The 72,089-nt window shown below is 43.1% G+C and overlaps 1 protein-coding gene and 1 pseudogene across 1 annotated transcript; both read right to left on the minus strand.

Annotated features, from left to right (window-relative positions):
• Nucleotides 1-46,416: 46,416 nt before the first annotated feature.
• Nucleotides 46,417-57,911, minus strand: LOC125538311 (uncharacterized). Its single transcript, XM_048701575.2, has 8 exons — nt 57,541-57,911; nt 53,388-56,938; nt 48,682-48,805; nt 48,009-48,094; nt 47,663-47,901; nt 47,442-47,528; nt 47,272-47,371; nt 46,417-46,903 (listed from the first exon to the last, which is right to left on the minus strand). The coding sequence occupies exons 2-8, from the start codon at nt 56,904-56,906 to the stop codon at nt 46,547-46,549; spliced, it is 4,512 nt and encodes a 1,503-aa protein (XP_048557532.1). The 5' UTR covers nt 56,907-56,938; nt 57,541-57,911; the 3' UTR covers nt 46,417-46,546.
• A 2,716-nt stretch (nt 57,912-60,627) lies between these two features.
• Nucleotides 60,628-61,658, minus strand: LOC147985667 (uncharacterized; annotated as a pseudogene).
• Nucleotides 61,659-72,089: the final 10,431 nt, after the last annotated feature.

Below are 72,089 nucleotides of genomic sequence, written 5' to 3' on the forward strand. Positions count from 1 at the left end.
AAAGAATCAACTCAAACGGAGTTACGAAACTCAAGTTATGATCAAACGAAGTTTGAAACTAAATCTGATCTAATTCAAATTTTAAATTTTCAAAAACATGTTTGAGTTGGATTACTGGATAGAGGAGATTGTAACGAAGACGTGAGCGTTGGTTTCGTTGGATTTGGACTAACGTGTAAGAAGTAGTGATCGATTGAAGATTAGGGACTAAACTATAAATAAAACTTCTACAAGGAAGTCCCTGTCTAAAACTAACAGAAAAGGAAAAGACTAAAAAGCGAACGTTCGTTTATAAGATCTAAACAGTGGACGTCGCTGTTTAATAAAACAAAAAAAACAAATCTAGTCTAGGGTTTTAAAAAAACCGAGGTTAAAAGAAAAACCGGATCGACCGGTGGTTTTATACCGGTTCGGAAGGTTTCGACGACGGCGGCGGTCTCCGGCGAGACAGGACGGCGGCGGCGGCTCGGGTCCGGCCGGGGCGGCGGCTCCGGTCGTCTAGGAGGGCGGCGAAGGGGTTGGGGAGGGGCGGCGCGGCGAGGCGAGGAGGATGGTGGCGTCGGCGGTGGTCAACGGTGACGGGACGGAGCGGAGCGGTGGCGGTGGATCTCGCCGGCGGCGGCGGGACACGGCGCAAGGGCGACAGTGCGGTGCGGCAGAGAGGAAAAAGGCGGCAGCGGCGGAGCTTATATACAGGGGGGGCGGGGTTGCGTGGAGGAGGGGGCAAAGGCGGCGAGGAGAGGCAGGGCGGAGCACGGCGGCGGCGCGGCGTCGTACGGGTGGCGGACTCCCGCCTGGAGTCGGGGCGATGGCGGTTGGCGGCTTGGGCTGGGCCGTGGCCTGGCCTGGGAGCTAGGCCCACCCAGTCGGTGGATTTTTTTAAAAGATTTTCCAGACAACAGAAAAATAAATAAATAAAAATTTTATATAGGCATATAATATACCAAAATTTGCAGAAAAAGATTTTCTACAACATGGATATTTTTATACTGCAAATAAAATCCACACAAATTCATATAATTCAAAGAGTGCTACTGGTCTAGTAAAATCCAATAAAAATCATTTTAAAATACCAAAATGATTTCAAATTAATTTTTCTCCAATTTTCTATTGTAGGGAATCATGTTACCCTATTTTCCATGTATTTTGTTTTTGGAGAAAAATAATTTGTATAAAACTCAAATAACCCAAACTGAAAAATAATTATTTCAAATGGATTTTAAATTTGAGTTTCTTTGAAACTCCCAACTCATATTTCGTATGTTTTGAAGAAGTCATTTTATCTTCTCTCGTGAAAATCATTGAGTTGCATAAAGTTTCTAAATTGGAAAATATTTTGCAAATGAAATTCAAATATTTTCAAACACCCCTTTCATTTATTGAAATGGAAGAAGTCATGTCATCTTCTCTCTAGGGTTTTGTATTTGAAAAGACTTTGAATTCACGGAGATCAAAATGCAAAAGGTGAAAGTTTGGGAAAGTCCTTTTATTCCCTCGCATTTAACTTTCAAAAAGTTTCGAATTTCACTCAATCAATCACACAACAATCAAACAATCAATCAATCTATCTTTTTATTATAACATTCCAAAATTTAGAATTTTGAGATGTTACAAACCTACCACCCTTAAAATGAATCTCGTCCTCGAGATTCGGAGAGGCTAGCAAGAAAAAGGTTAGGTTTGGGGTCTTCTCAAGTCCATCGATCGTCTCCGGAGGTCTGGGGTGCTACCACCCTTAAAAGCATTGTTACGGTTCCATCAAAACTCATATACTCCATCTTTATTCTTGATGGGGCCGGTCTTCTCAGATCGGAAGGATAATTCCTTCTCTGGGCTCTTCTGGTAGTGGCATAACCTTTTCCTCAATTCTTCCGTCCTTTCATCTTGGTAAGGTTATTACGACACTGGGTCTTCTTAGCTGACGGGTCTGGCGTCAGTACTAAACAACTAATCGATATCTCATGGTGGTCAACAATTTATGGTTTCTCCTGCAGGAAATGAGTCTGGGTTGATCCTCACTGTATAACCTACGGTTGGCAAAAGCTGCCTTGTACAAGGGGAAAATTTCTTATACCATTTTAAGGCTTAAACAAGGTTTTGATCGTCGTCTCTCTACTATAGGTAAGTCACTCAGATTTACCATCCCATATAGCAAGGCGAATAATAAGAGTAAGTCGGTATGGTGATAAATCCATCCCGCACCCAAATCATTACCATGTATACAGTTTAGCGAATCTCGCATACTAACACTCGGTCATCCTCACAAGCATTGCAGAATTTCTCTTGTCCATGAACCAAGTTCGGATATATCCATTGATTCTGCAAGCCAAACAACATCTATCGTTCCTTCACAACTCTCAGGTTCTGCGTTACTCCTATAAGATCGTCTGTGGGTAAGGTCGCAATCTCTTCTAGGGTTTTTCCTTCAGCAAGAGTGAGCTTGCTTCTTGGCAGGTCCTGGGGCCTGTGGGTTATGGCCCATCTCATCACTTGTAAACCTTGAACTTATCATCGGGCAACTGATCATTATTCCAACTTCCAACTTCCTAGTATTCTTAAATCCATCCAATTGTACAGCCTTCCTTCCTTCTATTGGCACCAAACTAGGACATGATTACTCAGACTCATTATGGAGTTTCCATTGATCCATATTTCCAACATCATACCTCCTTTATACCCAACAGTAATTTATCTCTTCATCCTCATGGGTTACCCCACATACCGAGCTAAAAACTTATACTTATGAAGTCCATACTCCACTTCGTGGAACATCATTATCCTTTTCACGGTCAAGCGTCCTTACAGGGGAATATTGGCCATTTCTGCATGTCACTTCTTCAACTGGGAAACGTGAAACACATCATGAACTCCTGACAGTCCTTCGGGTGACTCCAACTTGTTGGCCACTTCTCCCATACGCTCCAAAACTCGGTATGGTCCTACAAATCTCGGGGATAACTTTCCCTTAACTCCAATTCGTTTAACTCCTCGCAGAGGGGGCACACGAAGACATGCTCTGTCTCCAATTTCATAGACTACCTCCTTGCGTTTTCGAGTCTGCATAACTCTTCTGCCTAGACTGGGCTACCTTCAGTCTATCTCGAATCAACTTAACATTCTCTTCTGACTCCTTGATCACATTTGGTCCAAACAACTGACGGTCTCCAATTTCATCCCACATACTCTTGGGGCATCACACATATCGAGACAAAACTCGTATTCATTTGGTCCGAAATTCACTCAGTGGAGTATCCTTATCTTTTCCAGGGGTCAAGGGTTCTTACAGGGTACTACCACCCTTAAAATGCACAAATCTTCCATAGACCATATTTCTCATATCCTCAGAAATGGTCAAAATCCTTCTTCATAGAGTAAAAACTCATAAAATCCATATCAGTTCCAATGATGCTAACTTTATTCATTCTCAAATGATTACAATCTCTTGCTTTTCCATTATATGTCTCAACTCAACACCTCAATATAAAAGAAAATGTTCTCACTTCTACTACTCCATTTCTTTGTTGCAAACTCACTATCTAGCACAAGTCTCCTTCTCCTTGGGACATCCTCTGGCAAAGTGCCCTGCTCTATTACAACAAAAACATATTACTTCTGACAAGTCTCGAGGTTTTCTTTTTTGGGCAACTGTTGAGGTAGTGCCCTGACTCCTTGCACCTGTAACAGGTGATATGACTCAGGTCCCTCCTGGGCTCCAATCAGTTTCTCTTCCTCGACTTTTCCATTCCAATCAAGGCTTATATTTCCTGTGGGTCATATTCTACTTCCTCTGTCGGGAATTCTACTAGATCCCCATTCAAACAATTTTGGGAGATGTGTCCTTCTTCTCCACATGAATATCAAGACTTAGTGCAGGGTTTACTCGGGTCCTCTTTAGGTGTGTCCTCCACCTCTTCCTTCATCACAGTTTCTTCTGAGCAGGATAGTGGGTAGTCCCTTCACACAAGAAACAAGTAATCTGCCTAGTTGGGCATTCTTCAACTGGGTGACTTCCTTCACAATTAGGGCATTCATCCTTGTGTTCTTTATGGGTGTGTCCTATTTCTCCACAAATCTTGCATGCACAAGGTTTCTTCATATCCTTTCCATAAGGCTTCAACTTCTGGGAGACTGGGACACAAACCGAGACTTTGGCAGAGTCAACTTAAATTCTTTCCAAGTGGTTACTCCTTGCCATCCATTGATGGTTTGGTACATCCTCCACCAAGTAGCGGCACCTCTTTCAAAGCACTGAAGAGCATGATGGGTCATATCCTTTCTGACTATAGGGTTATTCTTCATGTGATCCTCCATGTTCTGAATCCATAGGTCCGTCTCCAATTGACTCATCGGTCCAGAAAATATAAGCTCATCTTCATTCATCCTCTATTGGGTCCATGGATTTGGGGTGAGATAAGAGAGATAGAGAGGGATACACACAATACAAACAAAAGTTTTGAAAAGACCGATTTTATTTGTGGCTGTCGGGAAAAACATCAAGCAAATGACAGCTCACGAATGTCGCATCTAACGTAAGTGTATAACAGGGGTTTGGTCTTCTAAAGGTCAATAAATCTTTAATGTAGCCAAACTCTTCAAGTCTTGTTCATGCCTCCAATGGCTTCTTCCAATCATGCTTGTCTTTCTCCAGTTCTTTTGCCAGATCATCTCTATTGACGTGAAGTCTCTCGTGACATCCCTTGGCATGAGCCATGGTCATACTGTCCTTCAGTTCCTGACAAATCTCCGGTAGCTCGAGGTTGTAGCTCCTTCAGCTTGGCTACTTTCAGCTTTTGGTTCCTGAGTTCTTCACGAAATGCTTCCTTGTCTAATACAGCCTCATGGAGCTCCACCTTAAACTTCTTGATGTACTACTCTAATCCTGGTGATACACCGACTAAGGTTAAAACTTCATCTTTTGCTGATAGATGCTCCATCAGCCTTCTACCATCCAATTTTTTTCCATGCATATGCATGCTTAACTCAGTACGGTGACAACAGCATGAGCGGGCGATAAAATCTTGGATAGCCGTGTTTCTGCTCTTGTTAATTCCATGAGCTATCATCCCATAGTTGATATCTCTTGCCTTAGGGTTTCTTGACAAAACTTTGAGTCCTATGCTCCATGTTCCAGTCTTTCTCCAACACACCTTGATCTCGGATATTGACAGTTTCCATAGTCTGCCAAGTTCCATAAGGGTAGTCTTCCTAGTCATACTAATCGGGAAATTCTTCAGAGTCTTCAAATTCTCCTTGTCTTCGGTCTTCAACCATTGTAGTTTCCATTATTCAGATGCACAATAAAATCCTCTTCATTCCAAAGCAGTCTTAGTTGTCCAATATCTTGTACTTCTTGGAGTGGTCTCATCCGTCGAATCTTCGAGTGGTCAAAAGGGAAAAGGGGTATGGTCTCACTAAAAGGGAATATTTGAATAAGCTCAGAAGATAAGAGAGGTAAAAGGTCTTTTTGAAAGGGAAAGTTATAGAGAAAAATCTTTTCTATGGGCTTGCCAGTTTCTAGGGTCACATCCTACAGTCAACATGTGCTCTGATACCATCTTGTAGCGACCCGACCCGAATGGATCAAGTCTCTGTGCTTAAGTGTCATCCCTGGTTCGGTATGCTGACACACACAGTACTCGAGGATTTATAACAGAGGTAAATCACATGTAAAAGTAACATAAATACTATTACCTCAATCCAAATAGCGGAAGTAACAACAAGGTTGTGGATTCCCATCAACACCAACGGCAAAGTTGAGTGTAGAAATCGTAACCCTAACGTATCACTTACTCATTGTAAGATAATCCTGCAACATGAGACGTTGCAGCCACAAAGGGTCAGTACATTGAATGTACTGGCAAATTCACACCATAGAGAATGATGAATAAAGGCTATCACTACATGCATATTTGGCTGGTGGAAAAGCTCTATGGTTATAGTTTTGCGAAAAGCCAATTTTTTTCCTACTGCAAAGGAATAATTTTATTTAACTATCATGGTGGTTGTTAATCATTGAGAATGGTTGACAGCATTCTCAATCCCAATTAAGTAACATCATTATACCCGACAAAATTAATTTAAAGTAACATGATGAGATTCACATGACAATCCAAGTACTAGATACTCAAGATGTCCATAACCGGGGACACGACTAACCATGATTAGTTTATACACTCTACAGAGGCTTGCGCACTTTTCCCCCACAAGACTCGATCTCCTCCGTTGGAATTATTGCACTACATGTTGTTTGAGAAACGGATGACCGAGACATAGTCTTTCAGAAGCGCTAGCACCTTACGACTAGGTAGACTGTTACACCTACTTTCCCCTACATCTGCTAGTCTACCACTGTAAGAGTTCGCACAACTTAGTCAACTATGCTAGAGCCCATAGTAGCTTGTGGCTGCACACGGAAATTTCTAGTATGAATAATCTCATGATCCCTTTGAGCCTGGGTGGCGGTCCATCAAAAAATAGGCAATCCTGGAATACCCAGGTGCCTAGACAGGCAATCGCTGGAATACCCAGGTGCCTCAATCCACCAGATGTGTGTTAAAGTTGCCACCTTAAGTAAACCATTAATTAAGAATCTCACATCTGTCATGAAATACTCTCAAACCCAATCCACGTCTACGAGCATAGCATGGCAATATAAGCATAACGTAAAAGTAACTCCCAAGGTTCGAATGCAGGGCAGTAGGTTCCTACCTCATCAACTACATCCCAATACCCACATGTTATCAATTCCTAACTGTGCAATGTTTGAGGGTTGAGACTAATGCATAAAAACTGGGTATTAAAGGGATATGATCAAAGTGTGAACTTGCCTGCAATGTTGATGAATATGATGCGCACTCAAAACTCTTGATAGTTCTACTCATCACACTCTGGTCAATCTATCGTAAGCAAGCAATAGTAACCACACATAAGCAATCACTCAAAAGATCAGAAAGATCGAAGAAGACGATTCCGAAAACTTCAAAACCAAGCAAATAACTCTTGCAACATAAAACAATTTCTAACAGTACCAAAATTATGTGAATTTGGCCTTATCAGAACGTTTAGGTCAAGAGCTTCGATTTGCAAAAAGAATCAACTCAAACGGAGTTATGAAACTCAAGTTATGATCAAACGAAGTTTGAAACTAAATCTGATCTAATTCAAATTTTAAAATTTCAAAAACATGTTTGAGTTGGATTACTGGATAGAGGATATTGTAACGAAGACGTGAGCGTTGGTTTCATTGGATTTGGACTAATGAGTAAGAAGTAGTGATCGATTGAAGATCAGGGACTAAACTGTAAATAAAACATCTACAAGGAAGTGCCTGTCTAAAACTAACAGAAAAGGAAAAGACTAAAAAGCGAACGTTCGTTTATAAGATCTAAACAGTGGACGTTCGCTGTTTAATAAAACCAAAAAAACAAATCTAGTCTAGGGTTTTAAAAAAACCGAGGTTAAAAGAAAAACCGGATCGGACCGGCGGTTTTATACCGGTTCGGAAGGTTTCGACGACGGCGGCGGTCTCCGGCGAGACAGGACGGCGGCGGCGGCTCGGGTCCGACCGGGGCGGCGGCTCCGGTCGTCTAGGAGGGCGGCGAAGGGGTTGGGGAGGGGCGGCGCGGCGAGGCAAGGAGGATGGTGGCGTCGGCGATGGTCAACGGTGACGGGACGGAGCGGGGCGGTGGCGGTGGATCTCGCCGGCGGCGGCGGGACGCGGCGCAAGGGCGACAGTGCGGTGCGGCAGAGAGGAAAAAGGCGGCGGCGGCGGAGCTTATATAGAGGGGGGCGGGGTTGCGTGGAGGAGGGGGCAAAGGCGGCGAGGAGAGGCAGGGCGGAGCACGGCGGCGGCGCGGCGTCGTACGGGCGACGGACTCCCGCCTGGAGTCGGGGCGATGGCGGTTGGCGGCTTGGGCTGGGCCGTGGCCTGGCCTGGGAGCTGGGCCGGCCGAGTCGGCGGATTTTTTTTAAAGATTTTCCAGCCAACAGAAAAATAAATAAAACAAAATAAATAAACAATTTATATAGGCATATAATATACCAAAATTTGCAGAAAAAGATTTTCTACAACATGGACATTTTTATAATGCCAAATAAAATCCACACAAATTTAGATAATTCAAAGAGTGCTACTAGTCTAGTAAAATCCAATAAAATCATTTTAAAATACCAAAATGATTTCAAATTAATTTTTCTCCAATTTTCTATTGTAGGGAATCATGTTACCCTATTTTCCATGTATTCTATTTTTGGAGAAAAATAATTTGAATAAAACTCAAATAACCCAAATTGAAAAATAATTATTTCAAATGGATTTTAAATTTGAGTTTCTTTGAAACTCCCAACTCATATTTCATATGTTTCGAAGAAGTCATTTTATCTTCTCTCGTGAAAATCATTGAGTTGCATAAAGTTTCTGAATTGGAAAATATTTTCCAAATGAAATTCAAATATTTTCAAACACCCCTTTCATTTATTGAAATGGAAGAAGTCATGTCATCTTCTCTCTAGGGTTTTGTATTTGAAAAGACTTTGAATTCACGGAGATCAAAATGCAAAAGGTGAAAGTTTGGGAAAGTCCTTTTATTCCCTCTCATTTAACTTTCAAAAAGTTTTGAATTTCACTCAAGCAATCACACAACAATCAAACAATCAATCAATCTACCTTTTTATTATAACATTCCAAAATTTAGAATTTTGGGATGTTACAATTTATCTTCCAAGGAGACGAGTAACTAGTTTGTGTCACCTTGCAGAGGGGGTGCAATGAAGATAAGATTGAGGATTTCCAAGTACAAGATGTTAGGAAGGAGCCTTGCAAGAGAAGTAGGAGCTGCACCGAGCCTATTCAACCTGCTAAGGTAAGTCACTGTATGCACCTCAATAGTTCAATTTCTTGTTTGTTTCAGGCATAGTTAATTTTCTCTTTTCAATTGTTTTATTTGTCCTCAGTTAATGAGATGCCCAAATAATCATGCCCGATGTTCTGTACTTGTATCACTATTAGTTGACATAATTAAAGGCCTTACCATTTAATTACTCTGCCGAAGTGTGCCTGAAGCTTTGAAGTCTATTAACCAACTATTATTGCATGAGGCTCACAATCTAGTTTATACTACGCTAATGATTGCATAGTTTTGCCTGCTATAGTATGTTTGTATGAAACCCTCTGTTGTTCATTATGCTCCCTAAGACTTTAATTGAGGCACAGAATGGCCAACTGCTTGCTTACTTATACGCAACGTGCTGTCTAAATTTGTAACTTGTATGTGTTTTCGATTGGCCCCCAACATCATGCTCCTCTAGTGAGCTAAGAGGGATTTCTGTATGCAGGCTGCACAGACTATCTTTTTTATAATTTTTAAAATATCACCTGCTTATGCTTCATGACGTGTAACATTTTTTTGAAAGTGACGTGTAACATTATTGTTAGTCCTGTTTTGCCATGTAGTACAAAATAGTGTCTTGTTCGCTTCACTGTTGTAACTATATTTTTGCCCTAGTCATGTGTACTTACAGAAACATTTCAGGATGAAGTGACATCAACACAAAGATCTGCGAGCAGTGCGACATGGCCGTTACCGAATGATTATGGATTGGAATTGGAATGTGTTGATGTTCTCGAGCATCAACTAGAGGTGGCAAGACAACATCTACATGATTGTCAACGTATAATCAACAAGTTGAGACTGGACATGTAGGTATTAGATGCAAGAGTCAAAAAATGAAACAAGACACTGAGGTAACCATGAAGGAATTGGAGATTTTGCAGACTGAAATTTGTGCTATCTGAATCCGGCCAATCCTATTTTCTGAAGAGATTATAGTTCAAATGGAGTTAAGTTGATGGGCGTCCATGATGTATGAGTTGTATTTGCCCAGTGTATGTAATTTGCTGTTTGTGTATGCTTTATTATCACTTGTGTCGAACCATAATGCCCAATGGGTATAATCGGCTGTAATTTCTTTATTGTATAGTGTAGGATTATTCTACCTTCCTATGCCTTGATCTCTTTGTTGTATAGTGTATGCTTTTTAGAGGTGATAGTATTGAGTAGGATAATTCTTTGAATGTGCTATATCGTTCAAACGGGGGCCAACTCGCCCGACCATGGCCCTTCACGGGCCGTCGGATCCATGGGCCTTCTACGTCTCGTAGGATCCATGGGCCTTCTACGTCTCGTAGGATCCATGGGCCTTCTACGTCTCGTAGGATCCATGGGCCTTCTATGTCTCGTAGGATCCACGGGCCTTCTACGTCTCGTAGGATCCATGGGCCGCCGACTCATTTATGGGTCTTGTACGGGCCTTTAATGGGCCGTAGACGGGCCTTTAATGGAAATCATATGTTTTATGGGCTGACCATAACGGGCCGTTAATAGGCCGTATTTGGTGATGCTATGAAAATGGCCCAACACACTAACGGTCCACAAACGGGCCGACTGTAACGACGGGCTGAATTTGGCCCACAAGCAGAAAATGACAATAACGGGCCGTAAGTAACCGAATGCTGCAAATGAGCCCGAGAATAAATGGGCCCTCAGAAGGCCGAAAGTTAACTTAGGCTGGAAACGGCCCAACGGAATAACGGGCCGTTAATGGGTATAAAGTGATACACTGTTCATTACGGGCCAGTTTCACCACGGGCCGTTAATGGGTGTAAAGTAATACACTGTTCATTATGGGCCAGTTTCAGCACAGGCCGCTAATGGGCCAAGAGTTACAAAGGGCCTCATATGGGCCGAAAGACGTCATGGGCTATACATGGGCTAGAAGTGAAAACGGGCTGGAATCATATTGGATGGCCCAGATGACACTACTGGGCCTAATTCGGATAGGGCGTAACGGGCCTTGGGTTAGCGGGCTGTCAATGGGCTATATGCGAACACGTCGTTAACAGGCTTTCCATGGGCCGGCCCGCCAGCTTCTGACCAACTCAAACGGGCCGGCCTTTTCACAGGAATGGGCCACTGTTGGGCCGTGCCACATGTCGACGTATCATAGGTGCCTTCTGTCCAGTGAGTGGATGACATCTATCCCAACGATGAGCCGACACATGTTTCCTCTAGCCAATGATGATTTTACATGTGGAAAATCCCCATTGGTCGGGGCTGTTAATGGGTTATCGGATCCAAAACCCGACCCGATAGCTTAACGGCGTTCCGTTATGGTGGATGCCACGTGTCGGTCACCCTTGACGAAAGCACTTCTGTGACGTGCGATTTATCGTCATGGAAGTGGACACTTCTGTGATGATAATTTTGGTAATGTCATGGAACACTTCTACGACAGCACAGGTATGACTATCTTGATTCTGTCATAAATTTGTCATGGATGTACATGCATGAAAAAAATGCAACCTACTGTGACACACACGTATCATCACGGAAGTGTATTTTTTGTAGTGGCAAGATTGAACCCAAAGCTAAGCACTTCTCCCATTGCAAGAAAGATCAATCTAGTAGACCAAACCAAACTGATAATTTGAAGAGACTTGCAAAGATAACCAATCATACATAAAAGAATTCAGAGAAGATTCAAATATTGTTCATAAATAATCTTGATCATAAACCCATAATTCGTCGGATCTCGACAAACACACCGCAAAAGAAGATTACATCAAATAGATCTCCAAGAGAATCGAGGAGAACTTTGTATTGAGATCTAAAGAGAGAGAAGAATCCATCTAGCTAATAACTATGGACCCGAAGGTCTGAGGTAAACTACTCACACATCATTAGAGAGGCTATGGTGTTGATGTAGAAGCCCTCCGTGATCAATGTCCCCTCCGGTGGAGCGCCGGAAAAGGCCCCAAGATGGGATTTCATGGGTACAGAAGGTTGCGGCGGTGGAATTAGGTTTTCGTGGTGCTCTCTGATGGTTTGGGGGTACGTAGGTATATATAGGAGGAAGAAGTAGGTCAGTGGAGCCACGAGGGGCCCATGAGGGTGGAGGGCGCGCCCAGGGGGGTAGGCATGCCCCCTGCCTCGTGGCTTCCTCGTTGGTTGCTTGACGTCCACTCCAAGTCCTCTGGATCACGTTTGTTCCAAAAATCACGCTCCCGAAGGTTTCATTCCATTTGGACACTGTTTGATATTCTTTTTCTGCGAAACACTGAAATAGGCAAAAAAAACAGCAATTTGGGCTGGGCCTCCGGTTAATAGGTTAGTCCCAAAAATAATATAAAATAAGCCCATTAAACATCCAAAACAGAATATATAATAGCATGGAACAATCAAAAATTATAGATACGTTGGAGACGTATCACAAACCCACATCCAATTAGCCATATATATCAGGATCTTTCCAACACATTGTGCTTGCCAAATGATAAAATGTAAAAAGGAAAGATGAAGATCACATCCAATTTATCATAACATCGGAAAGAGTAAATAAGAGCTTTTTAGCAAGTCCACATACTCAACTATCATTTAGTCTTCCACAATTGCTAACACTCACGCGATATGTATGATTATGAAGTTTTAGTCGGACACAGAGAAATATAGGGGCTTATAGTTTGCTTCCCAACTTTTTACCTCAAGGGTAATGTCAACAATAATAGTTCATGAAAACTCACATCCAATTAGCTATATGTATCTGGATCTTTCCAACACATTGTGCTTGCCAAAGGATAAAATGTAAAAAGGAAAGGTGAAGATCACCATGACTCTTATATAAGGTAGAGGATAAAAGTAAAAGATAGGCCCTTCGCAGAGGGAAGCAGAGGTAGTCATGTGCTTTTATGTTTGGATGCACAAAATCTTAATGCAAAAGAATGTCACTTTATATTGCCACTTGTGACATGGACCTTTATTATGCAGTCCGTCGCTTTTATTTCTTCCACATCACAAGATCGTATAAAGCTTATTTTCTCCACACTAATAAGTCATACAAATTTAGAGAGCAATTCTTATTGCTTGCAACGATGACAACTTACTTGATGGATCTTACTCAATCCATAGGTAGATATGGTGGACTCTCATGGTAAGACTAGTTTTAGGGATATTTGGAAGCACAAGTAGTATCTCTACTTGGTGCAAAGAAATTGGCTAGCAAGAGAGGGAAAGGCAAGCTCAATATGTTGGATGATCCATGACAATATAGTTTATCTCAGATGTAAGAAAACATAACCCATTACGTTGTCTTCCTTGTCCAACGTCAACTCTTTAACAAGTCATATTTTAATGAGTGCTCACAATCATAAAAGATGTCCAAGATAGTATATTTATATGTGAAAACCTCTCTTTCTTTATTATTTCCTATTAATTGCAACGATGACCAAAACTATGTTTGTTAACTCTCAACAATTTTTATTCATCATACTCTTTATATGTGAGCTCATTACTCTCCATAAGATCCATATGATCCCTATATTTCTTTTTATTTCTTCTCTTTTATTTTATTCCCTCAAGATCATAGCAAAATAATCAAGCCCTTGACTCAACACTAATCTTTATTATATATATCTCACGGACTCGATTACATAGAAGGATCATAAAGCAAAACTCACAACTAGATCATACTAAAACTTTATTCTACTAGATCAAGATATTATCAAAAGGATCGAACTAAGAAAAACGGTAAAGATAAAAGTGATGGTGATACGATACCGGGGCACTCCCCCAAGCTTGGCAGTTGCCAAGGGGAGTGCACATACCCATGTGTTTATGTCTCCTTCTTCGAGGGTGGTGATGTGATATTTTTGGCGATGATGCCCCTCAGGATACGATTCTCTTGTTCGAGCTTATTGACTTGCTGCTTGAGGTCCATTATTTCCTTACGGAGCTTGCCCGTGACGGCTAAAGCTCCCTTCACCCAAGGATGTTGCATAGCTACGGGAGAACAAGTAACACTCTTTTTCATATTTTCATAAGAAAGAAATCTAACATTGGAAGGGATGACCGAGTTTGGAATAGCCGAGCTTTGTAGTTCCCCCATAGTGAATCCTGCTCGGAAACGAGAAGTAACTTCTGCATCCTCCTCCATGACATCTATCCTTTTCAAATCGGCCTCCATCTCTTCCTCGGTTGATGGCCCAAAGTGGTCAGCATTGTTGTTTTCTCTTGGCCCCGGTGTCGAATGAGACACCCGACTCTCCCCGACTGACTCTTGAGAATACATCTAGCTCTAAATCTGCGGCAGAAACAACTCGAAACAAAGACAGAGGATATTTGCGTGGTACGGTGGTCAAAACCTACAGGAGATTATATCGTTAATTTTTACCGACCAAGAGAAGTATCGTGTGAGAAAACGGAGTCCAGAGAGCACACGAGGTGCCCACGAGGCAGGGGGGGCGCGCCCTCCACCCTCGTGGAAGCCTCGTGTCCTTTCCGGTCTGCTTCTTATTTTCCTATTTTCTTAAATATTCCAAAACAGAGAAAAATTGCCATTAGAACTGTTTTGGAGTCGGTTTACTTACCGTACCACGTACCTATTCCTTTTCGGAGTCTGAAACATTCTGGAAAGTGTCCCTTATGTATTCCTCCGAGGTTACGGTTTCAATAACATTAGTTTCAACATTTATAGGATTACCTGAGATATAATGTTTGATTCTTTGACCGTTCACCACCCTCGGATTTGTGCCTTCGAAGTTGTTGATTTTTATGGCACTGGAACAATAGACCTCCTCGATGATGTAAGGACCTTCCCATTTGGAGAGGAGTTTTCCTGCAAAAAATCTTAAACGAGAGTTGTATAACAATACATAATCACCTACATTAAACTCACGTTTTTGTATCCTTTTATCATGCCATCTTTTAACCTTTTCTTTAAACAGTTTGGCATTCTCGTAGGCCTGGGTTCTCCATTCATCAAGTGAGCTAATGTCAAAAAGCCTCTTCTCACCGGCCAGTTTGAAGTCATAGTTGATCTCTTTAATAGCCCAATGTGCCTTATGTTCTAATTCAAGAGGTAAGTGACATGCTTCACCATAAACCATTTTATACGGAGACATGCCCATAGGATTTTTATATGCAGTTCTATAGGCCCATAATGCATCATCAAGTTTCTTGGACCAATTCTTTCTAGATCTATTAACAGTCTTTTGCAAAATTAATTTAAGCTCTCTATTGCTCAGTTCTACTTGACCACTAGACTGTGGATGATATGGAGATGCAATTCTATGATTAACATCATACTTAGCAAGCATTTTATGGAAAGCACCATGAATAAAATGTGAACCACCATCAGTCATTAAATATCTAGGGACTCCAAACCTCAAAAAAATAAATTCTTTAAGCATCTTAATAGAGGTGTTATGATCAACACTACTAGTTGGAATAGCTTCTAGCCACTTAGTAACGTAATCAACAACAACTAAAATATGTGTATACCCATTAGAGGAAGGAAAAGGTCCCATATAATCAAAGCCCCAAACATCAAATGGTTCAATAACAAGTGAATAATTCATAGGCATTTATTGACGTCTACTAATATTACCAATTCTTTGACATTCATCACAAGACAAGACAAACTTACGGGAATCCTTGAAGAGAGTAGGACAATAAAAACCCGATTGCAATACCTTATGTGCAGTTCTATCTCCAGCATGGTGTCGTCCATAAGCCTCGGAGTGGCACTTGCGTAGGATATGTTCCTATTCATGCTCAGGTACACAACGTCTAATAACACCATCTACTCCTTTATAAAGATGTGGGTCATCCCAGAAGTAGTGTCATAGAAGAACTTTTTCTTTTGCTAGTATGTGAAACTAGGTGGTATAAATTTAGCAACAATATAATTAGCATAATCAGCATACCATGGAGCAGTACGAGAAGCATTTATGACAGCTAATTGTTCATCAGGAAAGCTATCATCAAGAGAGAATTCCTTATTTGGCCCTTTCTTAAAATTTGCTTCTCTATTTGACCCAAATAAAATTTTCTTCTCTATTTGACGCCCAAAGTACATTTCGTTCCTTATATGACACTTCCGTCCATTTTAGACACTAACGCTGTTAAGTATGAGGTGAAATGACCATTTTGTCCCTAGTGCATTGTGTAACTATGTTGGATGGAATTAAAAAAAGCATTCAATACATCCATGTTCTAGGGATGTTGAACCCAAGCTGCACATGTGTATGCATGCTCCAATGTTTTCTTAGTTAACCACGTTCCAGAGTACAGTATTACACAGTCACATACTACTCAATCCTTCAATTAACACATCGTTCTGATTACACACCAGCAGCCCTAGACCTCACGCACAGCCGGTAGACAAGCACGACGACAATCGGACAGCACGCACAGCGGAGGACCAGGGGAACGCCCGCAACCAGCTACACGCAACTTTTTTTCTTTTGACGAAAATGCTGTTGTGCCAGGGAAGACAGCGTTTGCTAGTTACAAATCATTGGCACGTACCATCGTCCGTCGCCATGCGCCAACCCGGCCATCGCCCGTCGATCCAATTGCGCACCTCCACCCCGGCCTCATAGCTACGCGCAGCACGCTCACCCAGACTGAGGCAGCCACTGCTGTCGGTTGTCCGGCCCTCGCAACTAATACCTCTGACTCCTCTCTCTAAACTCTCTTACGGTGCACTGAAACAATCACCCGAGTCGTGCTTCGGGGAGGTTAGCTTTGTATGTGACGATCGTGTATACGTGCATGTACTAGTAATGAGGTTCATGTGGAATCAATTCACCTGGTTGCCTGCCTCCTTTCGTGTGTATGTGCCCCTCAACTCCGGCTGAATCAGCAAGCTCGTGTCTCAATGGAACCAAGTTACATGTACATGCAGTCTTCCGCCGGAAAGTACTCCAGTTTGACAACCGCAACTCATGGCATGCGCAGCATCCATTGCACTTCCCTAAACACATGGGTGAACTGATTGTTTTTTTACTACATCTAGGATAGTCACACAATCCATTAGGGGCAAAATGGTATTTTCATCACACACTTAACACCATCAAGGCCTAAAATGGACGGAAGTGTCATATAAGGAACAAAATTTACTTTAGGTGTCAAATATGGAAGAAAAATTTATTTTGGGCCAAATAGGGAAGCAAATTTTAGGAAAGGGCCAAATAAGGAATTCTCTTTATCATCAATAGGTAGTGGGTCATCAAGAACATTCTCTAACCTAGATAAGTTGTCTGCTACGGGGTTCTCAGCTCCCTTTCTATCAATAATATGCAAATCAAATTCTTGTAGCAAGAGAACCCATCTAATAAGTCTAGGTTTAGCATCTTTCTTTTCCATTAGATATTTAATAGCAGCATGATCAGTGTGAACAGTTACTTTAGAATCAACAATACAAGGTATGAACTTATCACAAGCAAATACAACTGCTAAAAATTGTTTTTCAGTAGTAGCATAATTTCTTTGGGCACTGTCTAGAGTTTTACTAGCTTATTCGATAACATTTAATTTCTTATCAACTCTTTGTCCTAGGACAGCCCATACAGCATAATCACTAGCATCACACATGATTTCAAAGGGTAAATTCCAATCAGGAAGTTGAACAATAGGTGCAGAAACCAAGGCTTTCTTAAGTATTTCAAATGCTTCTACACAATCATCATCAAAGACAAAAGGAACATCTTTTTGTAAGATATTAGTTAGAGGCCGAGAAATTTTAGAAAAGTCCTTAATGAACCTCCTATAAAAACCGGCATGACCAAGGAAAATTCTTATACTTTTAATGTCGTTGGGACACGGCATCTTTTCAATAGCATCAACCTTAGCTTTATCAACTTCAATACCTCTTTCAGAAATTTTATGCCCCAAGACAATACCTTCATTAACCATAAAGTGGCACTTCTCCCAATTCAAGACAAGATTAGTTTCTTCACATCTCTGCAAAACTCGATCAAGGTTGCTTAAGCAATCATGAAAAGAAGTCCCATAAACAGAAAAATCATCCATGAATACCTCAACAATCTTTTCACAAAAGTCGGAGAATATAGCAGTCATACATTTTTGAAAGGTATAAGGTGCATTACATAAACCAAAAGGCATACGTCTATAAGCAAAGGTACCAAAAAGGGCAAGTAAAAGTTGTCTTTTCTTGATCCTCTTTTGACACAGGTATTTGAGAGAAACCAGAATAGCCATCTAGAAAGCAAAAATGTGTATGTTTGGATAATCTTTCTAGCATTTTATCAATAAAAGCTAAAGGGCAATGATCCTTTTTAGTAGCTTTATTTAAGTTGCGGAAATCGATTACCATTCTATAACCTGTAACAATTCTTTGTGGGATCAATTCATCTTTATCATTAGGAACAATAGTAATACCTCCCTTCTTAGGGACGCAATGAACATGACTTACCCACTGACTATCAACAACGGGATAAATTATACCTGCCTCAAGAAGCTTTAGTATTTCTTTCCTTACCACTTCTTTCATCTTAGGATTTAACCGTTGTTGGTGATCAACAACCGGTTTAGCATCCTTCTCCAATTTTATTTTGTGTCGGCATAAAGTGGGACTAATGCCCTTAAGATCATCAAGAGTATATCCAATAGTAGCACGGTGATTCTTCAGAGTTTTCAATAATTTCTTTTCTTCATGCGCTGAAAGGTTAGCACTAATAATAACATGATATATCTCTTTGTCATCAAGATAAGCATATTTGAGAGTATCAGGTAAAGGTTTAAGCTCAAACACGGGATCACCCTTAGGTGGAGGGGGATCCCCTAGGATTTCAATAGGCAAGTTGTGTTTCAAAATAGGTCCCTGTTTAAAGAATACTTCATCTATTCCCCTTCTTTCATTCATAAACATATCATTTTCATGGTCTAGCAAATATTGTTCTTAAGGATCAGTAGGAGGCACGGCAATAGAAGCAAGACCAATAATTTCATCTTTACTAGGAAATTCTTTATCATGGGGTTGTCTACGAAATTTAGCAAAATTAAACTCATGCGACATATCCCCTAAACCAACAGAAACAATATCCTTATTGAAGTCTATCTTAGCATTAACAGTATTCAATAAGGGGCTACCAAATATAATGGGACCAAAGTCATCTTGTGGGGAATCAAGAACAAGAAAATCAGCAGGATATTTAACTTTCCCACACAAGACTTCAACATCTCTAACAATCCTAACTGGTGAAATAGTATCTCTATTGGCAAGCTTAATTGTAACATCTATCTCTTCTATCTCAGCAGGTGCAATATCATGCATAATTTCTTGGTATAAGGAATGAGGTATTGCACTTGAACTAGCACCCATATCACATAAGACATGATAGCAATATTCTCCTATTTTAACAGAAATAATAGGCATGCCTACAATAGGTCTATGTTTATTTTTAGTATCAGGTCTAGCAATTCAAGCAGATTCATTGCATAAGTAAATAACATGCCCATCAATATTATTGGCCAACAGATCTTTAACCATAGCAACACTAGGTTCAACCTTAATTTTCTCAAGAGGTTTGGGTGTCTTAATATTACTTATGTTAACCACAGTTGAAGCTTTAGCATGATCCTTTATTCTAACAGGGAAAGGTGGTTTCTCAATATAAGCAGTAGGAACAACATGATCATTATAAGTGATAGTCTTTTCTTCAACTTTAATAGGTGCAACTACTTTTACTTCAATTGGAGGATTATATTTAAATCACTTCTCCTTAGGGAGATCAACATCAGTACCAAAGGATTCACAGAAAGAAGCTACTATCTCAGAGTCAAGTCCATATTTAGTGCTAAATTCACGGAAAGCATCGGTATCCATAAAAGATTTAACACAATCAAACTTAGGTGTTATACCTAACTCCTTACCTTCATCGAGGTCCCAATCTTTACAGTTGCGTTTAATTATTTCCAATAAATCCCATTTGAATTCAACAGTCTTCATCATAAAAGATCCAGTACAAGAAGTATCGAGCATGGAGCGATTACTGAGAGAAAGCCGAGCATAATTTTTTGAATAATCATTTCTTTTGAGAGCTCATGATTGGGGCATGAATATAACATTGACTTAAGCTTCTCCCAAGCTTGAGCGATGCTTTCTCCTTCGCGAGGCCAAAAATTATATATATAATTACGATCACGATGAACCAGATGCATAGGATAAAACTTCTGATGAAATTCCAATTTCAATCGTTGGTAGTTCCATGATCCAATATCATCACATAGCCTAAGCCATGTCAATGAATCTCCCTTCAAAGATAAAGGGAAGACCTTCTTCTTGATAACATCCTCGGGCATACCTGCAAGCTTAAATAATCCACAAACTTCATCCACATAGATTAGGTGCAAATCGGGATGTAATGTTCCATCACCTGTGAAAGGATTAGCTAGCAGTTTCTCTATCATACCCGAAGGAATTTCAAAGTAAATTTTTTTAGTAGGTTCAGTAGGTTGAGGAGAAACTCTTTGCTCTATTGGTCGGGGTGAAGACCCCCGAACAAGCCCCTCAAAGGATTATGTTCCATAGTAACAAGTGACAGTAAATTTCAGCACACTATATAAATTTTTCCTTACCAAATTCCACCTACCAAAGGCGCTTCACTCCCCGGCAATGGCGCTAGAAAAGAGTCTTGATGACCCACAAGTGTAGGGGATCTATCGTAGCCTTTTCGATAAGTAAGAGTGTCGAACCCAACGAGGAGCAGAAGGAAATGATAAGCAGTTTTCAGTAAGGTATTCTCTGCAAGCACTGAAATTATCGGTAACAAATAGTTTTGTGATAAGGTAATTTGTAACGAGTAGCAAGTAATAAAGGTAAATAAGGTGCAGCAAGGTGGCCCAATCCTTTTTGTAGCAAAGGACAAGCCTGGACAAACTCTTATATGAAGGAAAGTGCTCTCGAGGACACATGGGAATTATCGTCAAGCTAGTTTTCATCACGTGCATATGATTCGCGTTCGGTACTTTGATAATTTGATATGTGGGTGGACCAGTGCTTGGGTACTATCGTTACTTGTACACGCATCCCACTTTTGATTAACCCCCATTGCAAGCATCCACAACTACAACAGAAGTATTAAGGTAAACCTAACCATAGCATGAAACATATGGATCCAAATCAGCCCCTTACGAAGCAACGCATAAACTAGGGTTTAAGCTTCTGTCACTCTAGCAACCCATCATCTACTTATTACTTCCCAATGCCTCCCTCTAGGCCGAAAGAATGGTGAAGTGTCATGTAGTCGACATTCACATGACACCACTAGAAGGATGACAACATACATCTCATCAAAATATCGAACGAATACCAAATTCACATGACTACTTATAGCAAGACTTCTCCCATGTCCTCAGGAACAAACGTAACTACTCACAAAGCATATTCATGTTCATAATCAGAGGGGTATTAACATGCATAATGGATCTGAACATATGATCTTCCACCAAGTAAACCAACTAGCATCAACTACAAGGAGTAATCAACACTACTAGCAACCCACAGGTACCAATCTGAGGTTTGGATACAAAGATTGGATACAAGAGATGAACTAGGGTTTGAGATGAGATGGTGCTGGTGAAGATTGATGGAGATTGACCCCTCCCGATGAGAGGATCGTTGGTGATGACGATGGTGATGATTTCCCCCTCCCGAAGGGAAGTTTCCCCGGCAGAACAGCTCCGCCGGAGCCCTAGATTGGTTCCGCCTCGTGGCGGCGGAGTTTCGTCCCGTGAGCTTGCTTATGATTTTTTGCTCGATGAAAGACTCCATATAGCCAAAGATGGGCATCAGAGGGCCACCAGGGGGCCCACGAGGCAGGGGGCACGCCCAGGGGGTAGGGCGCGCCCCCCTCCCTCGTGGACGGTGGGTGGCCCCCTCTGGTACTTCTTTTGCCCAGTATTTTTTATATATTCTGAAAATAATTCCCATGGAGTTTCAGGACTTTTGGAGATGTGCAGAATAGGTCTCTAATATTTGCTCCTTTTCCAGCCCAGAATTCCAGCTGTCGGCATTCCCCCTCTTCATGTAAACCTTGTAAAATAAGAGAGAAATAGGCATAAGTATTGTGACATAATGTGTAATAATAGCCCATAATGCAATAAATATCGATATAAAAGCATGATGTAAAATGGACGTATCACTGCCCGACTTTCACATCAACTCGCGGGTACCCCTCAGGGCCGACCGGACTTCAACAAAGGTCTCAAGTAAAGTCCGGGTAACCGTGTGTCCAAATCATCAAGGAGGAAAACCTGAGGAATCACCCTAGGTGAATTCCACTCGATGTAATCATCAAGGTGAACGTAAGAGGAACCCACCCTCAAGGTTCACACTTGAGGGGTTGCACGACAGAGTCGTATCGGGAGTGGTCAAGGAGGTATCACCCTCGATGACCATGACCGAATAGCTACACTACAAGGTCATCATCAAGAGTGCGTTATGAGGTATCACCCTCAGCACTCGATAGTAGCTCTGCAGAGTCGAGCACCAAAAGGGGCGTGATGTGATGACCCACAAGTGTAGGGGATCTATCATAGCCTTTTCGATAACTAAGAGTGTCGAACCCAACGAGGAGCAGAAGGAAATGATAAGCAGTTTTCAGTAAGGTATTCTCTGCAAGCACTGAAATTATCGGTAACAGATAGTTTTGTGATAAGGTAATTTTTAACGAGTAGCAAGAAATAAAAGTAAATAATGTGCAGAAAGATGGCCTAATCCTTTTTGTATCAAAGGACAAGCCTAGACAAACTCTTATATAAAGGAAAGAACTCCCGAGGACACATGGGAATTATCGTCAAGTTAGTTTTCATCATGTTCATATGATTCGCGTTCGGTACTTTGATAATTTGATATGTGGGTGGACCGGTGCTTGGGTACTGTCCTTACTTGGACAAGCATCCCACTTATGATTAACCCCCATTGCAAGCATCCGCAACTACAACAGAAGTATTAAGGTAAACCTAACCATAGCATGAAACATATGGATCCAAATCAGCCCCTTATGAAGCAACGCATAAACTAGGGTTTAAGCTTCTGTCACTCTAGCAACCCATCATCTACTTATTACTTCCCAATGCCTCCCTCTAGGCCCAAACAATGGTGAAGTGTCATGTAGTCGACGTTCACATGACACCACTAGAGGGATGACAACATACATCTCATCAAAATATCGAACGAATACCAAATTCACATGACTACTTATAGCAAGACTTCTCCCATGTCCTCAGGAACAAACGTAACTACTCACAAAGCATATTCATGTTCATAATCAGAGGGGTATTAATATGCATAATGGATCTGAACATATGATCTTCCACCAAGTAAACCAACTAGCATCAACTACAAGGAGTAATCAACACTACTAGCAACCCACAGGTACAAATCTGAGGTTTGGATACAAAGATTGGATACAAGAGATGAACTAGGGTTTGAGATGAGATGGTGTTGGTGAAGATGTTGATGGAGATTGACCCCCTCCCGATGAGAGGATCGTTGGTGATGACGATGGTGATGATTTCCCCCTCCCGGAGGGAAGTTTCCCCGGTAGAACAGCTCTGCGGGAGCCCTAGATTGGTTCCGCCAAGGTTCCGCCTCGTGGCGGTGGAGTTTCTTCCCAAAAGCTTGCTTATAATTTTTTCCTCGATGAAAGACTCCATATAGCCAAAGATGGGCATCAGAGGGCCACCAGGGGGCCCACGAGGCAGGGGGCGCGCCCCACCCTCATGGATGGTGGGTGGCCCCCCTCTGGTACTTTCTTCGCTCAGTACTTTTTATATATTCTGAAAATAACTCCCATGGAGTTTCAGGACTTTTGGAGATGTGCAGAATAGGTCTCTAATATTTGCTCCTTTTCCAGCCCAGAATTCCAACTGCCGGCATTCCCCCTCTTCATGTAAACCTTGTAAAATAAGAGAGAATAGGCATAAGTATTGTGACATAATGTGTAATAACAGCCCATAATGTGATAATTATCGATATAAAAACATGATGCAAAATGGACGTATCAACTCCCCCAAGCTTAGACCTCTCTTGTCCTCAAGCGAAAGCCGAAATTGAAAAATATGTCCACATGTTTAGAGATAGAGGTGTCGATAAAATAAAATACGGACATGAGGGTATCATGATCATTCTTAGAACAGCAACATATGATCTCTTATGCTAAAGTAACAATCCAATCACAATTTCAAGTATGAATCATAAACTTCATTGAAAACTAACAAACTACAATCTCAGTCATTGAAGCAATTGCAGTTTATCATAACATCGGAAAGAGTAAATAAGAGCTTTTTAGCAAGTCCACATACTCAACTATCATTTAGTCTTCCACAATTGCTAACACTCACGCGATATGTATGATTATGAAGTTTTAGCCGGACACAGAGAAATATAGGGGCTTATAGTTTGCTTCCCAACTTTTTACCTCAAGGGTAATGTCAACAATAATAGTTCATGAAAACTCACATCCAATTAGCTATATGTATCTGGATCTTTCCAACACATTGTGCTTGCCAAAGGATAAAATGTAAAAAGGAAAGGTGAAGATCACCATGACAATTATATAAGGTAGAGGATAAAAGTAAAAGATAGGCCCTTCGCAGAGGGAAGCAGAGGTTGTCATGCGCTTTTATGGTTGGATGCACAAAATCTTAATGCAAAAGAACGTCACTTTATATTGCCACTTGTGATATGGACCTTTATTATGCAGTCCGTCGCTTTTATTTCTTCCACATCACAAGATCGTATAAAGCTTATTTTCTCCACATTAATAGATCATACATATTTACATAGCAATTTTTATTGCGTGCACCGATGACAACTTACTTGAAGGATCTTACTCAATCCATAGGTAGGTATGGTGGACTCTCATGGCAAAAACGGGTTTAGGGATATTTGGAAGCACAAGTAGTATCTCTACTTGGTGCGAAGAAATTGGCTAGCATGAGAGGGAAAGGCAAGTTCAACATGTTGGACGATCCATGACAATATAATTTATCTTAGATGTAAGAAAACATAACCCATTACGTTGTCTTCCTTGTCCAACGTCAACTCTTTAGCATGTCATATTTTAATGAGTGCTCACAATCATGAAAGATGTCCAAGATAGTATATTTATATGTGAAAACCTCTCTTTCTTTATTACTTCCTATTAATTGCAACGATGACCAAAACTATGCTTGTCACTCTCAACAATTTTTATTCATCGTACTCTTATATGTGAAGTCATTACTCTCCATAAGATCCATATGATCTCTTTATTTCTTTTTATTTATTCTCTTTATTTTATTCCCTCAAGATCATAGCAAAATAATCAAGCCCTTGACTCAACACTAATCTTTATTATATATAGCTCACGGGACTCGATTACAATGGAAGATCATAAAGCAAAACTCACAACTAGTCATACTAAAACTTTATTCTACTAGATCAAGATATTATCAAAAGGATCGAACTAAGAAAAACGGTAAAGATAAAAGTGATGGTGATACGATACCGGGGCACTCCCCCAAGCTTGGCAGTTGCCAAGGGGAGTGCCCATACCCGAGGCTCAGTTCTTCTTTGTTGGTGAAGAAGATGATGGTTTTGTTGATGGCGTAGGCTTCTTCCTTAATTTGCGCTTGAGGACAGAATTTTGATCCCTCAGGTCATCGATCTCCTGCTCCAGGCTTAGTATCTTTTTGAATAATTTCTGCTTTTTTCCTACAAGAGGCGAAATGGGATAAAGTCGATCTTAGGTTTCTTTGCTCTATCCGGGAGGCTTGATTTTGAACTCCCCATGCATGTCCCCAGGTTGAGGTAATGGGACTTCATCTTCATCTGAGCTCGTCTCCTCCTTTCCCTTAGGTTCATAGTCCTCTTCTTCTTCCGTAGTCCAAGCACAATGCTCCACATCCCCATAGACCTTAGGATCCGCAAGGTAGTCAACCACATAGCTTTCTCCTTCCGAATCCTGGGACGACATGTTGCTCAAATCTGCAGCAGGACAGCTCGAAACAAAGACATGAGATATTTGCGTGATACGGTGGTCAAAACCTTCGGGAGATTATATAATGAATTTTTACCGACCAAAAGAAGTATCGTGCAAGAAAACAGAGTCCGAAGGGCACACGAGGTGACCACGAGGCAGGGGGCACGCCCTACACCCTCGTGGAAGCCTCATGTCCTTTCCGGACTGCTTCTTATTTTCCTATTTTCTTAAATATTCCAAAACGGAGAAAAATTGCCATTAGAACTATTTTGGAGTCGGTTTACTTACCGTACCACGTACCTATTCCTTTTCGGAGTTTGAAACGTCCCGGAAAGTGTCCCTTATGTATTCCTCCGGGGTTACGGTTTCAATAACATTAGTTTCAACATTTATGGGATTACCTGAGATATAATGTTTGATTCTTTGACCGTTTACCACCCTCGGATTTGTCCCTTCGAAGTTGTTGATTTTTATGGCACCGGAACGGTAGACCTCCTCGATGACGTAAGGACCTTCCCATTTAGAGAGAAGTTTGCGTGCAAAAAATCTTAAACAAGAGTTGTATAACAATACATAATCACCTACATTAAACTCAGGTTTTTGTATCCTTTTATCATGCCATCTTTTAACCTTTTCTTTAAACAGTTTGGCATTCTCATAGGCCTGGGTTCTCCATTCATCAATTGAGCTAATGTAAAATAACCTCTTCTCACCAGCAAGTTTGAAATCATAATTGAGCTCTTTGATGACCCAATATGCCTTACGTTCTAATTCGAGAGGTAAGTGACATGCTTTTCCATAAACCATTTTATACGGAGACATACCCATAGGATTTTTATATGCAGTTCTATAAGCCCATAATGCATCATCAAGTTTCTTGGACCAATTCTTTGTAGATCTATTAACAGTCTTTTGCAAAATTAATTTGAGCTCTCTGTTACTCAATTCTACTTGACCACTAGACCGCGGGTGATATGGAGATGCAATTCTATGATTAACATCATACTTAGCAAGCATTTTACGAAAGGCACCATGAATAAAATGTGAACCACCATTAGTCATTAAATATCTAGGGACTCCAAACCTCAGAAAAATAACTTCTTTAAGCATCTTAATAGAGGTGTTATGACCAGCACTACTAGTTGGAATAGCTTCTACCCACTTAGTAACGTAATCAACAACAACTAAAATATGTGTATACCCGTTAGAGGAAGGAAACGGTCCCATATAATCGAAGCCCCAAACATCAAATGGTTCAATAACGAGTGAATAATTCATAGGCATTTCTTGACGTGTACTAATATTACCAATTCTTTGACATTCATTACAAGATAAGACAAACTTCCAGGCATCCTTGAAGAGAGTAGGCCAATAAAAACCGGATTGCAATACCTTATGTGCAGTTCTATCTCCAGCATGGTGTCCTCCATAAGCTTCGGAGTGACACTTGTGTAGGATCTGTTCTTGTTCATGCTCAGGTATACAACGTCTAATAAAACCATCTACTCCTTTATAAAGGTATGGGGTCATCCCAGAAGTAATGTCTTAAATCATAGAAAAACTTTTTCTTTTGCTGGTATGTGAAACTAGGTGGTATAAATTTAGCAACAATGTAATTGGCATAATCATCATACAATGGAGCAGTGCGAGAAGCATTTATGACAGCTAATTGTTCATCAGGAAAGCTATCATCAATAGGTAGTGGGTCATCAAGAACATTCTCTAACCTAGACAAGTTGTCTGCAACGGGATTCTCAGCTCCCTTTCTATCAATAATATGCAAATCAAATTCTTGTAGCAGGAGAACCCATCTAATAAGTCTAGGTTTAGCATCTTTCTTTTCCATAAGATATTTAATAGTAGCATGATCAGTGTGAATAGTTACTTTAGAATCAACAATATAAGGTCTGAACTTATCACAAGCAAATACAACAGCTAAGAATTCCTTTTAAGTAGTAGCATAATTTCTCTGGGCATTGTCTAGAGTTTTACTAGCATATTGAATAACATTTAATTTTTTATCAACTCTTTGTCCTAGAACAGCACCTACAACATAGTCACTAGCATCACACATTATTTCAAAGGGTAAGTTCCAATCAGGTGGTTGAACAATAGGTGCAGAAATCAAGGCTTTCTTAAGTATTTCAAATGCTTCTACACAATCATCATCAAAGACAAAAGGAATATCTTTTTGTAATAGGTTAGTCAAAGGCCGGGAAATATTTGAGAAGTCCTTAATGAACCTCCTATAAAAACCGGCATGACCAAGGGAACTTCTTATACCTTTGATGTCCTTGGGACACGACATCTTTTCAATAGCATCAACTTTAGCTTTGTCAACTTCAATACCTCTTTCAAAAAATTTATGCCCCAAGACAAGACCTTCATTAACCATAAAGTGGCACTTCTCCCAATTCAAGACAAGGTTAGTTTCTTCACATCTCTGCAAAACTCGATCAAGGTTGCTCAAGCAATCATCAAAAGAGGATCCATAAATAGAGAAATCATCCATGAAAACTCCATAAATCTTTTCACAAAAGTCAGAGAATATAGCCATCATGCGTCTTTGAAAGGTAGCGGGTGCATTACATAAACCAAAAGGCATACGTCTATAAGCAAAGGTACCGAAAGGGCAAGTAAAAGTAGTCTTTTCTTGATCATCAGCTGACACGGGTATTTGAGAGAAACCAGAGTAACCATCTAGAAAGCAAAAATGTGTATGTTTGGATCTTTCTAGCATTTGATCAATGAAAGGCAAAGGGTAATGAACTTTTTTAGTAGCTTTATTTAATTTGCAGAAATCAATCACCATCCTATAACATGTAATAATTCTTTGCGGAATCAATTCATCTTTATCATTAGGAACAACAGTAATACCTCCCTTCTTAGGGACACAATGGACAGGGCTTACCCACTGACTATCAGCAACGGGATAAATTATACCTGCTTCAAGGAGCTTTAATATTTCTTTTCTTACCACTTCTTTCATCTTAGGATTTAGTCGTCGTTGGTGATCAATAACTGGTTTGGCGTCTTTCTCCAAATTTATTTTGTGTTGACATAGAGTGGGACAAATGCCCTTAAGATCATCAAGAGTATATCCAATAGCAGCACGGTGCTTCTTCAGAGTTTTCTATAATTTATCTTCTTCATGCTCTCAAAAGTTAGCACTATAACAGGATATATCTTCTTTTCATCAAGATAAGCATATTTAAGAGTATCAGGCAATGGTTTAAGCTCAAACACGGGATCACCCTTGGGTGGAGGAGGATCCCCTAGGATTTCAACAGGCAAGTTGTGTTTCAGAATAGGTCCATGTTTAAAGAATACTTCATCTATTTCCCTTCTTTCATTCATGAACATATCATTTTCATGGTCTAGCAAATATTGTTCTAAAGGGTCAGAAGGAGGCACGACAATAGAAGCAAGACCAATAATTTCATCTTTACTAGGCAATTCTTTATCATGGGGTTGTCTACGGAACTTAGAAAAATTAAACTCATGAGACATATCCCTCAAACCAACAGAAACAATATCTTTATTGCAGTCTATCTTAGCATTAACAATATTCAAGAAGGGTCTACCAAATATAATGGGACAAAAGTCATCTTGTGGGGAACCAACAACAAGAAAATCAGCAGGATATTTAACTTTCCCACACAAGGCTTCAACATATCTAACAATCCCAACTGGTGAAATAGTATCTCTATTGGCAAGCTTAATTGTAACATCTATCTCTTCTATCTCAGCAGGTGCAATATCATGCATAATTTCTTTGTATAAGGAATGAGGTATTACACTTGCACTAGCACCCATATCACATAAACCATGATAGCAATGATCTCCTATTCTAACAGAAATAACAGGCATGCCTACAACATGTCTATGTTTATTTTTAGTATCGGGTCTAGCAATTCTAGCTGATTCATTGCATAAGTAAATAATATGCCCATCAATATTATCGACCAACGGATCCTTAACCATAGCAACATTAGGTTCAACTTTAATTTGCTCAGGGGGTTTGGGTGTCTTAATATTACTTTTGTTAACCACAGTTGAAGCTTTAACATGATCCTTTATTCTAACAGGGAAAGGTGGTTTCTCAATATAAGCAGCAGGAACAACAGGATCATCATAAGTAATAGTATTTTCTTCAACTTTAATAGGAGCAACTACTTTTACCTCAGTGGGAGGATTATATTTAAACCACTTCTCCTTTGGGAGAACAACATGAGTAGCAAAAGATTCACAGAAAGAAGCTACAATCTCAGAGTCAAGTCTATATTTAGTGCTAAATTGACGGAAAACATCGGTATCCATAAAAGATTTAACACAATCAAACTTAGGTATTATACCTGACTCCTTCCCTTCGTCTAGGTCCCAATCTTCAGAGTTGCTTTAATTATTTCCAATAAATCCCATTTGAATTCAATAGTCTTCATCATAAAAGATTCAGTACAAGAAGTATCGAGCATGGAGCGATTACTGAGAGAAAGCCGAGCATAAATTTTTTGAATAATCATTTCTCCTGAGAGCTCATGATTGGGGCATGAATATAACATTGACTTAAGTCTCCCCCAAGCTTGAGCGATGCTTTCTCCTTTGCGAGGCCAAAAATTATATATATAATTACGATCACGATGAACAAGATGCATAGGATAAAATTTCTGATGACATTCCAATTTCAATCGTTTGTAGTTCCATGATTCCATATCATCACATAGCCTATACCATGTCAATGCCTCTTCCTTCAAAGATAAAGGGAGGACCTTCTTCTTGATAACGTCATCGGGCATACCTGCAAGCTTAAATAATCCACAAACTTCATCCACAAGTGTAAATCGGGATGTAATGTTCCATCTCCTACAAAAGGATTAGCTAGCAGTTTCTCTATCATACCCGAAGGAATTTCAAAGTAAACATTTTGAGTAGGTTCAATAGGTTGAGGAGCAACTCTTTGCTCTACTGGTCGGGGTGAAGATATTGGGGAACGTAGTAATTTCAAAAAAATTCCTACGCACACGCAAGATCATGGATTTGCATAGCAACAAGAGGGGAGAGTGTCGTCCACGTAACCTCGTAGACCGTTAAGCGGAAGCGTTATGACAACGCCGTTGATGTAGTCGTACGTCTTCACGATCGACTGATCCTCAGTACCGAACATGGTGGAGCCTGGGATCGAACACAGGTCTCTTACCTGGAGGATTAAAGCATTAGCCACCGCGCTACACCTTCCGTTTGGTTACATGAGGATATCACTTAATAAGAACCAAATCCAGCGCGACTTTGAGAAAAACTAAACCGTTTTGTTTACTTATGGGTGGCATCGTGGGTAATTTGTATCAACTTCAGGGGTAATTCTAATGACGTACGACCAGAAGCACTATTTGCTTTATTAGTAGGGGACGATAAAAAGTTAAACGCTTCCTACCACGGATTTTTCATCCGTTTTCTTCGTATACGTGTCGGCTATATCTATTTTGCATGCTCAGCTGAGCCGATGCATTATGGGCCGCCAAGTGGGCTCTCTCCTGAATATAATATAAGCCCCCAAAAGTAGAAGCCAACGGGGATCTAGCTTATTGGAACCTCGCGTTATGTCCAAGGCACAGCAACCAACTAAGGCTAGAATATCCATGTTGTTTAGTCCCACCTTTGCCAAATCAATTTCCACCAGTTCATATATGTTATGCAGTCCTTTGAAAAATAAACATGTCACCTTGGGAACCAAATAGACCATGAGCAACTGAGCATGAAAGGACGTGGGAGAGCAAAACGGGATTGTATAGGCTGTTCAGATCCAGAAACCGATCTGATCAGCTGAAGCGGCGAAGGACCAGGAGGACATGATGCAGAACCATCAAGTACAAAAAAAGCGAGGTCAAGGCAGCGCGAGAAAGACAAACCAGTCAAGATCTTTGGATTAAATCAAGAAGGGGTGTGAACGGGTGCAATTTTGTTTTCTTCTCACCGACGACACCACTCCATTGCAAAAGTATAACTCAATTTTAAATATTATCATATTTACAAACGATTTTCATATGAATTTTGGAGGATTAGGATTCGACAAAAATTTATTATCCAGATTGTTTAATTCAAAGGATTGAAATCAATGAAAATCCCTCTCTATCTCTATCTATCTTCCTCTATTTTTCCGTCCATCCCTTCATTTATTCCGTGAATTTTCAATAGTCTGGCACATGGTGGTGGCTTGGCTGATAGATGCCACCCACCGGTCACCCTTCGAGACGTCCGATTGCTCCCACCTAACCGTTCAATCTCACTCAAGTCATCTCTTTGCCCCTCCCACACGCGAATGATGGAAAGAAACACAACGCCCCAGCTGCTTTGCAGTGTAGTGCAACCTTCCACACTAGGTTGGCTAGATTATGTATGCCCCATTGTAATGTGCGGCTCTTTTATTTCTCTCGTCGTAACGCACGGGCACATTTCTTAGTCTATACCTCTATACATATACCTACTAATAAAGCAAGGTGTGTCTCGTCAATTTTTTCATCCATTCACCCTCGAAAATGTTTTTTTCCTATCCAAGGTGGTACTAAATTCTTATGCGTTTGTCTGCTAGAAAAAGAATTTTCGTACGTGGGCCACGCGCCATGGCCCAGCGAAGCCAGCCCACTTATTTTTCTGCCCATGCAGCTGGGAAACTTTATTTGCCGCGCTGGGCGATATATAGTCGGAGTTTCGCACAGGACAACTAATAATGAGCTGGCCCATTTTTCATTTTTTTCTGTGTTTTACTTCTATTTTTATTCTCCTTCTCTATCTCTTTTTTCCCTTCCACGTTTATTTTCCTTTTAAAATTTATTTTGTAAATTAAAAATTAAAAATTGTTTAAAACATTCAGAATAAAAAAACAAATTTTGGAAAATGTTCAGAATTCCATAATTTTGTTGCTATTTTGAAAATATTTGGAACTTGCAAAAAGTTGCCCATTTTTCTAATTTTTTATTTTTTTCAAAATAGTTTCTGATTTCTAAAAATAAAATGGCATTTCAAATAATGCTCCAAATTTGAAAAATATTCATGTTTTAGTGAAATTTTCAAAATTAAAAATTATGTTCGTGTATAAAGATACATATTTTCTAAAAATCTTTTTAAATTTTTAACACATGTTTCCGTTTTAAAAAATTAATCAAAAATTTCAAATAATTTTCATGTTTTTATAAAAAAATTGTGTTTTAAGAAAATGTTTGCGAACTTTAAAAGATGTTCCCTTTCGTATTTTGTTCGAGTTTTTTTGGAAATGTACATAATTTGCAAAAAACTATTCAGGATTTGGAAAAATTGTTCATGTTTTCTAAATTATTCAGAAACTTCATTCCTTAAAATCCCCTTGATTGAATGAATTGAAAGGAAGAGTAGATTGAATAACTCATGGCCCTTCTGTCGCGTACGATGATGTAACAAAACTCTTAAATGCCCTCGGTCAATGAATGAAAAAAATAGTAGATTGATTCTTTCACACGCGGCGAAACCGAGAAGCTAAATGTTTTTTTATGCACACAGGGTTTTGCTTGCACATATGATTTTCACTGATTTTAAATGCATACTATTTTATCCCCCGTTGCAACGCATGGGCATATGTGCTAGTACAATTCTAACATGAATAATAAACATTTATCATGAAATAAGGAAATAAATAATAACTTTATTATTGCCTCAAAAAAAATCTAGATTGCACAGTAATGATTCTAACATCCATGGAGCCTTGGTGCTGATCATGTTTTGCTCATGGAAGAGGCTTAGTCTAACGGGTCTGCAACATTTAGATCCGTATGTATGTTGCAAATCTCTATGTCTCCCACCTGGACTAGATCCCGGATGGAATTGAAGCGTCTCTTGATGTGCTTGGTTCTCTTGTGAAATCTGGATTCCTTTGCCAAGGCAATTGCACCAGTATTGTCACAAAAGATTTTCATTGGACCCGATGCACTAGGTATGACACCTAGATCGGATATGAACTCCTTCATCCAGACTCCTTCATTCGCTGCTTCCGAAGCAGCAATGTACTCCGCTTCACATGTGGATCCCTCCACGACACTCTGTTTAGAACTGCTCCAACTGATAGCTCCACCGTTTAATATAAACACGTATCCGGTTTGCGATTTAGAATCACCTGGATTAGTGTCAAAGCTTGCATCAACATAACCATTTACGATGAGCTCTTTGTCAGCTCCATAAACGAGAAACATATCCTTGGTCCTTTTCAGGTACTTCAGGATGTTCTTGACCGCTGTCCAGTGATCCATTCCTGGATTACTTTGGTACCTCCCTGCTAGACTAATGGAAGGCACACATCAGGTCGGGTACACATCATTGCATACATGATAGAGCCTATGGCTGAAGCATAGGGAACACTTTTCATTTTCTCTCTATCTTCTGCAGTGGTCGGGCATTGAGTCTTACTCAATTTCACACCTTGTAATACAAGCAAGAACCCTTTCTTAGCTTGATCCATTTTGAACTTCTTCCAAACTTTATCAAGGTATGTGCTTTGTGAAAGTCCAATTAAGTGTCTTGATCTATCTCTATAGACTTGATGCCCAATATATAAGCAGCTTCACCGAGGTCTTTCATTGAAAAACTCTTATTCAAGTATCCTTTTATGCTATCCAGAAATTCTATATCATTTCCAATCAACAATATGTCATCCACATATAATATTAGAAATGCTACAGAGCTCCCACTCACTTTCTTGTAAATACAGACTTCTTCAAAAGTCTGTATAAAACCATATGCTTTGATCACACTATAAAAAAGTTTATTACAACTCCGAGAGGCTTGCACCAGTCCATAAATGGATCGCTGGAGCTTGCACACTTTGTTAGCTCTCTTTGGATCAATAAAACCTTTAGGTTGCATCATATACAACTCTTCTTTCAGAAATCCATTCAGGAATGCAGTCTTTACATCCATTTTCCAAATTTCATAATCATAAAACGCGGCAATTGCTAACATGATTCGGACAGACTTAAGCATCGCTACGGGTGAGAAGGTCTCATCGTAGTCAACTCCTTGAACTTGTCGAAAACCTTTCGTAACAAGTCGAGCTTTGTAGATAGTAACATTACCATCAGCGTCTGTCTTCTTCTTGAAGATCCATTTATTCTCGATGGCTTGCCGATCATCGGGCAAGTCAACCAAAGTCCACACTTTCTTCTCATACATGGATCCCATCTCAGATTTCATGGTCTCAAGCCATTTTACGGAATCTGTGTTCATCATCGCTTCCTCATAGATCGTAAGTTTGTCATGGTCAAGTAACATGACCTCCATAACAAGATTACCGTACCACTCTGGTGCGGATCTTGCTCTGGTTGACCTACGAGGTTCGGTAGTAACTTGATCTGAAGTTTCACGATCATCATCATTAGCTTCCTCACTAATTGGTGTAAGTGTCATAGGAATAGGTTTCTGTGACGAACTACTTTCCAACAAAGGAGCAGGTACTGTTACCTCATCACGTTCTACTTTACTCCCACTCACTTATTTCGAGAGAAACTCCTTCTCTAGAAAGGATCCATTCTTAGCAACGAATGTCTTACCTTCGGATCTGTGATAGAAGGTGTACCCAATAGTTTCCTTTGGGTATCCTATGAAGACACATTTCTTCGATTTGGGTTCGAGCTTATCAGGTTGAAGCTTTTTCACATAAGCATCGCAGCCCCAAACTTTAAGAAACGACAACTTTGGTTTCTTGCCAAACCATACTTCATAAGGTGTCGTCTCAACGGACTATGATGGTGCCCTATTTAACGTGAATGTAGCCTTCTCTAAAGCATAACCCCAAAACGATAGCGGTAAATCAGTAAGAGACATCATAGATCGCACCATATCTAGTAAAGTATGATTACGACGTTTGGACACACCATTACGTTGTGGTGTTCCAGGTGGCGTGAGTTGCGAAACTATTTCGCATTGTTTCAAATGTAGACCAAACTCGTAACTCAAATACTCTCCTCCACAATCAGATCGTAGAAACTTTATTTTCTTGTTACGATGATTTTCCACTTCACTCTGAAATTCTTTGAACTTTTCAAATGTTTCAGACTTATGTTTCATTAAGTAGATATACCCATATCTGCTTAAATCATCTGTGAAGGTGAGAAAATAACGATACCCGCCGCGAGCCTCAATATTCATCGGGCCACATACATCAGTATGTATGATCTCCAACAAGTCTGTTGCTCGCTCGATTGTTTCGGAGAACGACGTTTTAGTCATCTTGCCCATAAGGCATGGTTCGCAAGTACCAAGTGATTCATAATCAAGTGATTCCAAAAGTCCATCAGTATGGAGTTTCTTCATGTGCTTTATACCAATATGACCTAAACGGCAGTGCCACAAATAAGTTGCACTATCATTATCAACTCTGCATCTTTTGGCTTCAGTATTATGAATATGTGTATCACTACTATCGAGATTCATCAGAAATAGACCACTCTTCAAGGGTGCATGACCATAAAAGATATTACTCAAATAAATAGAACAACCATTATTCTCGGATTTAAATGAATAACTGTCTCGCATTAAACAAGATCCAGATATAATGTTCATGCTCAACGCTGGCACCAAATAACAACTATTTAGGTCTAAAACTAATCCTGAAGGTACATGTAGAGGTAGCGTCCCGACGGAGATCACATCGACTTTGGAACCATTTCCCACGCGCATCGTCACCTCGTCCTTAGCCAGCCTTCGCTTAATCTGTAGTCCCTGTTTCGATTTGCAAATATTAGCAACAGAACCAGTATCAAATACCCAAGTGCTACTGCGAGCTCTGGTAAGGTACACATCAATAACATGTATATCACATATACCTTTGTTCACCTTGCCATCCTTCTTATCCGCCAAATACTTGGGGCAGTTCCGCTTCTAGTGACCAGTCTGTTTGCAGTAGAAGCACTCAGTCTCAGGCTTTGGTCCAGACTTGGGTTTCTTCTCTTGAGCAGCAACTTGCTTGCTATTCTTCTTGAAGTTCCCCTTCTTCTTCCCTTTACCTTTTTTCTTAAAACTGGTGGTTTTGCTAACCATCAACACTTGATTCTCCTTTTTGATTTCTACCTCCGCGGCCTTTAGCATCGCGAAGAGCTCGGGAATTGTCTTATTCATCCCTTGCATATTATAGTTCATCATGAAGCTTTTGTAGCTTGGTGGCAGTGATTGAAGAACTCTGTCAATGACACTATCAACAGGAAGATTAACTCCCAGTTGAGTCAAGTGATTATGATACCCAGACATTTTGAGTATATGCTCACTGACAGAACTATTCTCCTCCATCTTGCAGCTATAGAACTTATTGGAGACTTCATATCTCTCAATCCGGGCATTTTCTTGAAATATTAACTTCAACTCCTGGAACATCTCATATGCTCCATGACGTTCAAAACGTTGTTGAAGTCCCGGTTCTAAGCCGTAAAGCATGGCACACTGAACTATCGAGTAGTCATCAGCTTTACTCTGCTAGACGTTCTTAATGTCATCAGCAGCATCTGCAGCAGGCCTAGTACCCAGCGGTGCTTCCAGGACGTAATTCTTCTATGCAACAATGAGGATAATCCTCAAGTTACGGACCCAGTCCGTGTAATTGCTACCATCATCTTTCAACTTTGCTTTCTCAAGGAACGTATTAAAATTCAATGGAACAACAACACGGGCCATCTATCTACAACAACATAGATAAGCAAAATACTATCAGGTACTAAGTTCATGATACATTTAAGTTCAATTAATCATATTACTTAAGAACTCCCACTTAGATAGACATCCCTCTAATCATCTAAGTGATCACGTGATCCATATCAACTAAACCATAACCGATCATCACGTGAAATGGAGTAGTTTTCAATGGTGAACATCACTATGTTGATCATATCTACTATATGATTCACGCTCGACCTTTCGGTCTCAGTGTTCCGAGGCCATATCTGCATATGCTAGGCTCGTCAAGTTTAACCCGAGTATTCTGCGTGTGCAAAACTGGCTTGCACCCGTTGTAGATGGACGTATAGCTTATCACACCCGATCATCACGTGGTGTCTCGGCACGACGAACTTTGGTAACGGTGCATACTCAGGGAGAACACTTTTATCTTGAAATTTAGTGAGAGATCATCTTATAATGCTACCATCAAACAAAGCAAAATAAGATGCTAAAGGATAAACATCACATGTAATCAATATAAGTGATATGATATGGTCATCATCATCTTGTGCTTGTGATCTCCATCTCCGAAGCACCGTCATGATCACCATCGTCACCGGCGCGACACCTTGATCTCCATCGTAGCATCGTTGTCGTCTCGCCAACTATTGCTTCTACGACTATCGCTACCACTTAGTGATAAAGTAAAGCAATTACAGGGCGATTGCATTGCATGCAATAAAGCGACAACCATATGGCTCCTGCTAGTTGCCGATAACTCCGTTACAAAACATGATCATCTCATACAATAAATATAGCATCATGTCTTGACCATATCACATCACAACATGAACTAGGTATGATGATACCGACGATCGAATCTTGGGCAAGTAACATACCGATGACAAAGGGAACAACGTATGTTGCTATGCGGTTTGACCGGTAAAGATCTTCGTAGAATATGTAGGAACCAATATGAGCATCCAGGTTCTGCTATTGGTTATTGACCGAAGATGAGTCTCGACCATGTCTACATAGTTCTCGAACCCGTAGGGTCAGCACACTTAACGTTCGATGACGATATGTATTGTGAGTTATGTGATTTGATGTACCGAAGGTTGTTCGGAGTCCCGGATATGATCATGGACATGACGAGGAGTCTCGAAATGGTCAAGACATAAAGATTGATATATTGGAAGGTTATGTTTGGACACTAGAAAGGTTTTGGATAGGTTTGGACATTTTCCGGAGTACCGGGGGGTTACCGGAACCCCCCGGGGGTTGATGGGCCTTCATGGGCCTTAGTGGAAGAGAGGAGGAGGCGGCCAGGTGGAGGCGCGCGCCCCCAAGCCAAATCCAAATTGGGGGGGGCTCCCTTTCCTTCTCTCCTTCCTTCCCCTCCTAGTTGGACTAGGAAAGGGGGGAACCTACTCCTAGTAGGAGTTGGATTCCCCCCCTTGGGGCGCGCCCCATGAGGCCGGCCGGCCCCCTCCTCCCCCCTTTATATACGGGGGAGGGGGCACCCCATAGACACACAAGTTGATTTCTTAGCCGTGTGCGGTGCCCCCCTTCACAGATTTCCACCTCGGTCATATTGTCGTAGTGCTTAGACGAAGCCCTGTGTTAGTAACTTCATCATCACTGTCAACACGTCGTCATGCTGACGAAACTCTCCCTCGGCCTCGGCTGGATCTAGAGTTCGAGGAACGTCACCGAGCGGAACGTGTGCAGATCGTGGAGGTGACGTGCGTTCGGTACTTGATCGGTTGGATCGCGAAGACGTTCAATTACATCAACTGCGTTACTTAACGCTTCCGCTTTCGGTCTATGAGGATACGTAGACACTCTCCCCTCTCGTTGCTATGCATCTCCTAGATAGATCTTGCGTGATCGTAGGAATTTTTTTGAAATACTGCGTTCCCCATCAGCTACACGTTACCAGCGAAGGGGATAACATCCTGGAAAGTTTTTCCGGAGTTTGGTATTTTTGGACAGACAAACCGGAGGGGAAATGTTCGATGTTCGCTATGCTAGGGACGCGTGACAGATGAACGGAGAGTGTATTCGGACCCGTCTCGTCGTTCTTAGCAACTTTCATGTATAAAATTTTTTCATCCGAGCTACGGTTTATTTTCTATGAATTTTTAAAATTTTAATGATATTTTGCAATTTAATTTAATTCGAAAATGGACTTATTGTAACATCAAGACATCATCATGACATCAACGGTCAACTCTGACCGCTGACTAGTCAAACAGGACAGTGGGGCCCATCTGTCATGGACTCAACTAATTAAGCCGGTTTAATTAGACTAATCCAGTTCATTAGGCTAATTAAGCAATGTTAAGTAAGTTAGTTAATTACCAAATTAATTAATTAATTAATTTTTTATTTTTAAAAATCTTTTTTAACAGGGGGCCAGGCCCCACCTGCCATAGGCAAGTGGCCTAGCGGGGCGGGTTTAATGGGCGCGGGCGCCCGTGGAGGCCAAAGCCTGCCCGGGGCGGGGCGAGGCCGTGGCCTCGACGAGGCTCACCGCAGTGGGGCACGAGGGCCACGACGGCGGAGCCGGTAGTCGCGGCCGGCGAGATCGGGGTGGGGGAAGCGAGCGCGAGGCGCCAGCGAGCGGTGCACGGCGCAGCGGCGGAGGCAGGCGCGGCGTGCGGGCGACTGCAGTCGCGAGTGCGGGCCGGCGGTGGCGGGGTAGCAGGGTGGAGCCGGCGCGGCTAGTCAAGCGGGGCGCGGGCGCGCGGTCGGAACGGGACGAGCGGGGGTGCAGGCGCCGATGGCGGGACGAGCGGGCTGCGGGCGTCAGCGGGGAGCCGTCCGCGCGACGCTGAGGTAAGCGGCGCGGGCGGAGCCGAGCGGCACGGGGACGCTGTGAGGCCAGGCGGGCGGAGGCTTGATGCGTGCACGGGAAGCGAGGCGCAGTTCACAGTCGCGGGCGCGAGCCAAGGCGTGCGGCAACACAGGCGAAGCGCGAGCTCAGCGCGGTTAGCGGGGGGTCAGGGAAGGCACGGCGAGCGCGGCCAATGGCCGGGGACCGAGCGGCGCGGGCAAAGTTCTACGATGCCAAATAAGGAGGAGTAGGAGCAGGGGTAGCACGCGATGCTCGCCGCCGTTGCTGAGAAGGCCCGAGGAGAGTCGAGCCGGCTGAAGATGGAGACGACCGTTAGGGGGGCCACACCCCTGAGATGCGTGTCGCCTCTTTGAACATGCAACAACACCAGCTTGCATTGCTACCCCCTTCCCCCCGGGCCTCCGTCCCGTCTAACCATGGAGCGGTTGACCACGAGATCTAGTCTTTTAACTTCTCACGGACGGGCTTTGACCAGTGGATCTCTGCACCCGGTTGTGTCAGGTCGGCCCGTAGGGACACCCGGGAGCAACATCCGGGCCAAACCCACAGCTACATCCACCGTGTAGACCCAACGCGTCCGTTTCTCCCCTCCAGGTGCCGGCGCCGTCCATGAGGGGGGCACACCGCGGACGTGAGGGGGGTCACACTTTGGAGACGGGTGTCGGGCGTTTGCAACCGCCACAAATTTTTTGTCGGCATAGCTATTTTTTATTTTAATAAAATATAATGATCTATATTCAAAAGAACATGACCGCACATTATTAACGTGCTTGAAAAAATACAAACTATATATATATATATATTCATAATATATGAAAAAAAATACAAACTACATATATATTCATATTATGTTTATATTTAACATGCTGCATGTTAGTTGATATAATAATACATAAAAAAGCTTAAAAAAATATATGAAAAAAAGTCTACCTATGCCGGCCGTCGGCATAGAGACGGCCAGGTTTTAGGCGGCGGGCGGCGTGCCGCGGATCGCTGACGTGGCAGGTATGCCGACGGCAGCCGTCGACATATGTTTTGGACGGTGCGGCCCGGATCGGTGACGTGGCGTGCGGACCTATGCCGACGGCCCCCCGCCTCGGCCGTCGGCATAGCTCTGACGACGTTAGCCGCCCGTCAACAGCGGGGTCGCCGGGCCCACCACTATGCCGACGGCCCTTGTAAGCCGACGGCAGCTGTCGGCGTACTTGCAGATAGGCCGACGGCCGTTCTATGCCGACGGGTGCCGTCGGCTTAGCTCCGTCTAACCCGACGGCCTGGATACGCCGACGGCCAGGACCAGGCTGTCGGCATATCTCCGAGGAACCCGACGGTGGCCGTCGGCATTGTTTTGGCCGTCGGGGTAGCACCCTGTTCCGGTAGTGTCCCAAGGAAGAAGTCAAGCTCAAGGCGATGTCATGGGGCGTCTGGGTCCTCGTGGCTCGACGTAGACGGCCCGGGGAGGAGACGAAGACGACGGGAAGGCGGTTGAGGACGACGATGATGTTGGGGATGAGCGCGGTGGCTGGGGAATCGATGAAGGCGGCGGCGACGGTTGCATACGGGGGCCTCTCCAGATCAGGGAGGAGAACGAGGGGAAGGGGAAAAACTGGGGTTAGGGTTCGGAGGGGGGTCGCTGCGACGTTCTTATCCACCAAGAGGACCGCGGGATGCCCAACACGGCGATTGCAACGGCCACGGTGGGGGTGGATGCGTCCCACACCATGGCCCCTGTCTCCTGTAGCGGGAGGTGGAGGAAAAGCCAGTTGGGCTAGGCCAAAAGCACTATGGTCATCAATGACCCAGTTGCACAGCAGTTTAGTAAGGCCATTTTCTATTTTCCCTTTTATGCAATTCAGTTAGCCACTGTTCGTATTTATTTGAGTGACAAAATGAATTTAGTCAAACTTGAAATTTGGCACATAATTCGAGAACAACATTGTGGCGTTGCATAAAAAGTTTTAGAGCCAACGAAATTATTCAAGCATTTTTAGAAATTGAATAGGTCAATTAGTATGCTGCTGGGCCACTTTATACTTTCCTAGGGATTAAAGGGAGAGTCAAATGATGTTGGTTGCCACATGACAAATATCCATGCATTATTTACCACACTTTGAACATTTTAGTTTTCATGTTTGGAAAATTTGAATTTCTGACTTTGAATTTGAGTTTGAACATGAACAATGATTTGGATCAAGTGAGGATTAGCAACAGTAATATGATGATGTGGCACCATTAGCAGGGGTTTACTGTAGCTTAATTATCCGGACATCACAACCTATGAGAGCTCACTATGTCTGGTCGCTAGTACACCCGGGCCAATAACCGAGCTGTTCCAACTTTTAAGAAACTTGACTGGGTGATAGTAACCATCGACTGGGACTATAAATATCTCCGTGCCTTGATTCGGGCACTAGAAAGAATTGAGGCCTTATCGGATCATACTTCATTGCTAACCGATTTTGGTCAACCAACTCTAGGCTCTAACCCTCCATAGTTTAATTTTGAATTGGGATGGCTCACTAGAGAGGGATTCCATGACCTTGTTCAGAAAGTGTGGGCGCGTCAACCTCGGGGTAACACACCCATTCAACGATGGAACAATCGAATTCGTGCCTTGCGCCAATTCCTTCATGGATGGGCTAAACACACCGTCAGAATATACATAAAAGAAAAGTTGTGACTATCTACCTTAATCAATATCCTTGATAAAATTGCAGGGGTTTGAGGCCACTTTCTGCCAAGGAGATTGAGCAAAAAAGCCATCTAAATGAGCAGATTGCCCGCCTTTTATGCGAGGAAGAGATTAAGTGGTACCAACGTTGCAAGGTCAACTCGCTTGTTCAAGGGGATGATAATACGAAATACTTTCAAATGCCGGCCAATGGCAGGCATAGAAAGAAACATATCTTCGCTCTTGACCAGAACGAATGCCGTATTGAGGGGGATGCTCCGCTCAGAAACTTCATTACTAAGTACTACAAATAGCTCTTTGGACCTTCAGTTGAAAGTCCTTTTGAGCTGGACGAGCCTCTTACTCATGACATCCCTCAAGTTTGGGTGCGGAAAATGAGTTTTTAACCTCTCCATTCTTCGAGGAAGAAATTCGGACCACAGTGTTTCAAATGGAACACAACAAGTCTTCGGGACCGGACGGTTTTCCGGTGGAGTTTTATCAATATTTTTGGGATATGATTAAGGAGGACTTGGTTCAATTGTTTACCCAATTGCATGCCAAAAACCTTGATATCGCTCGTTTAAACTTTGGGGAAATTATTCTATTACCCAATACTAAGGAGGTTGTCGTATTCAACATTATCGCCCGATTTGCCTTCTAAATGCCAACTTCAAAGTCTTTACGAAGGTTGCAACAGTTGAATCGGTGGCTGACCACATGATCAAACCCACTCAAACAACATTTAAGCAAGGACGCAACATATTAGATGGAGTTGTACTGCATGAAACTGTTCATGAGCTTCGCCGTAAAAAGTTGAGTGGAGTCATCTTCAAAATTGACTTCGAAAAAGCCTATGCTAAAGTCAAATGGCCCTTTCTTTTGCAAACTTTACGCATGAAAGGTGTTTCTCCAAAATGGTGTAGATGGGTAGGGAGTTCTGTTTCCAAAGGTAGTGTGGCTATCAAAGTCAACGATGATGTTAACAACTACTTTTAGACTAGGAAGGGGCTTCGCCAAGGGGACCTCATATCCCCTATTTTATTCAACATTGTGGCCGGTATGTTAGGCATCCTTGTTGAGCAGGCTAAGGTGGCCAGTCAGATTAGCGGTGCCATTCCTCATTTGGTAGAAGACGGTCTATTTTATTCTACAATATGTGGATGACACTATACTTTTTATGGATCACGACCTAGATAAAGCAAGAAACCTTTAAGCTGCTTCTATGTGCCTTTGAGGAACTCTCTAGTCTCAAAATTAATTTTCATAAGAGTGAGCTTTTCTGCTTCAGCGATGCTGCCGAGTCCACATCTGAGTTTGCTGAGATTTTTGGCTGCCAGCTCGGGAATTTCCGGTTCGGTATCTAGGTATTCCGACACACTATCGGCGTTTAACTATCACTGAGTGGAAGCACGTGGGAGAGAGACCTGAGAAGCATCTAGCCGGTTGGAAGGCTAAATTCTTGTCATATGGGGGGCTATTGATTTTGATCAATTATGTCCTTGACAATATGGTTCTATACATGTTGTCATTCTTTCACTTACCGAAAGGGGTTCTTCAGCGTCTCGATTACTTCAGATCCGGATTTTTTGGCAGTGTGATAATGAATCCAAGAAATATCGACTAGCTAGGTGGAGCTTATTATGCCGACCTAAAAGTCAAGGGGGCATTGGGATTAAAGTTCTTGGGATTAAAAAATCGCTCTTTTGAGTAAATGGATTTACAAACTACTCACCGAGAATGGCGTGTGGCAGGAAATCATTTGTAACAAGTATGTGTGGTCCAAAGACATTTCACAAGTTCATTGGAAACCCGATGATTCACATTTTTGGAGTGGCGTGATGAAGGCCAAGAAATTCTTTTTCCAATTTGGCACTTTCTCGGTTAGGGACGGTTCTCAGATTCGTTTCTAAGAAGACACCTGGCTGGGGGCCACCCCACTTAAGGTTCAATACTCTACCTTGTACAAGATCTTTCGACATAAATTCGTCACAATCAAACAAGGTTTGGGACATGAAAACCCTGATATTTCTTTCTGGGGGGGCCTTTTAGGACCTTGCTTGGCAGCATGGAATGAATTACTCCTTCATATGTAGGCCATTCAACGGTCAGACGAATCAGATAAGGTTCGATGGAATTTGCATCAAAACGACAGGTTTTCAGTCAAATCCTTATACAATGCAATGGTTCATCGTGAAGTTCCGGTTGATAACAAGAAAATGTGGAAGCTCAAAATTCCTCTAAGAGTGAAGATTTTTCTCCTGTTTCTAAACAGAGGGGTCATCTTGACTAGAGATAATGCAAGGTAGCAAGACATGTGTCTTTTGTCAACATGACGAGCCCATTAAACACTTATTTTTGAGTGTAAGTTTGCTTGTGTAGTCTGGGCCATAGTTCAAGTAGCTTCATATCTATACCCCCACGTAGTGCACATAACATGTTCGACAATTGATTGTGGGGTATTGATAAACAATTTTTTGCACACATCGTTGTGGGAGCAGCTGCCTTATGCTGAGTATTGTGGCTTATCAAGAATGATGTGGTTTTTACAATAAATGTGTTTCATCACCTGTGCAGTTTATTCATGCATGTATGTGATGGCTCTGTACTTGGTCTATCCTGCAGAGGTTGGAGGACAGAGACCTTTTTATGATGGCGTCTACACGGTTGGAGCATATGGCCAGAAAGGTTTTCTCTCTCCATGGATGGCGGTGTAATATCCGGAGAGGAGCTGCCGCACCCTAGGCTGGATTGATTTATTTTCTACTATAAAACGATGATTATTTTTGGGTCCTTTGGACTTGGTAGCTGTGTGCATTTTGCTATGCAGAGGCCGCCCATTCTTTGGATGCAGTTGTATCACCTTAATATATCACTTCAATGAAATGTCCTTTGTCGGAAAAAAATTCCATATGAAGTGCCTTCCATATCCTGTGGCGACTATGTTAGAGTTGCTCTTAGTGGGGATTGTAAAAAAAAGTTCCAGATTTTGATTCGTTTTCAAAAAATTGTCCATGTTTGCACTCTCTCAAACGAGTGACCTTCACCATTTTGAGATCCGAGGGAGAAAAGAGCGGAACATTCTGCATTGTGGTTTGCACTAGGCGACAGACGATTTCTAATGCCGTGGCGGAAAGATCACCTGGTTCCAGCAGCTCAAGCAGGTGGCGCCCCACGTGTTTCTCTTTCCCTCTCTCCAAAAAAAAGTGGCGCCCCACATATCATTTCTCTGAAAATGTTAGCAGTAGTCCGTAACCCACGACCCTTGCACATAATGCTATGCCTGGAAGGCTGGAACTTCTTTTCAAGCAGAGAAAATCTCGTTTCTATCGTGTCAATGTCACGCCCTAAGCGAGGAGACATTAGCTCTCGAGTCTCGACTTTCACTGCAGCGGAGAAAAGAAACCTTGGGCATAAGTGCATAATTGTCACCAGCGGGAGTTCAAGCCGGATCCCTGCTAGATGTTCAGGGCTCAGTCAGCATAGTGAAGGACATTCGCGCAACGCAACTCAGCGCTAAGCACTAATCTACATGACATTTCCCGAGAGCAACAGCAGACGGAGGATCGGCGCGGGGCGGATTGGTCTCCGAGCCTCCTACTTCGTCGGCGAGGTTGGTCTCCGCTGTGCAAACCGGCCCGGTGTCCGCCAATGGCTGCGGCTGTTCGGTTCGCAGCGCACCCGCCCCTGTTTCTGAACTTCTTTCATACAGATCCTTCTTCAGTAGAACAGTTCCAGGGATCGAGACCAGCCTGATCTTGCTCAGCTTCTTCTTGTCACAGTCTTCGATGGGCCTGAACCCGAATGCTGATGTCCATGTATCGACTAGGTTTGGTATCGCGAACAGAAGCAGCATTTCTACCTCCAGAGATTTCAGCATCTGTCGAAAATATCGGGTATGCATAAGTTTTAGGGTAGCAACTTTATCTGAATTATTAAACCGTACACATGAGGTAGAAGATATTTTATGCAGTACAAGTCATGCAAAACATACAGCTGCTGCTCAATAAACCATCAGTTGTTTTTTTACCCCCAAGAAAAATAATCAATTGGTTCTGAATTTACGTACTTCGCAAAATTTGATAGCTAGCCAAGCAGATCTGAGAAGGAACCTACAGGTAGATATTCATGTCCTAAGACGGCTATACACATGGATTATACTTAATATGATGCTTCGGCAAGGCAACACAACTTTAAGAAACAGTCCAAGCAGGTAACAAAAGCGCCAATGCCTACTTATCTTCATACCTCCTCAATGTAATCCACCAGTTGCCTGCACATCCCCTGTTGCCGATTCTCAGAACAAGTAGCTATCAGCGGCATCTCTGCTACAGTTGTGCCATGTAACCTGCAGCGATAACAATATTTTAACTCCACATGCTCACCTCATCACTAGAAATTATCTGTTCACATAATACCTGATGGATGCCACAGAAAGGAGGTTGTCATCCTTTTCCAGGACTACAGTATAGAACCCCTTGTAATCCAAATGTACAAAGTCGGACCTGGCAAAGAAATATAAAGGGTAAAATGGAGATCTTAAGTAATATACATGAGATTATAGGGAACTAAAATAAGCAAAATAAAGTAAATATGCAGTGAGCATGTTAAGGAGTTTAAAAAATCTGATTCAGCTCACCTCCAGTTATACACAATAGGGGGCATTATGTCTACCCCTGTCCTCGGGTCGAAGATGGGCAAGAAGCATTCTTCCAAAATACTCAAAGCAATAATTAATTTCATGCTGCACTCAGCCAGGAGAGCAATGTCTGAAGCCGAGTGAACCTTCTGATCATCATTATTACGAAGTATGGTGCAAGAAAAGCCATCATCGAGGTGGTCAGGCATTCCAACACGAGAACGCATGCTTGTATAAATCTGAAAGTTTCAGAACAAGACCAGCCTCCTTAAGTAAAAGTTTCTGCTATCTTCAGCAACATATACAGCTATAAAAGTTATAGAACAAGTATAATCTTTGAGTGTACCTGCTGGCACCTTCTTTCACAAAACCAAGTACCAAGTCCACTTCTCTGATTGCACACAACTTTACCAGATATGCATTTTACGTGATCTGGAGGAAATGAATAGATAAATAAAATATACCCATTATAATTGAACAAGCAACGTAATGAATGAGTTATTAACAAAGATATTCTAAGAACTGTTGGGTCTTTCTCTAGGCCTGAGTAATATTTGAATCCAGAACTATGGTAAGAAGTTTTGTGCAATCCGGAATTGTATTGCCATAAAATGGATGGCTACTGATGTAGATTAACTATTGCTACAACATGAAGATTACATAAATAAATACTCATAAGCTGTGCCTGCGTCTGTGTTTGATCAGTTCTGAATCAACAATGTATGAGAAAAAAAACTTCTATCGAAAAAATACTCGACCAACCAGGCACTATGACCTGTGGTATTGTATTAAGAATGACCCAGACACTGGTCACTCCACAGAATAAATTCTGCCTCATCGGCCAAGCGCCGCTCGGTTCTCCAGTGCACCACTAAGATTTTTTACAAAAAGCATGGATAATAACAATATTAAAATATTTACCCTTAAATACAGTAACAAATACATATGGGATGCGAACTATATTTTGTCAAATAAAGCAATACGATAAGATACCAATGACGATGCAAGTGAGACATTACATCGATATTCACACTGTGAGCATTCTAAAGCATGTAGGAGACCTCCTGGCGCCTTTGAATTGACCACTTCTCCACAAACATTGCACAGGCAACTAGAGCAATACCAGTTGCCATCTGGAACTTCCTGATAAAAAATACAATGCAATAGGAACAAATCAGTAATATTAGTTAAAACTTGTGTCTTACTGTGCTAAAGATGACAAGATCGATAACAAATATGTACTCATGGTTATGGCAAATACAATAGATAAATCAATAATGTAAGTTACAAAAAAGTTGTCCTGTCATGCCGATGCAAAATATGATTTCCAGAATGGGTACACAAGTTATATCACATTCAGGATGAAAGTAAAGTATTAAGTACATGTCCGCACCAATCAATCGAATACAGACAAAGCAATGATAAAAAAGATGTAGCAGTGAATAAAGACTGCTTATTGCTATGAAGTTGATTTGGGTGTGGCATGGCAGTTAGAACAATCACGGGGACATGATTAGTAGTGACAAACCATTCTTTTTCTTTTGCTACATTATATCAGTGGCACAGCAATTTTTGGAAACGTCATTTCAGTAGCATCCAGGGATTAAAAGAGACAGTGTTGGTGCAATAATTTGCCTCCTTGTGTTTTGGAGATTACTGTCAGAAACAGTGAGGGACTAATGTATTTGCTAGTGCACACAGAGACTATAGGTCCCTGGAGTCAAGAGGAGTTTGGTACAAACTCCGAAGATAATCACCTGTGCTGCAGTGAAGATTATCATCGAAGATTATGCGTGACGAAGTTGACCCCCAAATAATTGCTGACGTGAAGTAATTGCCTCGGTACATGGTCCGAGATTTGACTGCAGCTGAGAAGAATGGAGGCGGAGAAAAGACGTAGTATTTTCTTTCGGTAGTTCATTTTCTCTTTCTTGAGTCATAGGACCACCGTACTATTAAAAGGGGTATAGTGTTCGAAACTTTTGTTTCTCTGATGCTAAACTGAAACCTACGAGAGTTGAGAGAAATCTCTTTGCGTTCTGAAACATTACTTGCCAGCCAGAGACGTTGTTCTTCTGGGCTGCGAGAGATCTGCTTCGGACCGAAGAGTCAACTTACTTGTTCCTCAAGTAAAGTTGCCAGGTGCATTTGAAATCCAACCGTTGGAAACGTGTCGGTTGGTCATTGGCTAGTTGTCATGTCCAAACTGGCCTTTCCCCCTCGGGAAGACCGCGGCTATAAATAGCCACCCCATTCCAACATGAATCGTTGGCTGCTCAGTGTGATTCTGACTAGTTTCTCTGAGCGCCCACTCTTCGAAAGATTTGAGTTTAAAATCCACTGAGAGAAAAACCCCAAAGCCGAAAAACTAGATAGTGGTTTAGCATCACAAAGATCTAAGTTTAGTACGCTCCACCTTTTACTCTTTTACTCTTGAGAGCTGCCAACTCTCTAGACGGTTAGGTGCCAAGTTCTTCAGTGACCAAGAGTAATTGTGGTTCACGAAGACAAAGTCTGTGAAGGTTATGGAGATCGCCTCAAGTATCTACCTCGAGTGATCAGCACGAGTTGACGAACTTGTTGTCAAGGAAAACAAGACAAAAAGAGCTTATCTTTTGTGTTAAATCACAAGTCCCTACAACCAGACGTAGCTCTTTTGCAGAAGAGTGAACTAGTCTACCAAATCCCTTGTCGCCATTGAGCATCACCGGTTTCATCTTAACCATGTTTACCTTCGCTTGTTTACCCTCGGTTAAGTTTCAGTCATGTGATTTCTCTTCGGTACTCATGCTTAATTTGCTTCGGTAGTTTTTTAACGTAGTCTTGTATCTGTTTACTTCTTTTCCACTGTCGTGTTTTGAGAGATCTGAAGTTTCCCTAAAGAAACTTTAAATCTCCCATTCACCCCCTCTGGTCGACATATTTTGTTCCTACACATAGTTCGTTTCAGACTCGTGGTGCATGGGGGTTTTGGCTATGGCAGCAGAAATCAAGGAGAGGATGTCTTAACCTTTGCTTTAGCCTATGACATGATAGTACCGAACACCCTCTTTAAAAAAAGAGAATCCCATCTAGTGACTTTTAGTAGTGGTCAATACTCTAGCCAGATTAATTTCGTCCTCTCGAGATGAGAATACAGGCGTAGTTGCCTAGATTGTAAGGTGATATTTGGAGAGAATGTTGTCCTTCAAGATAAGCTTGTGGATGTTGACTTAGCTTCCGGATACATGTCCGGTGTGATAAGCGCACCAAAGTGGTGGAAGCTCAAGGGGAGGCATTTCTGGCATTCAATGAGAGGGTTATTAAGGAGGGCTCTTGGGGGGAAGGAGGTGATGCAAACAATATGTGAATGAAGATGGTGACTTGTCTTCGGAAGTTGGCTTCAGAGGAGTTTGAGGTGACCAAGGAAAGTAGAAGCAAAGCTAAAGATACTTGATGGTGGAGCGACGATGTCCAAAAGGCTATTAAGACTCGCAGTGCATGGGGGCTTTGGTTATAGCAGCATGAATCAAGAAGAAGAGGATGTCTTAAGCTTTGCTTTAGCCTACGACATGATCGTAGCTAACACCCTCTTTAAAAAGAGGGTATCCCATCTAGTAACTTTTAGTAGTGGTCAACACTCTAGCCAGATTAATTTTGTTCTCTCGAGACGAGAAGACGGGCGTGTTTGCCTAGATTGTAAGGTGATACTTGGAAAGAGTGTTGTCTGTCAACAAAAGCTTGTGGTGGCTATTAAGGAGAAGAAAGGCTGGTTCAAACACCTACACCCAGATAGGAGTGCAGACAATATAAAGAAGTACAAGGTGGCAAAGAATACCACAAAGCAAGCTGTGAGTGAAGCAAGGGTTCGAGCGTATGAGGACTTTTAGCAACGTTTAAATATGAGGGAAGGCAAAAGGGACATCTTAAGATGGCCAAGATCCGAAATAGGAAGACCAAGGATGTGAGCCAAGTCAAACGCATCAAATATGGAGCAGATCGACTACTAGTGAAGGACGAGGAGATCAAGAATAGATGGTGATAGTACTTTGACGAACTGCTCAATGGAGAGAACGAGAGATCTGCCATTGAATTGGGCGACTCCTTTGATGATACCAGCAGACGTTTTGTGCGACGAATCCAGGAGCCCAGGATCAGTGAGACTTTAAAAAAGGATGAAAGGAAGCAAGTTCATGAACCATGATTGTATCCCCATTGAGGCGTGGAAATGCCTAGGAGACACAACGACAATATGAATAACTAAGCTTTTCAACCTTATTTTTCGGTCAACAAGATGCCTGAGGAATGAAGGCGAAGTATATTTGTATCAATCTTCAAGAATAAGAGGGATGTTCAAAGTTTTACTAATTACCATGGAACTAAGCTGATTAACCATACAATGAAGCTATGGGAGAGAGCCATTGACCACCGATTAAGAAGAATGACAAGCGTGACGAAAAATAAGTTTGGTTTTATGCCTGGGAGGTCGGCCATGAAAGCTATTTTCCTTGGTACTCAAACTTACGGAGAGATACCAGGAGCAATAGAAGGACCTCCATCATTAACTTGGAGAAGGCCTACGATAAGATACCGGGGAATGTCATGTGATGGACCTTGAAGAAATACAAAGTCCCAACAAAGTACATTACCCTCATCAAAGACATGTACGATGATGTTTTGACAAGTGTTCAAACAAGTGATGGTGCCACTGATGACTTTCCAATTAAAATAGGAATGCATCAAGGGTTGGCTTTGAGCCCTTATATTTTTTGCTTTGGTGATGGATGAGGTCACAAGGGATATACAAAGAGATATCCCATGGTGTATGCTCTTTGCGGATGATGTGGTGCTAGTCGATGATAATCAGATAGGCATTAATAGAAAGTTAGAACCGTGGAAACAAACTTTGGAATAGAAATGTTTAAGCTTAGTAGATCTAAAACTGAGTACATGAGGTGTAGTTTCAGTACTACTAGGCACGAGGAGGAGGTTAGCCTTTATGGACAGGCGGTACCTCAGAAGGACACCTTCTGATATGTGGGTCAATGTTGCAGAAGGATGGTGATATCGACGAAGATCTAAGTCATCAAATCAAAGTCAGATGGATGAAGTTGCACCAAGCTTCTGGCGCCCTTTGTGACAAGAGGGTGCAACACAAGTTAAAAGGCAATTTCTATAGGACGACGATTCGACCTGCGATGTTGTATGGTGCAAAATATTGGCCAACTAAAAGGCGACATGTCCAATAGTTAAGTGTAGCAGAGATGCACATGCTGAGATGGATATGGGGCCACACAAGAAAGGATCGGGTCTGAAATGATGATATACATGATAAGAGTTAGGATAGCACCAAATATACAACACGGTCCTCCAAAAACGCCTGTGCATAGCAGAAGGATAAAGTGTGCTGATAATATCAAGAGAGGTCGGGATAGACCAAACTTGACATGGGGGAGTCCATAAAGAGAGACCGGAAGGACTGGAATATCACCAAAGAACTAGTCATGGAGAGTGGTGTGTGAAAGTTAGCTATCCACATGACAGAACCATGACTAGGTTTTGAGATCTTATGAATTTCAACTCTAGCCTACCCCAACCATTTTGGGAATAAAAGGCTTTGTTGTTCATAGTTCATTTCAGAGTCGTCATAAACTGATTTCTGATTTGGTTAGTTTCCCAGAAAGTACATCTACATAGCTCTATATTTTGGCTAACTAAAGAAAAGGGAAACATTTCGAAAACAAACCTGACAAGGCAAGCAGGCCTGATGGTAACTAGCAGGGCAGTTGTCACAGCATATTAGTTCACCGACATCACCACATAATCCACAAGTGTCATCATTTTCATCTGCTTGTACTGACATAGTATCTTTTGCACGTTCTTTCCTCTTCTTTTGCTCTATAAACCACGCTTGAAGCTGACATAGGCTGTAAGATTTACCAGAACCCAAGAAAAGATTCAGGGTCAGAGTTTCTTGTTTGAGACCTGCATGGCACCTAAAGTTGGACATTGTAAATATGGTGTCACAACACCGGCACCTTATGCCATGCTCGGTTATGTTCCCATCTTTCAACACGTTCTTAGGTCCTGGCCTTCTATACTGGAGAATATTCATTGTACAAACAATGCCCATCTCAAGTAATTTGCTCAACACCGTTCTTGCACTTTTAGGGAACTTCTGCCGTCCGCATTTTTTTTCATTCTCCAGGCGAGACCTCGGAAGAGATTTCAAGCCAATTCTATTTATGAGCATTCGATTATAATGGTTCCTGTAACGCGCGGTCAGCCTATGTATTACAGCTGTCATCAAAAGATCATCCTCGTCAAACCTGCATTTACGCGTCCATGGTTGTTTCTTTCGAAATTTGACATCCTTTTTGGGTGGTTGTTCTGACACGAGCTGTTTTGGGGGTTCACTGCTATCTTCAGCTTGTTCCTTGTGCTCTTTAATTTCGGGCACTAGAGTCAAAGAGACCTGCTCACGACTTGATGCACTTATCTGTACTTCCTCACAACGTGTCACACACCTAGTAGGATTCTCAGCTGTACTACTATCCATGCATTGACCAATTATGGAGTCGCTTATAAGACCATCATTTACTTTCTGTTTCTTTTCACGAACTTCATCTTGGATATCTGCAGCGTCCTGTGACCTTTTTTGATTCGAAGAAGCATGCTCACTGCTTGTTGCACCTATCTGTTCTTTCCCATTGTGAACTACAAAGCTAGCTGGAACCTCAGTTGTAATGTCCATATTCTTACCAATTGCACAATGACTTGCATGAACACTATTTACTTTCTGTTTCTTTCTACGGACATCATCTTTGATACCTGCAACCTTCTCACACCTTTTTTGACCATTTTTACTTGGATCAGACTCTGATATCTCCCTTTGTTCAGATGTTCGTGCTTCATTCTGCATGTTCAGCTCACCACAATGTCCAGACACCTTTGAGTTTGGTTCAGAAGAAGGGCCACAGATCAACTGGTTAGGAGGTTCTGGGTTTATGACTTCCCAACCAATTGGAGAACCCTCACTATCAAGATATAAAAATCCCTGAATCAAGCTCGCTTCATAGGCAGATGTCTGGATTTCCAGCTGCATGTTTGCCCCCATGCTATCATGGGAAAAATTAAGACAACTCAACGTGTCTTGATTAAATGTACTGTTGTTCATGAAAGAGAGTCTCCCGTCTTGTGGGGACACAAACAGTACTTGTGGTTCGGAGATCTTCAATGGGCCACCAGTGGCTCCAGATGGTACCCATCCTGTTTTTGTCATCTGTTCCAAGCTCATGTCTTTAGCTTCCAAGTTTGTACCCTTCGCTTTTAATAGTGACAGTGTACCAGAGGAAGGTCCACCCCTTACATCATCATTTCCTACTTGGAATCCAGGTACAACAACAACATCGTGTTCATTGTTGATATCATCTCTGATAACTTCTAAGGGTGTATCCTTTTCTGCTAACAGAGACAATGCACCAGCTGAAGGTTCATCCCTCACATGTACATTTCCTGCTTGGAATCCAGGTACAACAATATCATGTTCATTGTTGACATCATCTCTGATAGCTTCTAAGCGTGCATCCTTTTCTTCTGGTAGTGATAATGTACCGGACGAAGGTCCACCCCTTCCATCCTCAGTTCCTGCTTGGTAATCAGAGACAACTGCAGCAGCATGATGTTCATTGCTGACACCATCTGTCGTTCCAAGGATCATCTCATCCACCTCGTGAGAAAACAACAGGTCTGGTCTTATGAGCAACTTGTCAGAAGGACTGTCTGCAGAGTTACCCATATCGGCGGCGATTTCCATTGCTTCACCGGCATGAGAACTTGGAACCTTGATTTGCACATCTTCAACCAGCTGATCTGAAGCATAACTAGGCGGAAAATATGGTGGGTCGGACTCATCTCGAGTATCCTGAACCATTTTACAGTATGGAAATTCTCTTTTTGTACTAAAGCAAGTAGGCATTGAACTGTGCTCTGTTGCATCTTGGAAACCTTTCACTATATGATGAGGAATATTTCTGACGCTTCTTTCATTCATTTCTTGCATGGTCAAGTACCTTTGCTGCACTTCATATTGGCTATGCTTGCTTGTTCCAAATATAAAAGACTGCTCATTGTGCAGAGAATTTTCCTCTTTGTGAGGCTGGCCATCAGATAGAAGAAGCGGCAGAAGACTTCTCCGTGACTTGGGATGTGTGTCGCTATAGTTGCTTGAATACTTAATCGCAACTGGCTTGTTAACATTCCTGCGACTCAAGCGACTCAACAGCTTAATGTCGCTGCAATTGAGGATTGTAACTCTGCTGTTCACAGCTTTCAGTGCCACTCCGTTCCGCAGAGCTGCGACCTTCTTATCGATGCAAACTACTGCCATGAAAGGATCGAGGAGTTGCCACTGGTGGAGGAAGGATAGAGATTGCTTCGGGCGCCGGACCTCGTGCTCTAAGCATAACAGTGTGTTCTTCAAATCATAACAAAATTCATACATGTTGAACCATTCCTTTCCATAGTAATTCCCATCAAATCGGGACGAATGAATAAGCAACCACTGGCCAAAGCATTTCCAAGCCTTAGGAAGAGAAGCTAGGCGGATTTCTTTGTCGGGCGACTCGAACATGAGGTCGACCTTACTCTTGTCCCCCCTTTCCTTGCCCTCGATCTTCCAACCGGCGTCCATCATCAGAAGATGTGCGTGCAGCCGGAGATGGTTCCAGAGCATTCCAAAGCCACCACGGCCATCCCGTCGCTGTGCGACCACACTGTTAATGTCAACCCTCCCCCAATCCAGAATACTGCATTGTTTTGCTCTCTGGCTCCTGCGTATCACAGCCCTGCGAGTGTACACCCGATCACCGGAAGGTGGCGTCTCTTGTACCACGAGTTCACATTCAGAAGGCCTGCCATGATGATCTGTACAAGGCATTGCATTCTGCATCTGTTGATTAGCACTATGATATAAAACATGATAGCTTGATAGGCTGCCGTGAGTAAAGGACTCGACTATGCGGCAGTAGACCATCCTGTTGCTGGATGCAGAGCCGGATGGTGTGCTAGCTGGTACCAATGCTTTGATTGCGCCTGGTAGCGAAGTGGTCTGCCCGCTGCCAAAAATGCCCTCAAGGATTTGTTTTTCCTGCTCAGAACCATCAAACGTGTCTTCTCTCAGCTCAGCAACTTTCTCTCCAAACAGCATTGTTGCGATATCCTCCTCCTTCATGCCTATTCCCACCAGGAAGTCTACCTCATCCATCCTGTTTAGTGGTGCAAACTGAAGCAATCACACTGCAATGAAGGGATAAACACAGTTAGAGCACACATATTTGCAACATCAGAAAAATCCCAACCTGGCAAAGACCTAATGCACCAAAGAATCACCAGAAGCATCAAAAGAGGTAAGCTATGTCTGCAAAAAACAGAGACATGTAAAACCAATAGGGCACCAAGAACTGAAGTAAAATCCAGGACAGAGTAATGATAGCAGTTGCATTTCAACTATAATTTTTTGCCTTACTGAACTGAAACCACACATCAGAGTGGCAGGCCCTGAAAGGCTGGACCTGAACCAGAATAATATTTCATCATCGCAACGCAAGTATGGTAGCAGGAATTTTCTCCCCCAAAACAATAATGAAAAATCAATCACCATCCAATATATCTCCAATATAAAGAGCAAAAAGGGGCAGGGGGAAAAAAATACCCCCATCCTACATCCGCATGCATCAAGAGCTCTACCCAACATTCCGGTATTTCACCCGTCCGCATTAGCAGGGCAGGCAGATAGATCACACCATCCATCTGGCGCACCGAACAGGCAGGCTGCGAGCGAGCGATTCCCCAATCCAAGAACCAGATGCGAGGAGGAAGAAGATGTACAGCTAACATACCAAGAACAGGCGACGCCGAGGGGAGCAATGGGCGCATCAATGGCGGCGCCCTGAGCCGCCGCTGGCCGTCCGTGACTGTGGGCAAGAAGAGGCACCGCTTTATCCCCACCATCCCCTCTCCATTGGAGATGTCGCCTACTCTCTCTCTCTCTCTCTCCCCCCTATCCACCAAGCTCTGTCTGTCTGTTTCTTTCGCCGAGACCACCGCGCCGAACAGTGATGACACTAGCTTTGCCCCGGGGCGCGCGCACAAAGTCTCTCCCTCGCGCGGGGAGGGAGGCGGCAGGGCCGTGGCAGGGCGCAACCGGAATGCTGTCCCCGTTATTTTTTTCCCCGTGGCGAGGGGCGTACGTACTGCCCACACCGCTCTCTGGGTCGCTGCTTCCGGCCTCCATGTGTGTGACATGCAGCAGTCTCGGGAGTCTGGCTGTGGGCGTGCGTAAATGGACTGGTGCGTGCGTGGGCTTGGCGACCACTAGTCGAAGCTGGCTGGACACCTGGGACTTGCGCACGTAGCGGCGAACCCGTGACATGTGTGATTGGAGGAACTAAGTGGTTGTTTGGATAGAGGAAATTAGCAATAGGATTATAGAAAATGCGTTTTAAGCTGATTTCTAGGAAAATCAGTTTTATCTACGTTTTTATGAATAATCAGTTTATGAAAAACTATGTTTGGTTACGTAGATAGCCCCGTGACTCGTTAATCTTTGCTCGTCACTTTCTCCAAATTGGCCGCCATTGCTTATCCATTGAAGTACACGTATATGCAGCTGCTCCCCTCGAGTTTCTCCTCTACTCTCTCCGATTCCTCCTTCGTCCTTAGTTCGCTGACATCGCTGCTCCATTCCTCTCTTTTTTCTTTTCTTTGCGGGTGTGCTCCATTCCTCTCGGCCTTAGACGAATCAGCCCCTAGCCCCCGATTGCTGCTCCTCTCTCCTTCATTGGAGGCTTCACCAAGGGGGACGCCGCTGAAGTGCGGACGACAACAACGACTTCCACTCAACGGCTCGCCGTGCGCAGCGGCCGCTTCCTCTCGAGACTCTGGTGTTCGCGCTCGGCGGCGACCACTTGCTCTGGACAACACGATGCATGCGAACGGCGGCAGTGGCCGCTTCCTCGACGACTCAGGCGTTCGCACATGACGCCGAGCGCTTCCCTTCAACGATTTGGCGCGCGCGAACGGCGGCGGCCGCTTCCGCTCGACCAGGCCGACGGTAGAACGCTTGTGCTCAAAGTCAATCGGCGTGCATGCCGGCCGGCGGCTTTGAATGAACTTCAGGTGCGGTAAGGCAAAAACTGCGCTGATGAATTTCATGTGGAAGGAGAAATCAGTTGCCGTGAGTTTCTACAATCGTGTTTTCACAAAAACAGCTATTAGTCGTTTTTCACAAAACGCATGTTATTGGTTTTGTGGAAACTGAATCCTACTTATCCATGTTTTTCCTGCGGAATCCAAACAAGGTTTAAGTTTGTTACACGGTTACGTGAGTCTACCGAAAACCAGTTCTGCTAAAACACCGTATCCAAACAAGGTCTAAGAGCATCTCCAGCCGCACCCCCAGAAAGATCTCCAAGCATTTTTTTCGTATCGGTGTTAAAAAATCGGTCCAGTCGTGTCTTAGGAGCCTGATTTTCGCCGGTCTCGGTCGAATTTAGCGCTGGCGGACCCAGGCCGAACCCGGCGCGATGGGGGCGTTTGGGGGTGCCGGGGCGAGCGGTTTTGGCGCGAAAGAGCCGCGGGCCCGCCGCGTCAGCAACACCGCGCGTCTTCTTCCCCGAACGCCTCAGTTTCTCGCGGGAATCAATGGCAAGGCTGCCGCCGGTTAGCCTTACCAGTGATTCCTCACGGGCGGCGCATTCACGGGGCGGCGCGCCGACACCTCCCCTCCCTCGCACGCGTACACATGGGGCGGCGCCGCTATATAAGCCGGTGGCCTCCCTCGCCTCTGGCTACACCAGTCACACCAGCCCTAGCCCGCCCTCTACCTCTCCCGAGCGCCGCCGCCGAGCCCTCCCTCACCCGAACGCCGCCGCCGAGCCCTCCCTCTCCATCCCTCCCTCTCCCGATGGCCGAGCGATTCCCCGACGATGAGGCCGCGGCCAACGGCTTCGGCCGCCGATCGCTCCGCGAATAGGAGTCTTGGCTCCTGTTCCAGGCGAACTCGCAGCGCCGGCATCGTCATCAATGAGGGTGGCCGGCGCGCCCCCTCGTGGGCTCCTCCGTGCTTCGTCAAGCCCAAGACGGAGTCGGGCCTGGCGCTGGTGAAGAAAGAGCCGGGCCTCCCTGCGGTGAAGACGGAGCACGACGCCGACGTCGAGCTCGACGACGACGCGGCCCTAGAATGGGTGCACGCAGACTCCCTGAAGATGGCTAGGGAGCGCCAGTGCGCCGCCCTGCGGCTATTCGCGCAGCGCCGCCGGGGCCGCGACGAGGGAGGAATCATCGTCATCGAGGACAGCGACGACGACGCCGCGCCGCCGCCACCAGCCCGCATAGGCGACGCCGGTCAGGGGTCCACCAGGGACGGCCGCGTCAAGGAGGAGAAGCCGGACGACGACGGCGCTTTTAGCCCGTTCTTGTTTTAATTATATATGTAATAAAAACCCGCTTTTTAAATGTAATATATGTCGAACTTCGCGAACTTTGAACTTTGCTATATATTTAAATTTTTTTGAGCGCGCCTGGGGACGGTCCTAGGACCGGCGGCTGGGGACCAACTCGGTCCTAGGCCGAGTTTTTGCGCCAGCTCACCCCCAGGGGGCGATTTTAGGCGCCCCCTGGGGGGCCAACGGCTGGAGATGCTCTAAGGCCAACTCCACCGCGCGACCCCAAATGGACGTCTGTTTTGCCCGGATTCTGTCCGTTTGGGTAGGGCAATGGGGTCGTGTACAGGCGTGTCCTGGGATGCGGTGGCCGTGCGCCCAGCGCGCGGCCCCATCCCTTTGCCCAATCCTGTCCGTCGCGGCTAAAAATGCTCATATTTTCATCAAAACTAGTTTTACAACCCAAATGTTTGTCTGAAAATTAAAATAGTTTTACAACCAAATCGAAATTGTCTACACTGAACATAAAATGAAGCAATACATCTATTGGTTGCCAATGTGATCCCACACGTGCTCTACCAAGTCATTTTGAAGATTCAAATGAGTGTGCCAATCACGCATCTCATGGTGGGATTGGACAAACTGTTCAAATGTGGCCGGGTCTTGGTGCAGGGGCTCAATATTTTCACCTTGATAATCAAATCCTTCGTCGAAGATACTCTCATCACGCTCGTCCTCGACGATCATATTGTGCATGATCACACAAGCAGTCATCACCTCCCAAAGCTTCCTTTCATCCCATGACAGTGCAGGGTTTCGAACGATACCCCACCGGGATTGAATCACACCAAAAGCACGTTCCACATCCTTTCTAACACTCTCTTGCATTTGGGCAAATCTCTTTCTCTTCTCATCTTGGGGTTTCGAGATTGTCTTCACAAAAGTTGACCACTGAGGATATATATACCATCTGCTAGATAGTATCCCTTGTTGTACTGGTGGCCGTTGATCTCAAAGTTGACAGGTGGGAAGTGGCCTTCTGCAAGCCTCGCGAAGACTGGAGAACGCTGCAGCACGTTGATATCATTGTGAGAACCTGCCATGCCGAAAAAAGAATGCCATATCCAAAGATCCTGTGATGCCACCGCTTCTAATATGACAGTGCACGCCTTGACATGCCCTTTGTACTGGCCCTGCCAAGCAAATGGACAGTTCTTCCACTCCCAGTGCATACAATCTATGCTGCCAAGCATGCTTGGAAAGCCTCTAGCTGCGTTGATCGCCAACAATCTCTCTGTATCAGCAACAGTTGGCTGCCTCAAGTACTCTTGGCCAAACACCTCGATCACAGCCTGGCAAAACTTGTACATTGACATCAGACATGTTGTCTCACTCATATGCACATACTCATCCACCAGATCGCCTGGAATTCCATATGCAAGCATGCGGATGGCCACGGTGCATTTCTGGTAAGAGGAGAATCCAAGCTTGCCAAGGGCATCCGTCTTGCACTCGAAATATGGGTCATGAGCAACCACTCCCTCTCGGATACGATTGAACACATGCCTTGCCATTCGAAAACGGCGACGGAATTTATCTGATGACCCACAAGTATAGGGGATCTATCGTAGTCCTTTCGATAAGTAAGAGTGTCGAACCCAACGAGGAGCAGAAGGAAATGATAAGCGGTTTTCAGCAAGGTATTCTCTGCAAGTACTGAAATAAGGGGTAACAGATAGTTTCGTGATAAGATAATTTGTAACAAGCAACAAGTAACAAAAGTAAATAAAGTGCAGCAAGGTGGCCCAATCCTTTTTGTAGCAAAGGACAAGCCTGGACAAACTCTTATATAAGGAAAAGCGCTCCCGAGGACACGTGGGAATATCGTCAAGCTAGTTTTCATCACGTTCATATGATTCGTGTTCGGTACTTTGATAATTTGATATGTGGGTGGACCGGTGCTTGGGTGTTGTTCTTACTTGAACAAGCATCCCACTTATGATTAACCTCTATTGCAAACATCCGCAACTACAACAAAAGTATTAAGGTAAACCTAACTATAGCATGAAACATATGGATCCAAATCAGCCCCTTACGAAGCAACGCATAAACTAGGGTTTAAGCTTCTGTCACTCTAGCAACCCATCATCTACTTATTACTTCCCAATGCCTTCCTCTAGGCTAAAATAATTGTGAAGTGTTATGTAGTCGACGTTCACATAACACCACTAGAGGCTAGACAACATACATCTCATCAAAATATCGAACGAATACCAAATTCACATGACTACTAATAGCAAGACTTCTCCCTTGTCCTCGGGAACAAACGTAACTACTCACAAAGCATAAACATGTTCATAATCAGAGGGGTATTAATATGTATATAGGATATGAACATATGATCTTCCACCAATTAAACCAACTAGCATCAACTACAAGGAGTAATTAACACTAGTAGCAACCTACTAGCACCAATCCCGGACTTGGAGACAAGAATTGGATACAAGAGATGAACTAGGGTTTTGAGATGAGATGGTGCTGATGAAGATGTTGATGGAGATTTCCCTCTCCCGATGAGAGGAGCATTGGTGATGACGATGGCGATGATTCCCCCCTCCGGGAGGGAAGTTTCCCCGGCAGAACAGTTCCGCCGGAGCTCTAGATTGGATCCGCCAAGGTTCAGCCTCGTGGCGGTGGAGTTTCGTCCCGAAAGGTTGCTTCTTATTTTTTTCTCGACGAAAGACTTCATATAGGGTAAGATGGTCATCGGAGAGCCATCAGGGGGCCCACGAGGTAGGGGGCGCGCCCTAGGGGGGCGGGCGCCCCCACCCTCGTGAGCAGGGTGTGGGCCCCCTGGTCTTCATCTTTGGCGAGGATTTTTCATTATTTATTATAAGGTATTTCGTGGAGTTTCAGGACTTTTGGAGTTGTGCAGAATAGGTCTCTAATATTTGCTCCTTTTCCAGCCCAGAATTCCAGCTGCCGGCATTCTCCCTCCTTATGTAAACCTTGTAAAATAAGAGAGAATAACCATAAGTATTGTGACATAATGTGAAATAATAGCCCATAATGCAATAAATATCGATATAAAAGCATGATGCAAAATGGACGTATCAACTCCCTCAAGCTTAGACCTCGCTTGTCCTCAAGTGAAAGTCGATAACAATAAATATGTCCCCATGTTTAGAGGTAGAGGCGTCGATAAAAATAAAATACAGACATGAGGGCATCATGATTATTCTCATAGCAGCAACATACATAGATATTGGCATATGATTACTTATGTTCAAGTGTTGATCTATTCACAATGCAAAAGTATGAATCAGAAAACTTATTGAGAACCAACAAACTATAACCTCCATCATTGAAGCAATTGCAATTTATCATAACATCAGAAAGAGTCTATGTCAGAGCTGAAAAGCAAGTCCACATACTCAACTATCATCTAGTCCTTCATAATTGCTAACACTCGCGCAATACTTGTGGTTATAGAGTTTTAATCGGACACAGAGAAAGGTAGGGGCTTATAGTTTCGCCCCACAACCTTTTACCTCGAGGGTAATGTCAACAATAATAACTCATGCCCCCCTACATCCAATTAGATATATATATATATCAGGTTCTTTCCAACATGCTGGGCTTGCTAAAGGATAAAATGAAAAAGGTGTTGGGGAACGTAGCAGAATTTTAAAATTTTCTACGCATCACCAAGATCAATCTATGGAGTCATCTAGCAACGAGGGAGAGGGGAGTGCATCTACATACCCTTGTAGATCGCCCGCGGAAGCGTTCAAGATAACGGGGTTGATGGAGTCGTACTCGTCGTGATCCAAATCACCGATGACCTAGCGCCGAACGGACGGCACCTCCGCGTTCAACACACGTACGGTTGGGAAGACGTCTCCTCCAACTTGATCCAGCAAAGGGAAGGAGAGGTTGATGAAGATCCAGCAGCACGACGGCGTGGTGGTGGAAGCAACTGTGATCTCGGCAGGGCTTCGCCAAGCACAGGGAGAGGGAGGAGTGTCACGGGAGGGAGGGGGAGAGGCCAGGGGCTAGGGTGCGGCTGCCCTCCCTCCCCCCACTATATATAGGGTCCGTAGGGGGGCGCTGGCCCTAGGAGATCCAATCTCCAAGGGGGGGCGACCAAGGGGGTGGCTTGCCCCCCAAGCCAAGTGGGGCGCCCCCCACCCCTAGGGTTTCCAACCCTAGGCGCAGGGGGAGGCCCAAGGGGAGCGCACCAGCCCACTAGGGGCTGGTTCCCCTCCCACTTCAGTCCATGGGGCCCTCCGGGATAGGTGGCCCCACCCGATGGACCCCGGGACCCTTCCGGTGGTCCTGGTACAATACCGATTATCCCCAAAACTTTCTCGATGGCCGAAACTTGACTTCCTATATATAAATCTTCACCTCCGGACCATTCCGGAACTCCTCGTGACGTCCGGGATCTCATCCGGGACTCCGAACAACTTTCGGGTTACCATATACTAATATCTCAACAACCCTAGCATCACTGAACCTTAAGTGTGTAGACCCTACGGGTTCGGGAGACACGCAGACATGACCGAGACGACTCTCCGGTCAATAACCAACAGCGGGATCTGGATACCCATGTTGGCTCCCACATGCTCCTTGATGATCTCATCGGATGAACCAGGATGTCGAGAATTCAATCAATCCGTATACAATTCCCTTTGTCAATCGGTACGTTACTTGCCCGAGACTCGATCGTCGGTATTGAAAGTGCAACTATCCCTAGATGGTTTTGGTAATTCATAACAACATATAGCTCATTGAGCTAATGCTATTCCAAGATGATTATTTCAGGAAAGCTCAATGATTGGCATGGCATGGATGTGAAAGTGGAACCCTCAAAATGCTAAGGACAAAGGATTGGCTCAAGCTCAAAAGCTCAAGACTCTTCATTTTATATTTTAGTGATCCAAGATCACATTGAGTCTTTAGGAAAAGCCAATACTATCAAGGAGGGATGAGGTGTTGCTTAATGAGCCTCTTGCTTCATGTGCTTAATGATATGCTCCAAAATCCTCAGCCACTTTCCCATATCCACATATGACCTAAACCCTAAGCCAAACTCGGTCCTACCGATTCTTTCTATCCGACGCCACCGAGTTTCACTTGTCATAAGCCACTGCCAAACCCTAGCAATTCGGTTCTACCGATAGGGATCTCGGTCTCACCGAGATGGGATTGCAAACTCTCTGTTTCCCTTTCGTAACTTTTCGGTCTCACCGAAAGAGCGGATCGGTCCCACCGAGATTGCAATGTAAATTCAGTGTTTCCTTTTTGTAACTTTTCGGTCTCACCGAAAGAGCAAATCGGTCCCACCGAGTTTGCCTGACCAACTCTCTGGTTAGCTAATTACCAAATTCGGTCTCACCGAGTTTGTGTAATCGGTCTCACCGAGATTACGTTATGCCCAAACCCTAACCATATCGGTCCTACCGAGTTGCATGTCAGTCCCACCGAAAATCTCTAACGGTCACTAGGTTTACATTTTCGGTCCGACCGAGTTTGTTGATTCGGTCCCACCGAGATTGGAAAACTGTGTGTAACGGTTGGATTTTGTGTGGAGGCTATATATACCCCTCCACCTCCTCTTCATTCGTGGAGAGAGCCATCAGAACACATACACAATTCCAACTCATATGTTCTGTGAGAGAACCACCTACTCATGTGTTGAGACCAAGATATTCCATTCCTACCATATGAATCTTGATCTCTAGCCTTCCCCAAGTTTCTTTCCACTCAAATCTTCTTTCCACAAAATCCAAATCCTATGAGAGAGAGTTGAGTGTTGGGGAGACTATCATTTGAAGCACAAGAGCAAGGAGTTCATTACCTACACACCATTTGTTACTTCTTGGAGAGTGGTGTCTCCTAGATTGGCTAGGTGTCACTTGGGAGCCTCCGACAAGATTGTGGAGTTGAACCAAGGAGTTTGTAAGGGCAAGGAGATCGCCTACTTCGTGAAGATCTACCGCTAGTGAGGCAAGTCCTGTGTGGGCGATGGCCATGGTGGGATAGACAAGGTTGCTTCTTCGTGGACCCTTTGTGGGTGGTTGCTTCTTCATGGACCCTTTGTGGGTGGAGTCCTCCGTGGACTCGCGCAACCGTTACCCTTCGTGGGTTGAAGTCTCCATCAACGTGGATGTAGGATAGCACCACCTATCCAAACCACGGGAAAAACATCCGTGTCTCCAATTGCATTTGGATTCTCCAAACCCTTCCCTTTACATTCTTGCAAGTTGCATGCTTTACTTTCCGCTGCCAATATACTCTTTGCATGCTTGCTTGAATTGTGTGATGATTGCTTGACTTGTCCTAAAATAGCTAAAATCTGCCAAGAACTAAAATTGGGAAAAGGTTAAGTTTTTATTTGGTCAAGTAGTCTAATCACCCCCCCTCTAGACATACTTTCGATCCTACAAGTGGTATCAGAGCTTTGGTCTCCATTTGCTTTGATCTCCATAGCTTTTGGTGGTCATAGCCTTGGTTTCACAACCTAGGAGAGTATGGCGTCTAGCGAGGGAAATTATCACCGTAGAGGTCCTTACTTTGATGGTACTAATTTTGCTAGTTGGAAGCATAAAATGAAAATGCATATTCTTGGACATAACCCCGCCGTTTGGGCTATTGTGTGTGTTGGTTTGCAAGGTGACTTCTTTGATGGGAAAGAACCAAACCGTGAAGCTACCGCGGATGAGTTGAAGATGTTGCAATACAATGCTCAAGCTTGTGATATTCTCTTCAACGGATTGTGCCCCGAAGAATTCAACAAAATCAGCCGCCTTGAGAATGCAAAGGAAATTTGGGACACTTTGATTGATATGCACGAAGGTACCGACTCCGTCAAGGAATCCAAGTTGGATGTGCTTCAAAGCCAACTTGACAAGTTCAAGATGAAGGATGGTGAAGGTGTCGCCGAAATGTACTCTAGGCTTGCTCTCATCACAAATGAGATTGCCGGCTTAGGAAGTGAAGAGATGACCGATAAATTCATAATCAAGAAGAGCCTAAGAGCCTTGGATGGAAAATATGATACCGTGTGCACATTGATCCAAATGATGCCCAATTACAAAGATCTCAAGCCAACGAAAGTGATTGGAAGAATTGTTGCTCATGAGATGTCACTTAAGGATAAAGAGGAACTTCACAACAAATCAAGTGGTGCCTACAAAGCCTCATGTGAAGCCCCTACATCATCAAGTGAGAAACAAGACTTCAATAAAGAATTGAGCTTAATGGTGAAGAACTTCAACATGTTCTACAAGAGTAGAAGCAAAGATAGAAGCTCCAAGTCAAGGTCCTACAATGACAAAAGATCTTCTAGTCGAGAGCGAAACTGTTACAATTGTGGAAGACCCGGACACTATTCAAATGAGTGTACGGCTCCCTACAAGAAAAGAGAAGATTCTCCAAAAAGAAGAAGCAAAGGATCACCGCCAAGAGAGAGAAGGAGTAGAGATGATCGTTATGAACGAAGATACTCACGGAGAAGCAAGGATTCAGAAAGGAAGGAAAAATCATCAAGGAGCTATACAAGACGAAGACATCAAGCTCATGTTGGTGAATGGGTATCCGGCTACGACTCTGACAGCCACTCCGAGAGAAGTTATCACTCCGACTCCGAAGATACTCAAGATGAAGGTGTTGCCGGTCTAGCACTTGTGTCAACCAACTCCTATGACATATTTGACTCACCAAATGAAGGAATTGGAAGATGCTTCATGTCCAAAGGTCCTAAGGTAACACACCCCGAGTATGTTGATTTCAATAGTGATGAAGATGACTTGTTAGGTGATGATTTGCTTGGTGACAACTCTAGTGATGAATACTATGATGAAAGACCAATTAATCATGCTAAACAAGATAAAGCGAATGACAATGATAAGGAGAAGATTGAGGCTCTAACTAAAGAACTAAAAACTCTTAAGTTAGCTCATGACACTATCTTTGAAGATCACCGAGAACTTTTAAGAGCTCATGAGAAACTACGCTTTGAAAAGCTCAATCTTGAGCAAGAGCATGAGTTCTTAAAGGCAATCAATGATGATCTCCGCAAGAAAAGTTCTTCTTACATTGCCAAGCGTTTACTCTTATCCACTTACATGCCTCAAGTCAAATCTAACAAGAAAGATTCCTCCTCTAGTAGTAACAATGATCATGCTAAATCCAATATTGTTGCTTCTAGTAGTTCTCTTGATTCCACTAATGATTCTCTTAGCCAAGTTACACTTGAGCAAGAAAATAGCTTATTGAAGGGAATTATAGAGAAAGGAGTGTACAAGAGCCTTGCCGGGAGTAAGCAATTCGAGGAAATTGTGCGCAAGCAAGGAATGCACCGGAAGAATCAAGGTGCTGGTTTTGAATGAAAGTTCAATGCCAATGGAGTTGAGTGGGAAGAAGATCAATACCCCAAGACAAAGTTTGTTCCTCAACAAGAGAAGTATGATACTTCTTTCAAGGGGACACAAGCTCAAGATGATCTTCCACCACAAGACTACAAGCAAAAAGGCAAGGACGAGCTTCAAGAGGAAATTGATGCATTTGAAGAAGCTCCAAAGACCTTAGTCAAGTGGATTCCCAAGACTACTTCAAGTTCCACTTCATCAAGTACGACTACAACTCCAAGGATTCCCATCAAGATGGTGTGGATCCAAAGGAAGAAGAACTAGAGAGTTCTTGAGGGTGACTCCGCCAACATACTTCACTCTTATCATTTTGGCAAGAACAAGTGCAATCAACTTCCACATCTTGCACTAGTTCAAGGAGTCACAAACCCTCTTGTTGGTAAGACAAGGGACAAGGTAACCTAAAAGTTTTCATGGACATCATCTTGTGTGTGCATCACTCTATGTCTATGGATATCCTTGTTTGTTCCTTGTGGGACTAACCCATGTAGGTATTGAAAGTGCAATTCACTCAAATGGATAGCTCCAAGTGATCTACATCAACATTGAGCATCCACATCTTCAACATCTACATGAAGTCATCATCGACAAAACCCGAGGTTAGTTCATCCCTCTAAGGGGGGATATCACATCTAGGGGGAGCTTTACTCTAAGACTTGAGCTAAAGCAACTCTAAAGATGTGAACACAACAATGCTTTATGTAAAAGTGGTAACCCCACTTGAGCTTAAACGATGAGTATGACCTATGATCAAGTCTTCTCACTTGACTCCTAAGTCAATATACTCATATATAGATGACCTTGTCATCGCAAATTGCTTGATAGATGCTAGAATTGGTTGTGCATGCCTTGTCACATATTTCATTTGCCATCTTATTGTGTGAGCATGTTGGTTGCATATTTTACTCATTCGAGGACATCCACTTGTTGTTTTGATTGTTTGGTTTTATTTCCTTTTGCCAAGTGGATGGACAAGAATGCCTAAGAACCTCCTCTAGCTATCTATGCTTTTCTCGTCTCAAACTCTATTCATGCTACATCACAAAATTTGATCAAGTCAGATTCGAACCACTCTGTGTGAGGAGCGCTCGGAGTCCCCGATTCGTCATAGACTTAAACTTCCAAAACCTCTTTATGATTCTCGGTCTGACCGATACCCCACTTTCGGTCCTACCGAGATCATTAAGTTGATCTAGGTTTTCGATCTCGGTGCAACCGATTTGAACCTTTCAGTCACACCGAGTTTCAGTAACTGCTTGCAGTTATGAATCTCGGTGCCACCGAGTTGTTCCACTCGGTCACACCGACAGGGTCGGGCTATATATAGTCACGGGCAAAAATTTGGAAATTTCTCCGAACACCTTCGCCCGCGCGATAGCTTGTAGGATCGAAAGTATGTCTAGAGGGGGGTGATTAGACTACTTGACCAAATAAAAACTTAACCTTTTCCCAATTTTAGTTCTTGGCAGATTTTAGCTATTTTAGGACAAGTCAAGCAATCATCACATAATTCAAGCAAGCATGCAAAGAGTATATTGGCAGCGGAAAGTAAAGCATGCAACTTGCAAGAATGTAAAGGGAAGGGTTGGAGAATTCAAACGCTATTGGAGACACGGATGTTTTTCCCGTGGTTCGGATAGGTGGTGCTATCCTACATCCACGTTGATGGAGACTTCAACCCACGAAGGGTAACGGTTGCGCGAGTCCACACAGGGCTCCACCCAAGGGCAACGGTTGCGCGAGTCCATGAAGGGCTCCACCCACGAAGGGTCCACGAAGAAGCAACCACCCACAAAGGGTCCACGAAGAAGCAACCTTGTCTATCCCACCATGGCCATCGCCCACGAAGGACTTGCCTCACTAGCGGTAGATCTTCACGAAGTAGGCGATCTCCTTGCCCTTACAAACTCCTTTGTTCAACTCCACAATCTTGTCGGAGGCTCCCAAGTGACACCTAGCCAATCTAGGAGACACCACTCTCCAAGAAGTAACAAATGGTGTGTAGGTAATGAACTCCTTGCTCTTGTGCTTCAAATGATAGTCTCCCCAACACTCAACTCTCTCTCATAGGATTTGGATTTGGTGGAAAGAAGATTTGAGTGGAAAGCAACTTGGGAAGGCTAGAAATCAAGATTCATATGGTAGGAATGGAATGTCTTGATCTCAACACATGAGTAGGTGGTTTTCTCTCAGAACATATGAGTAGGAATGATGTGTGTGTTCTGATGGCTCTCTCACTTAATGAGAAGAAGGTGGAGGGGTATATATAGCCTCCACTCAAAATCCAACCGTTACACACAATTTACCAATCTCGGTGGGACCGAATCAGAAAACTCGGTCGGACCGAAATGGTAAACCTAGTGACCGTTAGGAATTTCGGTGGGACTGACATGTAACTCGGTAGGACCGATTCGGTTAGGGTTTGGGCATAACGTAATCTCGGTGAGACCGATTACACAAACTCGGTGAGACCGAGTTTGGTAATTAGCTAACCAGAGAGTTGGTCAGGCAAACTCGGTGGGACCGATTTGCTCTTTCGGTGAGACCGAGTGGAACTCGGTGAGACCGAAAAGTTACAAAGGGGAAACACTGAGTTTACATTGCAATCTCGGTGGGACCGATTCGCTCTTTCGGTGGGACCGAAAAGTTACGAAAGGGAAACAGAGAGTTTGCAACCCCATCTCGGTGGGACCGAGATCCTTATCGGTAGGACCGAATTGCTAGGGTTTGGCAGTGGCTAATGACAACTGAAACTCGGTGGCGCCGGATAGGAAAAATCGGTAGGACTGAGTTTGTCTTAGAGTTTAGGTCATATGTGGATATGGGAAAGTAGTTGAAGGTTTTGGAGCATATCATTAAGCACATGAAGCAAGAGGCTCATTAAGCAACACCTCATCCCTCCTTGATAGTATTGGCTTTTCCTATGGACTCAATGTGATCTTGGATCACTAAAATATAAAATGAAGAGTCTTGAGCTTTTGAGCTTGAGCCAATCCTTTGTCCTTAGCATTTTGAGGGTTCCACTTTCACATCCATGCCATGCCAATCATTGAGCTTTCCTGAAATAATCATCTTGGAATAGCATTAGCTCAATGAGCTATATGTTGTTATGAATTACCAAAACCACCTAGGGATAGTTGCACTTTCAATCTCCCCCTTTTTGGTAATTGATGACAACATATAGATCAAAGCTTCGACAAATGATAATAAGCATGAAGTATATCGTCGCTTTGAGAAGTATGTGATAAGTAAGAGCTCCCCCTAAATTTGTGCATATTTAAAATTTGCTTTGGACTGCAAATGCACAAAGAGTTAGAGTCATGGGTTACTTTTCCATGTCACATACATCTTGGTGGAGCGCTCAAAATGATAAGAATGAAATACATGCACTCATCACCAAGAATAGTGAATGATCACAAACGATAGATAGAATGATAATATTTAAGCAAGCATAAAGCAAACATTAAGTGTAGCTTATGATCAAACACATGATCATCGATGTCTCACAAATAATGACATAGTATCAAGCACTCAAAAGCAGAAAAGGTTCGAAAAGCCACCAAATAAAGC

This window comes from Triticum urartu, chromosome 2A (assembly GCF_056163025.1).
Source record: "Triticum urartu cultivar PI428250 chromosome 2A, HENAU_Tu73, whole genome shotgun sequence".
Taxonomy (NCBI): domain Eukaryota; kingdom Viridiplantae; phylum Streptophyta; class Magnoliopsida; order Poales; family Poaceae; genus Triticum; species Triticum urartu.

Excerpts from the sequence above, each read along its gene's own strand:
- LOC125538311 (XM_048701575.2), bottom strand. The coding sequence starts at position 56,906 with ATGGATGAGGTAGACTTCCTGGTGGGAATAGGCATGAAGGAGGAGGAT. Across the intron at positions 48,806-53,387 it reads AGGCCTGCTTGCCTTGTCAG|GAAGTTCCAGATGGCAACTG; the intron begins GTTTGTTTTCGA and ends ATTTTTTATCAG. Across the intron at positions 47,372-47,441 it reads CTTTCTGTGGCATCCATCAG|GTTACATGGCACAACTGTAG; the intron begins GTATTATGTGAA and ends TTATCGCTGCAG.